This window comes from Sphaeramia orbicularis, chromosome 5 (assembly GCF_902148855.1).
Source record: "Sphaeramia orbicularis chromosome 5, fSphaOr1.1, whole genome shotgun sequence".
In the NCBI taxonomy this organism is placed as follows: Eukaryota; Metazoa; Chordata; class Actinopteri; order Kurtiformes; family Apogonidae; genus Sphaeramia; species Sphaeramia orbicularis.
The window spans coordinates 19,959,852-20,020,799 of NC_043961.1; the positions used below are offsets into that span (position 1 = coordinate 19,959,852).

General features: G+C 38.8%; 6 protein-coding genes across 7 annotated transcripts in view; 1 reads left to right on the forward strand and 5 right to left on the reverse strand.

Annotated features, from left to right (window-relative positions):
* r3hcc1 (R3H domain and coiled-coil containing 1) overlaps positions 1-5,771 on the reverse strand; it is a 9,331-nt gene extending 3,560 nt beyond the window's left edge. The window contains exons 1-7 of the mRNA XM_030134051.1: positions 5,236-5,771; positions 4,240-4,377; positions 3,583-4,150; positions 3,326-3,501; positions 977-1,047; positions 788-883; positions 510-650 (exon numbers count right to left, since the gene is read on the reverse strand). Coding sequence (XP_029989911.1) covers positions 541-650; positions 788-883; positions 977-1,047; positions 3,326-3,501; positions 3,583-4,150; positions 4,240-4,377; positions 5,236-5,279 — 1,203 coding nt within the window. The 5' untranslated portion in view covers positions 5,280-5,771 and the 3' untranslated portion in view covers positions 510-540. The remainder of the gene's footprint in view (positions 1-509; positions 651-787; positions 884-976; positions 1,048-3,325; positions 3,502-3,582; positions 4,151-4,239; positions 4,378-5,235) is intronic.
* Positions 5,772-5,968: 197 nt separating this feature from the next.
* Positions 5,969-9,651, reverse strand: golga7 (golgin A7). 2 transcript variants are annotated; one of them, XM_030133865.1, is made up of 6 exons: positions 9,552-9,651; positions 8,965-9,087; positions 8,103-8,255; positions 7,309-7,410; positions 7,006-7,064; positions 5,969-6,761 (listed from the first exon to the last, which is right to left on the reverse strand). In XM_030133865.1, the coding sequence occupies exons 1-5, from the start codon at positions 9,627-9,629 to the stop codon at positions 7,017-7,019; spliced, it is 504 nt and encodes a 167-aa protein (XP_029989725.1). In that variant the 5' UTR covers positions 9,630-9,651; the 3' UTR covers positions 5,969-6,761; positions 7,006-7,016. The 2 variants fall into 2 exon arrangements, with proteins under 2 accessions (XP_029989725.1, XP_029989726.1); XM_030133866.1 differs by lacking the exon at positions 9,552-9,651 and adding an exon at positions 9,401-9,528.
* Positions 9,652-11,704: 2,053 nt separating this feature from the next.
* On the reverse strand, positions 11,705-14,510 carry rplp0 (ribosomal protein, large, P0). Its single transcript, XM_030133863.1, has 8 exons — positions 14,444-14,510; positions 14,035-14,148; positions 13,742-13,917; positions 13,430-13,517; positions 12,619-12,765; positions 12,330-12,515; positions 12,098-12,238; positions 11,705-11,910 (listed from the first exon to the last, which is right to left on the reverse strand). The coding sequence occupies exons 2-8, from the start codon at positions 14,086-14,088 to the stop codon at positions 11,755-11,757; spliced, it is 948 nt and encodes a 315-aa protein (XP_029989723.1). The 5' UTR covers positions 14,089-14,148; positions 14,444-14,510; the 3' UTR covers positions 11,705-11,754.
* A 4,065-nt stretch (positions 14,511-18,575) lies between these two features.
* On the forward strand, positions 18,576-23,018 carry LOC115419218 (uncharacterized). The gene is made up of 2 exons (XM_030133864.1): positions 18,576-19,309; positions 19,645-23,018. Exons 1-2 carry the CDS (start codon positions 18,705-18,707, stop codon positions 19,793-19,795), a joined length of 756 nt encoding a protein of 251 aa, XP_029989724.1. The 5' UTR covers positions 18,576-18,704; the 3' UTR covers positions 19,796-23,018.
* On the reverse strand, positions 22,377-59,072 carry LOC115419215 (paxillin-like). Its single transcript, XM_030133861.1, has 11 exons — positions 58,855-59,072; positions 36,150-36,319; positions 35,977-36,062; positions 35,625-35,764; positions 34,852-35,041; positions 34,600-34,747; positions 28,696-28,854; positions 27,942-28,115; positions 26,249-26,330; positions 25,977-26,125; positions 22,377-25,511 (listed from the first exon to the last, which is right to left on the reverse strand). The coding sequence occupies exons 1-11, from the start codon at positions 58,865-58,867 to the stop codon at positions 25,245-25,247; spliced, it is 1,578 nt and encodes a 525-aa protein (XP_029989721.1). The 5' UTR covers positions 58,868-59,072; the 3' UTR covers positions 22,377-25,244.
* On the reverse strand, positions 30,914-33,776 carry LOC115419216 (flocculation protein FLO11-like). The gene is made up of 2 exons (XM_030133862.1): positions 31,266-33,776; positions 30,914-31,001 (listed from the first exon to the last, which is right to left on the reverse strand). The coding sequence occupies exon 1, from the start codon at positions 33,731-33,733 to the stop codon at positions 32,297-32,299; it is 1,437 nt and encodes a 478-aa protein (XP_029989722.1). The 5' UTR covers positions 33,734-33,776; the 3' UTR covers positions 30,914-31,001; positions 31,266-32,296.
* Positions 59,073-60,948: the final 1,876 nt, after the last annotated feature.

A 60,948-nucleotide genomic window follows, 5' to 3' on the forward strand; every position in this document is an offset into this window, starting at 1 on the left:
TTCTCCCATTTATTTATAATGGTCGAAATTTCAAATGTCTATAAAAAAAAACATCAATTTTCTTTCAATTTGCTTCAAACTTGGCAACTGATATGACGACATCACCACCATAGACATGACAGCAGCTGAATTGATGCCAAAATAAGCTACAATATGTGCGAGGGGTGGGGTTTTGTTGTGTCTGGCACCACTTGTTGACAGATATTAAAACTGTAATATAAATGCTGATGGTGATGGAAATCTATGCATCTGATTTTCAATGAAATATTAAACTTGTGATTTTTGCTGGGGTCTGAACCACGCACCCATGTTCTTTTACATCTAGAGAACATCATCTGTGTTCGACTCAGCTCTGTAGCGCATCAAACCTTCATTTATAGCTGTAAGTTGTGAAATATTTTAACATTATCAAATAAGAGCAACTCCTGCAATCTGGATATTGGTCTTGCTCTGTCTGTCCTCTTCACAGTGTTCCTAAATCTCTCTATTTCACTTGTTAGTCTGTTCACCTGTATTTCCCAACAGCCTTAGCAGGTCTCCTCAGTATCTCTGCACCCGTCCTCGTCCCTGTAGCCCCAGGGCTCTGGTCACCATCCGCCTGGCAACAGCACAGTCTGTCCTTGGACGTTCCTTCACTGGCTGGATGAACTCTGACAACAGCACAGAGCGTCAGAATCCCATGACTTCAGCTGATTCACAGATTACCCCCCAGCACTACTCTGATATTCACCGTATCGTCTACATCACAACTGAATATAGAGAGGGGTTTAATGCTGAATGTCTTTACCTGCTCGTCTAATGGCCTTGCCTTTGGCTTTTTTACTCCCATCAGCCAGTGCTCGTGTCTTGAGCAGTGGGTGGCAGATGGAAAGGGCATGGAGTGCTGTAGTAGAGAAAGGGAAATATGTGATGCATGTTATTATTAAACTGCAGTTTGTGATACTCAACTTTCATTCCTAAAACCATTAAGACTGACCTGCTGACTCGTTGGAGAAAACCCCCAGGGCGTGTGTGTTGTCCACCCACTTGATCTTCATTCCTCCATCACTGGATGAATACAAAAGTAGGTTTTAGTCCATGTTTGCTGCCTGGCCAGCCATCCAATTTTCACAGTGTATTCAATACTGAGAAAACAGTCTGGAATTGGGCCAATCGCTGTGAAATATGCACTATCTATTCTATACCGAGGGGCGGGTGTTTTCGCAATGCGTCATATGCACCGACTTCTTTTTGTTGCGAGTCAAAGTCAGTTCCAAGTCCACAAATCTCTTTACAATTCTTGTCAGCCATTAACTTGATTCAAAAATAAGGACTGAATTACAGATTACACCCTGTATTCTCAAGTTTCTCTGACAAAAGCGTCATATCCATCTTATCTGTGATTGGTTGACTCTGCGCTGTTAGTCCCGCCTTCATATTTGGATTCAAGCCCCATGATTCCAGACGGATTTCTCATTGAGAAAGACAGATGGCTGGACAGGCAACATGTTTACTGTGTTGGTTTGATTAATTCATAAACATTTCCCAGAATAACTGCTTTCATTTATCTAGGTTGAGCTACACTAGTAGGGCTATTTTTTTTTTTTCCAAGATCAAATTTTTGTAAATTGTGACTACAGAAAAAATCTGAGACACAATTAAGATGGACCCGGTTTTCAAAGAGTAAATGTAAAAGACAGAGGAGACTTCTAAGCTATTGTGCTTAAATTAGAATACTATCCTTAAAATACAGTACAATACAACCTGAAAGGACCAGTGTGTGATATTTAGTGGTGAAGCTGCAAACTGTAACCATCTAAAACCCCCGGCGTCACTCTTCCCTACAGTGTCTGCAAAACTGTAGGAGGTCCTCATCACAGCCATTGTTGGCTCATTTGTTCTGGGTGTTTTAGTATGTATCATAGTAATAACTATGATCCAGACTCTAACAGTAGATGTAGTAGGTGACAATAATGCACCTCAAACTCTGGACACCACCCACAATAAAACAGAAACAGTAAGAGGAGGAAGTCTGTTCTGAGCTACTGCAGACAGATGGTAGACTCTGTGGAAGGTGACCCACTACCTCAGTAAATACTCTACATCACTAAAAAAAAACACACTGGAAGTTATTTTCACAAGATTATATATGAAGGAAAACATAACGATTCAACTCTATTCCATTTCTGCAGTTTGATTCTCCACTCCACTACATCCTCCACACTAGACCTTAATTACAGGGTTTGTACACATTTTTCAAGGTCAAATTCAAGCACTTTTAAGGATCATTTTCAAATTTTTCCAGCACAGCACTTTACCACTGGGGTCAAATCCATATTTACGGGAATATATATACACTCATGATTATTTTTTTCACTTTTTAAACACAATGATGTACATGGTATTATGCTATAAACATCTAAAATTATGTTTCATAATAGCAAAAGTTTAGAAATTAAAGGAGAACACAAAGTTTTATCCAAAAAAAGGGAAGCCACTTAGTGTTCTTTGGGCACACTTGCACCAAGACAAATATTAAGATAAAAATTTATAGGTAAGGTCAAGCGGTGACCCAGTTCCATGTTTGGTGTTCAATAGGCTCTATCTTTGTCCATATATAACCTATATCAATGTGTGTTACATATTTCATTAGGTATTTGTAAGTACTTAAACATAGTATGGATGATGATTGCATAAAATCACATTTTTGACCAAAAATATTTTAAAATATGCTCAGTAACACAGTTTCTTCAAAAGTCACTTAAATTTGCCTATGATGTATTAAATAACATATTAAGCTACACTAATGTCAAAATTTAGGAAAATAATTTGGAAACTTTTGGATTTATTGACACAGATTTAAAGTAACATGTTTCAATGGGCATTGTGAAACTGTTTTAATTCTTGATCCTATTATGATGTAAGGACCAATGTGACTAGAAAACAAGACCAATATTTTTAATCCAAGCATTTATTATACATCACAGTAATAAGCTAACAAATGAGTGCATATAGAATAGCGTAAGAGAAACTTGGATTTTTCTCATAGATGTGCATGTTCCCTTGACCTGACACTTACCAAGAGTCTCTTTTTTTTTTTCTCACACAAGTTTTATTTTTCACAATGTATCACCTCTCTGTAAGTAGCTTTGGCATGAGTTACTATTAAAAATAAATGTCACTTCACAGAGTTACAGTTACAACCACTTTAACTAAAATTCAAGCACTTTTCAGACCTTGAAAACACAAAATTGAAATTCAAGCATTTTCAAGGATTTCAAGCATCCATACGAACCCTGCATTTAATAATTAAACCTGTATAAACATATTAGCTCTTTGCTCATACCTGTACTCCGTGAAAGCATCCAGGAGGTCATCTGTCTTGAAAACAGACGGGAAGTCATAAATCTCGATAACATGGGCGAACTCATCTGAATTCATGAACACGTTTTCATAACCGGAGTAGTCATTGTGTACATGTTCAATGGAAATAGTTAATCCCTCCTTCAGATGTGCCTTAATCTGAGAAGACAAACACAACAGAATTTAAGTCGATATAAAGTTGCATCAAGGTAATAAGAAAACCTTTAGATTTTGGTTTACCTCTTCAGTTACATCGTCTGTGTTTGCATTTTCTGTCTGTGACACACCAGTAACATCCTCCTTGTCCTTCTCATTCTCTTCCAGTGTCATGGACGTGATGTCGGGCAGACTCTCATCAAATATTTCTATCTCAGCTTCATGCAGACTCAGCACTAAGTTTTGTTTCTGCTCCTGGGGGCAACGTGGGGAACAGTCAGCACCATAATCAGAAACACTGTCTGTTACTCTGGGGAACGGCTCCTGTTTGGTTGTGGGTGAGGACTTTGTGTTTTCTGTGGTTTCAGAACTGGAAAAAGGGTCAGAGGAACTATTGTTGCAACTGCAGCTACCAGACGCTGCACTTGGCAACTCCGGGTCTCCTGAGGGTCCTTGTGAGTTCTGTAATGACAGTCTCTTCCGTGCAGCTCTTGGCATGTAAAGTGGTTTATCTGGCCTCTTGGGTCCCCTACTGCGAAGAGACGCTGAAGGTTTAGGTTTGGCATCTCCTTCTGCCTCCTCCCTGCTTCTTAGGGATTCTTCACTCATGCTATTGTTGCTCTCCAAGTCACTATCTTCCTCCAATTCAGCCCTAAAAAAGTACAAATAAAAAAGTGTGTTATAAATGTACTTCTTACTTGACTAACATATACATGTGATTTGCTCTTGTAAGGTCAGTACCTGAGCTCAGAATAACAGACCACTACTCTACGGCACCAGCTTTCCCCTACTGAAAAAGTGGTGAACTGTGGCAGGTCCTCTATGGTTCTGTGGATCAGGTACCGCAGTCTGCTGGGCAAAGGCGGGAACAGGAGCACACTGGACCGGGACACAAAGCATGACAACATGATGCATCATTTTACTTTGAAATAACAAGTGGTGCCAGGTCAAACAAACCCCGCCCCTCGCATGTATGATGTCATCATGTCTATGCATGTGGTGATGTCAGCATATCAATTGCCTCTATATATGTGTCAAGTTTTAAGGAAATTGAAACAAAATTGATTTTTTTAATAGACCTGTGAAATTGTGCCCATTATAAGTAAAAGCGAAAAGAAAAAAGATTTTAAAAATTCATTAAAAATTTTAACTTTGACCTACTTTTCCCCAGATGTAACCACATCTATTCTGGGTCACTGGCAATTTATAAACCCAATTTGGCATGAATTCAACCAATAGTTTTGCTGCTACAGACATGTAAAATTTCGCCCATTATGAGTAAATGGGGCAAAAAAGGAAAGATTTAAAAAATTCAGTAAAAATTTTAACTTTGACCTACCTTTCAAAAAATGTAATAGCATTTATTCTGGGTCACTAGCGATCTCTAAACCACATTTGGTATGAATTCAACAAATAGTTTTGCAGCTACAGACATTTGAAATTTCGCCCATTATAAGTACAGGGAGAGAAAAAAGATTTTAAAAATTCGTAAGAAATTGAAACTTTGACCTGCTGTTCCCAAATGTAATGAGATCTATTCTGGGTCACTGGCAATCTATAAACCCAGTTTGGTATGAATTCAACCAATAGTTTTGCTGCTAGAGCATTAACAAACAAACAAACCGAGCCAAAAACAGTACCCTTTCCTCCCTTTCGAGGGGCGAAGTAATAATGCCAAACCTGCCAGATGCTTGAGTTAATCTCTACCCTTTCCCATTGTTATGTTCTCAGACTTACCTTTTGCGATTGTTCCTCTGTTCGTATGTTTCCAACTCCTCCATGACAAGATGCAAGAATTCATTTTCTTGCTTTGGGAGATAAATTCCATCAAAACAGGGAAACGCCAGGGTGGACAAAGACGACGTAGTCCCGGTGACAGAGCAGTGAACTGAATTTAATACTAAGTTGACTTAACGGTAAAATAAACCAACCCTGAGACAAATGCAAGATGAAAACGGTGTTTGCTCAGCAGGATAAAGTTGGAAATGTTATCCACAGTAACAATACCTGAAAGTAGTTTAACATACGGAAAGTAGGTAGTAATGTTGTGATTTCGCTTCGTACACTATTTTACTCTAAGCTAGCAAACCTTTTTACCAATTAACAGCCGAACACTGGGGAACGCGTAGCCTTATTTCCATTATTATTCAACTTTGCTCTTCAGTTGGTACCGTTTTCAGTGAGATTTTGTTCCCAAGAGTGAAAAAAAATAAATAAAACAATCACATTTAACTGCATGCAGTGTTCAGTAATTTCGGAGCTAGTTACCATTATCACCCGGAAATGGATTGAATTTTCCAAGAAGAGGTTCCGGTCTTTTTCTTTCCAAAATAAAAGCACTCTGTATACACATCTGCGACGCAATCTAACGAAATAGTGATTTTTACACTTAAATGTATGTTATTTTCTCCCTTTTTGAAACTAAAATACTTCCACGTCTCCCTAACACAGTCACAAAAAGCACAATAAATTTTGAGACAAAAAAAACCCAAAACATTTATTTAGATAAAACAGAACATCTGTAAGAAAAGTAGACCAGCTGTATCAAACACAATCTAGTACTCATTTGTGGAATTAGGAGAGTTTAAGGTTACTGTGGTGTTTAGTGATAAGTACAAAGGGGATAACATTCGCAATGCAAGAAATTCATCATCTGAGAAACATATAACATGAGTTTTAGTGCAGTTGTAACATGACAAGACACATCAAAAGGTACAGGGTCACGTTATCATGATTTTGTGATGGACTTATCAGTAAACATGCTCCATGTTTGGAATCCTCAGTCCAGAACTTGTGTAATCCATGTTTGTTTCACAACACACACTTTCCCCCAAAGAATCCCATTCATGCACAGGTAGACAAAAAATAGCCTCAACATAAGGCTACAGCCAACTTAAAGACATTGTTTTACACACCCTTTAAAAAATTACTGCTTGGCCAATTTCTGGTACTTTGCATCATTGGCAAAAAATACACTTTAGTTAAATCACTCAGGATAACCGTGTTCAAAAAATGGCATTTAACACAAGGGCACTCTTGACAACTAGCATGATTTCTTTATGGCCTCGTGTATAAAAAAAGACATGAAACACATTTATGAACATAAACATTTAACAAGAGATACACAGTAAAGTACTTATAAATAACAGAGAAAATGATCAAATGAAAATTATATACAGCCATTCAGGTGAAGCAGACATCCAAACACATGCTGCCAGATTGATGAGGAGTATCTGTTTAGAGTCTTCAGCCTGTACAAGAAGCTAAGAAGAAAAAACAAATCTTGTTAGAGCATAAACAGACAAAAGCCAGTTAGGGTTTTAAATGTCATCACTGCTTCATGTTTGGATTACACGTCCTGCTATGAAATGTATTATGACATGATAGAGACAAACTGTGTTTTGTGAAAACTCCTGAAACGTTTTTTTTAGAAGGCTGTCAAACTGAAGCTCCAAAGAATTTTCCATTGAAGTCAATGAATAACAACAGTTTTGAGCATGTCCTTACCTCAGTGTTCTTTATCTTCCAGAGCCAATACTTCTGTCTTCGAAGATGGTAATTTCAACCTAGGACATTGTGAGTCAGGGAAAATACAGCCATGCATGCACAATAAATACATAAGTAACATTCTAGACAATCAACAAATTAGTTACATTAATGGAATTATGTTGCTCCATTTATGTAGACAAATAGTCATTAGTAAACTTATCTAAACTAAACTAAATAGTCCCAAAACAAATCATCTCATGTCACAAACAGATTCAGTCAGAGAGGTCAATAATCAAATAATTGATTTCATGTTGAGGATACAACTCGGAGACCTCTCTCTATAGGGTCAGTCAGCAGCAAGCCCCTGGGAGCATAGATCTTCTCATTCTGGTCCTTAATGTACCTGGCAATCTTCTTCAACACCTGTACACACACAGAGCCACACATGACATACACATGATTAGTGATATGATCAATTAATTTCCATTTTTGACACAGTTGTCATCAGAGGCAGATGCATTCACGAAGCCTGTCGACCGAAGATGAAGGCCAACAGATGTGGCAGGCACAAAGAACACATCTACTGCAGCAAACAAGCATTACAAAGACATCATGGGAAATAAATGTTCATTTCAGTTCAGCCAGTGTGTCTTAGTTAGTGTCATCTGTTATTTTTCTTTTAGTTTTTTTGAGATGCAAAAACAGAGAATAAAACACTGCAGCAGCTAGAGCTGCGGCAATGATGAGTTGCACTGCTAACAGATAATTGAAGATTACAGACCCTTGTCAGCAATCAAAAATGTCAGATATTGTAATGCAACATGTCTGTGACCCCCACCCCCATAGATTTAGTTTTTTTAAAATGCCCATCTCCCAACGATGAAGGATGCTTAAAATCAGATTCATATCAGTGCTATTTTTGACAAAGGAATGAGACCGAGCTTGTATACATTTTCCACGATGAAATGTGTTGCAGATTTTGAGTATGAGGTACAGACAGCCTCGATAATTCCTTCACAGCCGAAGTGTATTGAAAAACCCACTTGATTGTCAAGTATGATATACACCATTGAGTAGACATTTCCCCTCCAGCAGAATGTATGCATGAGCATTACCTTTTCATAGTGGGTCTCCATACAGAGGAAAATTGTATATGCAGTTAGGCAAGCGAGGCATCCCTCCAAGTAAGACTTCCCTCCAAGTTTTTCTGCCTCTGCATACAAGTTGTTTAGAGTCTGGATGGTCTCTTCAAATTGTTGCTTATCAACCTGAAATCACACAAAATTAAATATATGAGAAATTGCAAAAATTAGCATTTATCCTCCAAATAAGGGTTTTTTACTTAAAATGCTATGAATGTCAGAGAGAACAATGCCTTTTCTTCAGCATTGAGTCTCTTTTTACTTCCACAAAATGAACATGAATCATGACCTCATACAAACACTAAATTGTTTAAGACAATTTTAATAAAGTCTCAATCTCTAACATATGGTATTGATATTTCTAATTGGGTCAAAATGTGTTGTAGGCCTATTCCAGCTTCAATGTCCCCAAAATCCTTCCAAAACATAGATATTCGTGAAAAGTTTTAAATGTACAGAACTTGAACAGAAATTCTGCTGAAGCATGTGAACTGTCAAAGTCCACAAAGTTTTATGGAAGAATGTACTGACAGTAACTTCATTGAAATGAACAAGGATTACAGATATTTAAAGAGTTTCCTTCTTCCTTAAGCCCTAACTGTGGTTGGACTTTGAATAAATCATAATAAACTAAATCCACTACTGATCTACAGAAGAAATGTTTCAGCTTTTCATGTTCTTTTACATAAATTAAGACATTTCTTCCAGAGACTGGTGTGGAAACGCTAAAGCCTGATGTACAAACGATGAAGCACAAGAATGCAGCAAATCAAGTGTACAAACGAAAGCCAAGCTTCCTGGTTAAGAATATGAACTGTGTCAACTCTGTACATACTCTTGACTCAAGTTCCGAGGGGAACTTTGTCTGAAACTTGCAGATGGTTCCTGAACTGTAATCTCTCTGGACAAAAACCTTTGAGGAGACAGCAGGCTGCTGAAGGTCCTGTAAGCTGTGGGTCTGAAACAAAGATTTAAAAAATAAATAAGCTTTTGTTTTGCATGAGCTATTAGCATTTCAACAGTGGCATCTACTGTTCGAACAGCAGCACGTCAAGTAGACGGGAATCAGGGCGGGTAGACGACACAGATTCTACTTAACATAACAGCTATGATACGGTTAATAAACCTCACACTATCTAATTCATTTACTTATGTCCATATAAAGTGATGTCAACAACCACTTTCTTAACACAAAAGCAGGATAGTCTGGTATAATAAAATGACGCTCTGGTAATGCTAACAGCTAATTTGCTAATAACACGTTAGCTTACGTTTCCTTGAACCATGAACGCAGCGGGGACATGTAGCAACGTAAGTGTTTAACAACATCCAAAACACAAATCACCGAAAACAACGCAAGAACTTTAACCAAAGGACATCACACTTTTGTTTTGAGACGAATAAACACGTAAAATATCGTACCTCAGCCATAGTGGGGGTTTCGTAGCTGTCTGCTACGCATCTATCCACCACTTCCAACTTCCGCCAGTCCTGCACCATTTCCGGTCCCTTGTTTTCATAATAAAAGTGTTCTGATAGCTGCACTACAAACACTCGGTTTTTAGCACATCGTCCTAGCATGTTAGTGTTTCTATCTTGGTTATATTTACTCAACGTTTAAGTCAAATGCTAAAACGGAATTAGATGACGTCTGCCATGGCCTTGCTGGTAGATATTTACTAGTGTGTGTGTGTGTGTGTGGTGGTGGTGATGGTGGTGGGGGGGTTGCTTATTTCAGGAAAATTTTCAGAGTCAACTTTAGCCCTGATTTTCTGATGCAACAAGATGTTCTGAACACTCCTGTGTAATTTTTTTTTTGGGAAATTTTCATCCAAAACCCCCTCCCCACCCCGAAAATTACTTTTTTAACCATGAAAACATGGGGTTTTTGGCAACTTTCAAACCTTCTTCACTTTTGACAAAGTACAATGAAACAGTCTGCTCATGCTGGGCCTTAAATGTTTTTTTGTGAGACATGTAATGTCTTCAGAGTGCTTTGCACTATAAAAGGTGTAGTGTCAAGGTCAAATTATAGGTCAAAGGTCACCCAAATGGTCAAAAATGCATATTTGAAGGAATTAAGCTTTTAATGTGGGTTCTTCCAAATGTTGGGCTCAGGTTCTCTCCTCATAGCACATCTGTTGACCACAAACAACTTCCATTCAATAAGACACATTAAACACAACTATTTACACAATGTATTATCCATACAGACATGTCAAAAATAACAAACGGTAGTTTCACATGACTTTGCAATTTACATGAATGTGTCTCATTGCAGGTGACACTGTGATGCAGTGGATAGCACTGGTGCCTCACAGACAGAAGGTCCTGGGTTCGATTCCAACACCAGTCAATGGGGGTGGGATCTTTCTGTGTGCAGTTTGCATGTTCTCTCCGGGTACTCCGATTTCCTCCCATCCAAACATCTAATCTAAATTAGAGTTAATCTAAATTGCCCATAGGTGTGAGAGTGATTGTCTCCATATGTTCAGCCCTGGGATGAACTGGCAAAATATCGAAGGTGAACACTGCCTTCTCCCGTAAATAGCTGGGCTAGGCTCCAAGCGACCCCCGTGACCCTAGTGAGGATAAGCGGGTTCAGAAAATGAATGAATGAAGTGTTAGTGATTCCTGCCAAAATGTGTGCTAGTGTTTCCCACCACACTAATGGCAGCAAATTCAAATGGAATGTACATGTTGCAGTATTTTGTCTGCCATGTGGCTTTGAAAGGGCCAAAGGCCTTGGGGGATCCCACCAGGAAACCAGAGGGAAGAGAACTTAGGACATATTTGATAAAATGTCAGAATATGAATTTTTGAAAAAACTAGGCATTTTGGTGACCTTCAACCTACAACATGACCTTGACATTAGACTTTTCATAGTACAAAGTACTCTTACGATACAATATGGCACTTACAAGATCATTAAATGGCCCATCATGAACATACTTATACATTACACTGGATAAAAGAGAGGAGAAGCTGTGAAAGTTGCAATTTTCAGAATTAAAAAAGTAATTGTTGGGGTAGGGGGGAGTTTTTGGATGAAAATTTAAAAAAAAAAATTACACAGGAGTGCTCAGAACATCTTGTTGCATTAGAAAATCAGGGCTAATGTGGTATTTGATATTAAGCCCCCCCCCCATTACTAGAGCATGAGTTAAATTACCAAGTTTGTCAAAAACCTCAAGGGGTCTTTCAGTCAAACTTATTCATTAGGCAATTGTGTATGAGCCATTTAAGGTAGTGAATACTTCCCAACGTTAATATTGTTCCTTTAATATGTTGTTCCTATTTGCAAGTTTAAAAGTATTTCTGAACAATGAGAATTGTTACTTTGGCCATTATTTTGGCAAGGATATGGTCTTAATACTCAACATTAATAGCCTGACATTAAATTAATTTCAAAGCTTCAAATACATCTTTAAATTGATAGTTTTGAACAGCATTCAGATCAACTGACATCTAATCTCACCTTCACTCATTTTCTCATTAGTCTGACTTACATTTAGGCCACATTAGAAAACATCCAAGGCACAATTCAGTAAAAATACAACTTCACACAAAGCACGTAAGTGTCAAAGTTTTATTGAGACTCGATTTTACTTTGGTGCCCTTTGATTTAGTCAAACAGACCGAAGCCCATGTCATCATCAGATTCCTCAGACTCCTCCTTGACCTCTTCCTTGGCAGCAGCTGGAGCTGCAGCAGTCTCAGCTGCTGCTGCAGGGGCTGCGACAGCAGCAAAGGCAGATGGGTCAGCCAGGTAAGCTTTGACCTGTGAAGACAAGTCAAACGTTCACATTCAATTTAAATCAAGTGAGTTAAAAAGGCAACTGTGACTTCAGTTTGACTGCATTGGGTCAATTAAAATCCAATTTTAAGACTTTCAGTCCTTCAAGTATCATCTGAAATACAAGTCTGTCTGACCAGAAAATGAGGCTCAATGTGCATTTGATTCATACCTTGTCTGCAAGGGGGAAGGAGTAATCTGTCTCCACAGCAACAGCCAGGACTCTCTTGTAGCCATTGATGACAGAGTGAGGGACAGAGGCCAAAGTGGGGTAGCCAATCTCCAGACACACACTAGCAATGTTCCTTACACCCTACAAGTAAAATAAAGTCACACATTAAACTCATGATAGAACCTAAGTGACTAAAATAATTTAGACTTTTCAAACAAACACTGCATCTCACCTCCAGGAACTTCGTATGCAGAGATTCCTCTGTGATATCAAGCACCTCAGGGCTGTAAACACTGCCATTGTCATACACTTGCTGAATAAGCAGTCCATAAGAGAAGGGCGAGATGTTCAGCATGTTGAGGAGTGTGGCCTCGCTGGCACCAACCTTGTCACCAGTCTTGATCAGGTTGACATCACTCTGAGGAGAAAGACATCTAGTTAGTGTACTGATCCCACCTATAAGGGCAAACCGAATCAAAACCAGATAGTGAAATTCTAATTGTAAAGAGTTCTGCACTTACCAAGATTTCAATGGTTCCCCTAGAAATCTTGGTGGTGATACCCAGAGCCTGGAAGAAAGAGGTCTTTTCAGGACCCAGACCAGTGTTCTGGGCTGGCACAGTCACATCACAGGGGGCAATGGCTCCAGCACGGGCAGCTGCAGGTACCTGGGATTGAAAGTGTGTTTTAGTCATGTTTAGAACACAATCTAGTGCCAAGTCACATGACAGTTTATAGTTTTAGAAATGGGTTCAAACCATGTCTGAAACCTTGCGTCCCCGGCTACCAGTGGACCGACAGACAGGGATAGCTTGGAAACATGTTAATGTTTGCAGGGGGAACGACAATTCAGCACTGAACAAGCTGAGCTGTAACTTAACCTGCATCTTGTTACAACGCCTAAAACTGCCATTAGGCTGAGTTCATTGATTCTAATTTGTGAGCTTTTCACATCTTCCTTTGATGCTTTCGCTCTTATAATAACATTAGTTAGTGATCTTGTTCATGTAGTATGAATATTCACTCTATGCTTGAAAATAAGCTTTGTAGTTTTACAGTTTACTATATTCAGGGAAATTAAAACAGCCCATCAGAGACAGGGAGTAGTTTCCAGTTTACACTTAGATGTAATTAGAAGTATATGGACTTCAATTACCTTCAGTCATATTGCTTTGTAATGATATAAAATTGCATTTAGGGCAAATCATGAATGCCAAAGCAAAGTAAAGCATAGTAAAGAGTCCGCCTCAAGTTAGATGAACTTCAAACAAGCTTCATTTCTGGGGGTGGCACAACAATTTGGCCAGATTGCCATTGTAAAACTCAACTTACCTTGTTGGCCAGCAGCATGTCCCTGACCTCACACAGGTCCTCCTTGGTGAAGACAAAGCCAACATTTCCTTTGATGTGAGGCAGAAGCCTGTAAAACCATAACACCAACTATTAAGGCACATGAGTACACCATTACTACAGATCTTATGTCTGAGACCTTGCGTCCCTGGTTGCCGGAGGATGCAGGCAAACAGGGATAGCTGGAAACATGTTTCTGTTTGCAGGGGGAACGACAGCACACTACCGCACAAGGTGCACTGTAACAAGTCCTGCACTGTGAAGTCTTTAAGTTCGGAATAAAATCAAACTCACTTTTCAAGGGCAGGGTTGTTCTCCAGGTGACCACGGATAGCTTTGCGCATCATGGTGTTTTTACCCATCAGCACCACAGCTTTGCCACGCAGAGACATACGAATAGCCTGCATCTGCTTGGATCCCACATTGTCTGCACCCACAATAAAGCATTTTGGAAAGTCATCCAGGAGTTGCTGTAAGAGGAGGATACTATTAGTTAAAATGGACAACCTACTGTGTGCCCGACTAAATAAAAACCTATTTTAATGTTAATTAAATGTATCAAGTTTCAATGCAAACTTCATACTTACGATGATTTTCATAAAATAACTGGACTTCCACGTGGCCCTGTCTTCCCTGGGCATCTTTGCAGTGCTTCCAAGGATCGCTTAACAGCCGGTTTAAAGACAAGGGTTTTTTTTTATCTAATATAGAGAAACAACAGTTAGTGACTGCTTTCTTTACGAAGCCAGAAAGTACATTAAACATGACACCATTTCATCACATGTGGCCGTCGGCTAAAGCTAGCCGGCTAAACAGTTAGCCATTATTTCACAGGCCGCTTGCTAAGGAGTCGACAAACAGGACTTTTAGGTCCATACAATACACGACCTTTGGGACAAAAGACACACCTGTCGAGACTTATGTAAGATTATTTAGTGATTATTCAATAAAACGCCACATTTCAACCCTATAAAAACATCGATGGTGCGCACTTACCGCGCGTTAGGGTCGCGTGAAAGAAAGAGGAAGTATTAAGGCGCAAGAGCGTAATATATGAAATAAGTGACCAATCAGAGAGGAGTAAAGGGCGGAACCTCACGGCGATTGGAGTGTTGATGTGTCAGTTGTATCCCTTGCAGGTTCTGTCACCCCTCTAGTTGAGTTAGTAACCAGACTGTATAGCTTTTATTATAAGTGCATTTATAGTTAATGTTGTTATTACACTTACATACAATATAATACAATACAAAACAACAACTCGAACGTTTCAAAACTTAGAAAGTTGTGCGGAAAAATCGATTGAGTTGCTTCTAAATGGGCAGAGAGGAGAGGGCATAATTACACATTACAGTTAAGGTTTGACATGCAGCACAGGTTGTGTGATTCTTACTGCACATTTTTTGAGCAGTATTTCGATGACTGAAATGATGACTGAATGAAACGTAACAACCTTTCAGCAGTCAAAAACTGTCTATCTGTTAATATTATTACTAATATTATAAATAATACTAATATCATCTTCCTGTCTACAATACCATTTTTTCTGCTTTTGAAAGTGACCTTACCTCATATTTTCTATTAATGGTAATGTCCTCTCAATTTTTTCTTCTATATTCCAATACAGTAGGTAGCGCTGTGCTCCATTACAGTTTGATTATCATCCATCAATAAACATAGCAAACAGGAGAGTTCTCCTAAATATCTGTTGGTCCATTATGAGATATGTAATGGATTATGGATGTATAGGCTACATGTCTGCTGCTGAAACGAATTTAAAGAAACCTGATCATCACCTGTTGCTGCTATGCAGACTGAACTGAGAGAAATACCACTTGGACAACGGAGACTGAAACTCATGTTGGCTTATTGGGTAAATGTACAGGGTCATAATGGGTCGCATCCTGCAAAGAACATTCTTAAGGAATGCTGGGAACACCATAAAACTGACTATTTTAGTTTTGGTTGGACAGGAAATGTTAAGGCTTACCTTGCTGGCCTGAGTGAGCTCTACTGAAGCCCCACAGTGGCTCTGCCACCTGTAGCCCCATGGAAGTTTGTAATGACTCCTGTAGATACTGATCTGCACCAAAAACGGAAAAAGAAACCCAAGAAGTGTCCATAGTTTCTTGTCCAAGAGCTAATAAATGAGCATTGTGATAAACTGTTCATATTTACAGATAGGTCAAGGACCCAAATAGTGGGCATACTGGTGCTGCATTTTTCGTCCCTGACCATGATGAGGTGGCTGTCAAGAGGAGACTTACAGATCATCTCTAAGTGTTTACTACTGAACTTATTGCAATTCAGCTAGCACTGGAATGGGCTGTAACAAACTTACAAAATCAAAGTATAGTTATTACATCAGACAACCTTTCAGCACAACAGAGCACCAAGTCCAGAAAATCTGACTGTAGACAGGACATTGTGTACAATATCTTTTGCCTGATCTTTTCCCTGTACAGCAGATTCCTGTTCATGTTGGTTTGGAAGGAAATTAATAAGTAGACATGCTGACTAAAAACTCCCTAAAAGTGCCTGTAACAGACCTAGTAGTACCAACTAGCAAATCTGAGACAAAATCAATCATAAAGAACTATGTTCACAAAATTTGGCAGGAACACTGGGATATATCTGATACTGGAAGACATTCACACAATATTCAGAAAAATGTTGGCTGGTCCAGGACAGTGGGCAGAAACCCAAAGGAAGAAAAAACATTTACTAGTTTAAGAATAGGCCACTCAGAACTCAACAACTCACTGTATAAAATAAGCAAACACCCTAATGGTTTATGCAATCATTGTAATAATCCAGAAACGGTTGAGCATGTTCTGATTCATATTCATAAATATGAGCATGAAAGAGGTGATTTAACTACATGGCTTAGAGACCATAGACAAGACTTTACTTTAACAAACCCTCTAGGTCAGTGTTTTTCAACCTTGGGGTCGGGATCCCACGTGGGGTCACCTGGAAATCAAATGGGGTCGCCTGAAATTTCTAGTAATTGATAAAAATTAAAATAAAAACTTACTAATAAAAAATATATCGTGAGTTGAGAGAGACAATCCTTATACATAAAAGACATGACAAACTCTGAAGCTGAAACTGAAGCACTGTGGTACTGTTTATCTTTCAAATGTTCATTGTAGCCGGTTTAAGATGCTGCAGCTCTTTCATAATTCATAGTTTGAGTTATTGTTTGTTTGGTATTAATCATCAGCCTTGTAAATCCAAGATGGACTGACTGTACATATCCTGACCAAGGAAAATAAAATTCTCACTTTGTGCAGTAATCGACACCTGGCTTTTCTGCCTCTGTCCATAATAATATACATTATCTAAATCATCATCTAAAATCAACATTTATTTGCAACATAGTATGGCAAACTATTACATGATCAAAAACAAATTAACTTTAGTAAAAAAAAAAAAAGTCTCTGTTTTGAATGTCTGGGGTAGCCAGAAATTTGTGATGTTAAAATGGGGTCACAAGCCAAAAAAGGTTGAAAAACACTGCTCTAGGTGCTCCCTCAAAGCTGTGGAAAATCATTGTTTCCTTTCTAAATGAAACAAGATTGATGAATAGATTATAGTAGGTAGCCTCGGTATACTATAGTGTACATAGCACTTTATAGATGCTAGTTTTTGGGTAGTGATGTGACGTTCAGGAACGAATCGAATCTTTTGAACGGCTCTTTGAAATGAACAATGGGAACCGAGTCTTTGTAAAGAGCCGTTCATATTTTTTTTTTTTTTTTTTAAGGAGGAAGTGTCCAATTGCCTGTCAGTTTCGCATCACTGGGGAGGCATTGGCTTTATATACAGAGTAGAAGTGAGAGAACTCCTGATGTGGTATCATTTTGATATTTACATTAGAGATATCAGGTATTTTGCAATGTTACTTGAACTATTTTATTTGCACTACAGTTTTTTAGGTATTTAAGTACTGTAATTGCAGTGATTAATCACTGCTGTGTTTTGTGCAGTTTTTTTTCCATTTGTTTACACACATTTATTGTTCTTGTTCTGAGAATTACACTATGGTTCAGGTATTTAAGTAATTGCAGTGATTAATCACTGTTGTGTTTTGTGCAATTTTTTTGTATGTTTACACACATTTATTGTTCTTGTTTTGAGGAGAATAAAATGTTATTTCATAAGAAAATGTTTTATTTTCTTCTCCATTTTTAGGCTACAGACTACTCCACATAATGCACCGTGATGTTTTTGGTCAAATTCCAGCATTTGCCTAATATCACCTTTCATGTCATGTATTTAGCCCACACATTTGAACTAACTATTCTTTTTTACGGTAAGATAATATTTACAATTAAAGACCTTTAAAATGTAATGTCAGTCATCACATGTAGTCTATTTAGTCATTAAAACATTGGTGTTTCAAAATAATGCAAAAAACATAAAAGAGCCAGTTGTTTGAACGGTTCTTTTCAGTGAACAGCTCCCTTTAACCCTTTCATGCACAAATTATGAGAACCTTAATCAAAATTTTTGCCTGAGTGTTTTTATTCCTCTTTAGGCATGAAAAAAACAATGCGACTGAAAATTTTCTTCTGAAAAATAAATAAAAATATATAAATAAAATAAAAATAATTGAAAAAAATGTAAAAATACATTTTTTAAAAAAATTATGAAAAAACAAAATTCTTATGAACCTATTTTTCATGAAGTTGCAAAAATGTTCACTTGGCTGGACACCACACGTTTAATTTTTGATGCACAGAAACATGTATTTACTGATAAATTGTGTGAAAATTATGGGGAGGGCTTGTGATTCTGGGGGTTTATGATCAGGAGAGATCTATATAATGTTACCAATTCATGTCAGAAAAGATATGTAATGTCTTAAAACTTTAATAAAGATATGTGTAAAAAAAACAAACAAAAAAAAAACAATGAAAAGAACAACAAAATCCATGAATATACAAGACAACAGCTGTGGAATAGCTGTCCACTGTAGTGACCACTATGCATGAAAGGGTTAAAGAGCCAAAAGTCCCATGTCTATTTTGGGGGATTTTTTTGTTTCTCTCCGTCCACACTCCAGTCCAGTAGGTGGCGCTAAATGCACCTTTCAGTTGGCTGCCAACCGCCATTAAAAGCAAAAGAAGCAGAAGTACAACTTACCACTTGAGTTGTCCCACAGTTCCGCGTGTGGCTTTACGGCTGGTGTTTTCCTGTAAATTACCCAAATAACTGTGTAACTGTCGTGTATTGTATCCGTGTTGGGGCAGTGATGCTCCAGCCTCCCGTTCCTCTTCCGTCGGAGATCTGGAGCCTCGTGTTCCGGTATCTATCCGTGAGAGACAAGTCCAGCGTACGGGCATCATGCAAGTATTTCAAGAAACTTGTTGACCACGCGTCCCTGTGGAAAGGCTGGACTGTAGTTTTGACTTTTCCAAATGGACCTTACAGTGAACAGTTCTGGAACACTCTCCGCCGTAGGAAAGTCTCCTCTGCTGTGGTGCGCAGCCGCAGAGCGAAGCACTGGATCGTGGTGTCCGTGGGTCTGCCTGGTCTGTCCACTGTGGTCATAGAAGGACTGAACAGAGAAAGCACCCACTGGTTAAAACACTTCACCTGTTTAAAGCGGCTGGCTGTTAGGAGCTGCTCTTCATTTATACGGGAGAGTTTCGTTGTACCCCAGCGTGAGCAGCTTACACATCTCAGCTTGTGTGATGTTGATTTCTCCTTCAAGTCACTTCGCGGCTTCATTTTTTCTCTTTCCAGGTTTTCAAGATTGACATCTCTTGTTTATCATCAGCGGAGAATCCTTGATAACGGTACCAGGATGATCTACCACATACTTTCCTGTAGGCCCAACCTGAAGCACCTGTCACTGTCAGTACCATATTCATTGCCTTCCCTTGAACTCATACCAGATACTCCTTTAGAAACCACCCCACTTTTGTCCAGTTTGGAGCTTATTGATTACACAGATGGCTCATTACCAGACAATATAATGAAGCTGGTGCCTGGCCTGAAGAGCCTGGCTGTTTTCTACAAAAACACTCATCATGAGGCGGCAGGAATGGGTCCACCTGTGTGTCACCTGAGTACCTGGCTGAGTGACCTACCTCACCTGTCAGCCTTTGTCGTAGTCGGTGGTTGTCCTGTCGCTGAGTACGTCTCCTCTATTCCAGCTACAGTGACCAGTCTCACACTGTGTGTTGCAGGAATATCTTCAGAGGACTTGGCAGCTGTAGCAGCACGGGTACCAAACCTCCTCCACCTTCACGTCGACCCCTGGCCCTCACATCTGGGAACGGACACTGCTCAAATCCCACAGCTTTTTCCAAAACTCAAAAGTCTCAAGCTCCGCCATGAGCATGTGCCACCCAGAGATTTCTTACGCCTTCACCAGCTGCAGGATCTGAAATATTTGGAGATACTGGACAGTCGGCCGCAGGTCTCTGAGCTTATTGGGGAGTTTCAAGCTCTTACAGACTACAGAGTTCAGATCACAGCCTGTCCTCAACAGCGAGATGTGATGTCTTGTCCTTGTGTTTCTCAGGTGTATTAAATGATTGCTCTTGGCAGCCAAAACAAACAGCTCAATGATTTGCACAGTAAATGTAGAGAACAGTGAGATATTTTCTTGTAGAGCTGTTCAGTTAATCACAATCACAAGGCTGCACAGTTTAGCTGAAGGACCTAAACAGCTGCCCATGACCAAAAGTTTGTACTGATATGAAATGTTGAATAACTTTTCAACCACTAATTCAGGTAAAATACTGTTTTTCAGGTTTTTAGCATCATCAGATATGAGCTATTGAATGTTTAGAGGCAAGAATGCACCGGTAAAATCCATGTAGTTTGACAAATGACAATAATTGAAATATATTTTCATTGAATTGTGGAGCCCTTAATTTCTGTTACCCAGGAGGATTTTTTTCAAACCAAAATAATGATGTTAACAGAAGAAAAGGCTCCAGAAATGTAGTAGTATACTGACAGTTGTGGTCTTGATTGGTCTTCAAGTGAGTAAAACTGCACTGGAGTCCAGGATGAGACCAAAAACTTTCAAATGTCTGGGCTCTAACACTTGCAATCACTGTGACCAAGATTAAACATGACTTACAAGGTGGGGCTGAAAAGTTCATGGTCTAAGAAGGAGTTATTCCACAGCAATGAAACTTGGCATGCATTAAATTCAACCTTTCTTGATATTAACTGCGTGGTTTGCTTCCAGATAAACCCACATTGGATAAATAATCTATGACTTTGAAAAGTACTAGAGACATTTTGTGAACATGCTTGCTTTTCACCCTCATTCTCCCTACCCCTCTTGAATTCAGCTGCCCACTTTTGTGCAGTTGATAAAACTGGAGCATCATGCTCTATAGCAGCCATGTCAGCACAAACGTCCTTAGGGGCTAACACCTTTTTTTCTGCAGACATTTGATACCACGGTGCCTCGGATGGTTCATGAAATGTCTCTAGTACTATTTTTTCAAAGTCCTAAATTATTTATCCAGTGTGGGTTTATCTGGAGGGAAACCATGCAGTTAGTATCAGGAAAGGTTAAATTTAATGTATGCCAAGTTTTATTAACTCCTTCTTAGTCAGCCTATAACTTTTCAGCCCATCCTTGTATATTGACCCAAAGCAATGCAGCAGTTCAGATAGTTTCAGATCTCTGTAAATAATTTAAGGAAGTAGCAGCAGCATATTTTAAAGCGTTTTGTCTTTTCTAATTCTAGGGGCCAACATTTGTAGGATATTTTGAGGTTGCAGAACACTGATTTTAATGGTTTGAGTTGGGCTGTCAAAATTGATTAACACAGATTAATCCATCATCATGATTAGTCTGATTAAAAATTTTAATGCAATTAACCCATCTGCAGAGCAGAATGACTCTGAACGTCTCTGCCAACGGATTTCAGGCAGTTTGACAGCACGTTGGCCCTCTAGATGGAAATATGAGTACAAAAAAAACCCAAGATGGAACAATTGTTTCAAGTTGTTTTGTTTCCAGGTATTTTGTTGAAGGTGTTTACTAAACATGTTAAGTGCATATATATTCCTTTTTTTAGTCTGTTTGCTCATGCAAAATGAAACACAATTAATATAAAAATGAATATTTAATCGTGATTAATCGAAATTAATCCACAGCAACCCTGTTTCTAATCTGATTAGAAATTTTAATCATTTGACAACAGTAGTTTTGAGATTTAAAAATGAAATCAAATTTGTGCCAAAGTTTGTGGACATACAGAGGCACACAGTTATGCAATACTTGTTATGCAATGTGATTTTTTAAAATATATTTTAATTTTGTGAAGACTGTACAGTGCTTAAATGTATTAGACCCAATGTAAGGCTTATGTCAAAGCTTCCCTGAATTAACAGCAGTAACAAAGTAATTTTTTATTTCTCTCATGGTTAATGCACTAATATGTAGGGGCTCTTAAAATGACATGATATTTTTAATGCTAAATGATAATTATTACCCGTGAATATTCAAATTTGCTATATGAAGAAAATGGAAAAACAGAGCATGTTATGTTTTGTTGATTAAGATGTCAAATTATGATTATTTACTTACATTTCTGAACAGAAAAAATAGTTTTAGTGGTTGAATGTTTCCTGAATGTCTCAGAGAAGCTCAGATTCAGGATTAAAAAGGTGAATTCAGTGTGAAATTCCTCATTCTGGCTCAAAATGGTAAAATGTTGAGAGTTTACTGAAAATGTCCACATTAAGGTTAGTGACGCTGCATGGTCTCTTGAGACAAATAGGGAAAAGTGGTGGAATGAATTTGTTAAACACTATGCATTTCAGTTATATTGATTTGACTGTAGTGCCATGTTATACATTTAACTCTTCCTTGTACACTGTATTAAACCAAAGGGTCTGCACGATGACATTGTCACAAAGATAAGACAAATTCACTTCTCAGACAATACCAGAAATAAAGTACTTATTTTATTTGCAGCAGTTGTATTTGTCATTCGATAATCAGGACCCACATAATCTTACACCCCACCCACAGACAGAGCCACATAAATTCATGGCTCATCATAAAATTCAAATAGTAAAAGATCACATGAATGTCTGTTTTTAAAGAACAAAATGTACTTATCTTGTTAACAGTAAAATGCTTTGTTTTTATCATTTGACAGAAGCAGAAACTAAGGCAAACCATAAGTAGATACATAGACATCAGGTGAAACTCATTTTTCATGTGTACACATTTATTGGAAGGTGTGATTCAAAGTCCCACTATTTCCTTTTGCTACTTTATTTCCTCAGCTACATGAACACTGCACTGTCTGCTGAAGGAGGCAGCACAGAGGATCTCTCTTGGCTTGTCTATTACCAGTGTAAAGCTAAGAGTTCAGATGCACCACAGCAGACGAGGCCCTTCCCACAGCTCAGATCAGGAAAGACCGAAACCCCACAGTGTATAAGACCTTATTGCATTGACACGTTTGGCACATCTTTTCATACATAAAAACAATCTCAATGCAGATAACTTGTAACTCCGGCATGCCTGATGATCAAAAAAAAAAAAAGCATCTGAATTAATAGACAAGCAAAAATGCTCAAAAAAAGAAAAGTCATTACATACTGCATAAAATTGGCTGAAATCTCTGGCTTATTCTGATTCCTGACCAGCTAACACAAACACCAGCTGCCATCAGTGAGCCCAGCACAAGATAAAAACTCAGACAGCAGGATCATCGCTAATCACTCGTAATAAAAATATTGAGGGCCAGGTTTCCTGGAAGTCCGACACACTGGAATCCAATCCTTTATGAGTGAGCGAGTGCGAGTACACAGGGTAAAGTACTGGTAGCTTACATGCCAATAGAGCCAGCTCTTTGCATATCAGTGTGAGCCCAAACAGCTCAAAAATACACATTTTCATAAAACAGTGACAAAACACAGTTCTGTCATAAAGTCGAGCATATAACAAGGATATAAATTTAGATTCTGATTGTAACAGCATCTGGCAGCTAGTGCTGATAAAACTCTACATAAAAAGAAACCTGCATGCTTTGCCACATTAATACAAACCTAATTTTAAATATTGAACCGATAACACCAAGACAGGGACGAGTTACAATAGTATTTATGCTGAATCCAATATTCTCTGTTAAATCTGTAAATACAGCAGTGAAATCTCCACCGCTGAGCTGGAGTAAACTCTATTTTGGCTTGTTCTTTAAAAAATTGCACCAAAGCTTAACATTTTTAACCTGACCAACCCCATTTTTTATTATTTGCATCAGTTTATTTTGTTTAACTCTCAAAGACCTGACTCTGCTTATAATAATAGTTAGTGTTATAAGTAGAATTTAAATAAGTTAAATTACAAATTTTACTCTTGCTTTGACTATGAATGGATGAATAGAACGTTAAATAAAATAACAGTAGAAATGGGATGTTATATGTACTGTGAATTGTGACAGGCTCTTAATAAAGATTGTTTTTCTTAAATTTGCAAAGTTTTACTTAGATTTTCTGTCAACATCTAACCTTTCCTGAGCAAGTTACAGACATTACTGGCTCAGAGGAGCTAACTACAGGGTTTCTTTAATGAATGAAAGCTACAGAGCAGGATGGTGTAATTATGTTCACTACAGAGCCTCTAAATGTCCAAACAACTGAATCTCTACTTTATCTGACCTCTGAAAGCACACTGATGGGATTAGTGGTTCAAAAGTTATTAAACATTTTACATATGTTAAGCTGTGTGTGTGTTGGTCTAGGTCTTTGAGCATTAAACCTATTTAATAAAGTAGACACACACTTTGCAGTGGAAAAGTTAAAGTAAATTTCCAAATGGCATAAAACTATTATTATATCAAATACTAGCATAAGGGTTCTGAGAAAAAAGGTTGTATTCATAATGAACTACATTAGGACCGACCTAACAGTTTGACATTCACACATAAAATGCACGCTCTCATCAAGAGATCTGTGAAAAAGTTCTCATATATGCAAAAAAGGGATAGCGATAACAGCAAATAAAAGAAACAAGATGAGTTTATCATGTATATGTTAAGCGTGTGTCTGTGTCTACTTTAATGGCACCTCAATAGTTTCCAAAACTAGAAAAATACATCTTCATTAACAGATTATTGGAACACTCATTGGCCAAACACTGGGTATTGAACAGTTAACATGTCAAAACAGCTCAGGTCAACTCTCCCTGGTCCATGCAAACAAGCAGCTACTCACATCTGCATTAAACTAGTTCAACAGATTCACTATATGATGCAAGGTCTTGCCCTGCTCTGGGGATAAAGTCATTTACAAATGTAGGGCTCAGAGGCAGTCCAAACACTACCCTCATAGGCTTATACATATATATTCATATATATATATATATATATATATATATATATATATATATATATATATATATATATATATATATATATATATATATATATATATATATATACACACACACACACACACACACACGCACACACACACAAGGAGAAATACTCATCTTTTCTTTGCTGCACACAGGAATAAAACTCAAAATAAAAATCTCTTTGGGCTCTTTAAAATGTCTTTAGCAAAAGTGTGAAATGCCAAGCCTGAGTTTGGACAGATCATGAAGGCCGTCAGTGTCAAGTCAAGAGTCAACAGTCAGAGACTATTTTCCCTTTTTTATGATGTGAAACACCACTACATGAGCCTCTCCGTCTCAAAAACAATTTCACTGATTCTTACATGCTGACGTGAGAACACACGCATCTGAACGAGAATAAGCGTGAGGATGCGTGGATGCCCACGCTACACCTGCACACACCATCTAACTGAAAAGTTTAATAAAGCAGCCGTGGCAGTAGGGTTTGTCATTCTGCTCTTTGAAGGTTCCCTTGTTGAGCTGCTTCAGGCAAAAAGCGCACACAAAGTGCTCTGGATGGAACTTTTTGCCCATGGCTGTGATGCAGCGGCCGGTGATGGGCTTTTGGCAGCCGGAGCACAGCGAACCCCGCCGCTCGTGGTAGTGCGCCTCACAGTAAGGCTGGCCCTCGTGATCAAAGAAGCTGCCGTTAATGAAAGGCGTGAAGCACTCCTGCAACGGCAGAACGGGAAGTGAGTTTTTGGTTCAGATAAAGTGACCTAATGGTTTCTAAGACAGATTTTCTGCAAGCATGACTCATTTCTTTAAAACTCTAAACACAAATACAGGAAGTCATTAACAGAACATCGAAAATCTCTCTGAAAAAAAGGAGACACGTACTCAAAACAGGGGGGCAGCAGTTTAGTGTTTCAAGGTATGCCATGGTACAAAAACTGTTGATTATGTAAGGTATTGAAAAAAATCTCAAGTTTTTGCCCTGATTTATGTAATTAAAAAAGAAAAGCACAATTCAACTCATATGTTACAAGTCAAACCTATGTTCTTTCCCACATAGAGGACATGCAGAGTACTCACAATGGAACATTTTTACACACTTTCATTAAAAATAATTTCAAGTTTCAATCATGACAAAGCATTTACTAAAAAAAAAAAAACTACATATGTAGTGAGACTCACCCTGCAGACGAAGCATTCAGGATGCCAGAGTGCGTTGAGTGCGGAGATGTAGTTCTCCAGGATGGCACGGGCACAGCCACCACATTTCGGGGCAAACATGTCAAAGTAATCCTTTCTGCAGAACGCTTTTCCATCCTTCTCATGGAAGCCTAGTGAGCAAAAAAGACAGAAACCAACTCTTTATGCACTCTTCTTTTTAAGACAGAGAACAGAGCTCTGCTTGGGTTCTTCACAAGCCACATGTTATGATGGTAAATGAAATGAACTAATACCTTCAGGTCCAAAAAAGGCTCCACACTGGGCACAGAAGAAGTGTTCAGGATGCCAAGTCTTATCCAAAGCAGTAACAACTTTCTGTGAAACAAAGGAGATCGGACACTGAATATTTTAGAGGAGTGACCCATAATCACTTGGAGGAGTCGTGGCCCCTCATGTTGGACTATAGAAGAACAGAATTTATGCTGTTATGTGAGTCAGAGGCCAGTAGAGGGCAGGAAAACTCTGTAGAAACAGAATGGGAGGAGCTGGTATGCTGTGACTGTCAGCTCATGTTTTCCAGTATTTATCAGCAGCTTCAGCAACAGACACACTCATACTGTCCACGGAGCACAAAATTTTAAAACATTTACTAGAGCAGGGCAAGTATTACTCACTGTTAACCACACTCGCAAACTCCCAAACATAAGTACAAGTACTTAATGGCCACCAGGAGGTGCAATGTTAAAAATCAACACCTCACATACAACTGCACTTATAAACACCATCAAGAAAATTCATCACTTTCTATGTTTTGACAAAACTGTTCCCATAGATGTGAAGAGTAACAAGCCCCTAAACCCAAATTATCACCCCACATTTGTGATATGTTAATGACAGATGGAACTTTAAACCAAAAAGGGAAGAAAACAACACCAGCTTTACATGTGTGCATATTTGGAACAGTTCAAAAGAAGGCATGAGGAAGTCTTGACAGTAACTCTAGTTGGCTTTTCATGAGGCTGAAGTCCACCGTCTACTTCCCCTCAGGCTCCTTAAGTACTCTGAGTGTGTAAATGTGTCCACATGTGTGTAAGTACACTGGCTGACAAACCAAATGTGAGTGTGTCATGTCTATGTCAAGACTGAGTGCTGACAAGAGAGTAGTGTGCAGTGACACTTCACTTCTGTGTCTGTTATGGCGACTTTAACCTGTTTATACAGAAACACTGTGGGGAATACCCTGTACACCATCACATTTGAGGATTTAGAGTGGTTTTGAACTAAGAGGTTGGTTAGGTATGTTGTAGTTACTGTTAAGATTAAACCATCAGGAAATGAACATAATAATAGCAGCTGAATTTCCCCAGCTCAGTGTGGAGTATTTAGTGAAATGAAATGGCAACAACCACACCTACAGTTTCTGCAAAAAAAAAGGTGGTGTCAGTCATTAGAGCCAGTGCTTTTTTTTTTTTTTTGTCCATTCTGAATCTTTTACTTACAGCGATATTAACTGTAGCTAACACTAGTAGAAGACAGTAATGTACTTTAACACTGCCTGCATCCGCCATAAAATGGAAAATAGAGAAGAGGAAGTCAGTTCAAATCAACATTAAAGACATCCCACTTCCTCTATAGATGTAAACCACCACTTGTAAAACATTGAAAACTCACATTTTTGTATGATTATACTCACTTAAAAAATAATCAGGAATATTATACTCAATTTCTGCAAATACATCTCCTAAATCCCCCTAAAGCATACACACTGAACCTTTAAAATGGATTCAATCAGTGCATTCAAAGAATGTGTATGCATGCATTTGTGTTTGTGAGCATTAACATCGGCTTAAGAAGACATTTTCTGACATGTAATGATTTTTCCAGTCGGGGCTTAGATCCATTAAGTTATTAATAATAAATATCATTATCCACACAGCGTTATCCTATGAGTATGCGTGTGTGTGTTTTAATGTATGCATTACTAACATCCAATATGGGTCCATTACAGTAGTGGCATCTTGGTGAGAATAAGTTGTGGTAGTCTGTCTCACAGTATGGCTGCCCCTCACGCTCAAAGAAGTTCCTGGAGCCGATCTCCTCCTGGCAGTGGGTGCACACAAAGTGCTCGGGGTGCCACGTTTTACCCATGGCAGTCACCACCTGGTGTAAGGAGACACAGTGCATTGGAGTCAAGTCAGTTTTGTTTAATAACCCAAATTTTCAGATATGCCTCAAGGGGCTTTAAAATCTGCACAGTGAGCTAATGATATATTAAAAAGAGCTGCTAATCCTTTCTTAGTCAGCTAGCTGCTTTACATTACTCTATAGTTTGACTTAATACAAAGCCAACTGCAACAAAAACAGTAATTACATTTACGTGAGTGAGACGCCTGATAAAAAAAAAAAAGATTTTTATTTTCCTGCATTTATTAGTCATCGGTTGAATACAAGCCGAATTATTCATAAAGTCTATCTGACCTCAAATAAGACACAGTACATTCAGTGTGGGCAAATAAATCTTGACTGTTATCATCTTTTCACCACATTCTTCCGTAAGACCATACTTTGATAATGTTATATGAGCCCAGTGGGTATTTTAAATCAGATTTTATTAAATATTCCATGTGTTGATACCACAGATATAATATTCACTGTAAGCTTTCTATTAACAAGTCAGCGAGTTCAAATCTAATGTGAAATGAATGTGCATTAACATGTACTATATTAGTGGTATCATCACCTGTCCAACAATCGGTTTCTTGCAGGCACCACAAACACCTTTAGCCACGGTTTGGACTCCAAGTCGGTTGAGGTCGGACTGGAGGCTTCCCAGCATGTTGTCCAACTTGTTGGCTGGTTTGGGGGCTTCGGGGGGAGAAATCTTTCCCTGGGACTGGATCTAAGGGAGATGAAAAACCAAAGTGATGTCTTTGCTTTGTTCAGCTATACAGTTACCTCAGAATGCCTTGCTTACACTTTCTCACAACACATAATTGGTGAATGTAATGTGATTCATTTATGCATCTGCTTTTGTTGTCGGTCTTTGGATTATTCACTCACTGAAATGGTAGAGTATGCAATTTCACTGTTACATAACAGTAATATTCTGTACTTGAAACTCATTTATATGGAGGCTTGTAGAGATGCACTGAGTTTCATTAAACACAAACAAAATTGAATGGTGTTATGTTGCCTTTTTTGTGGTTGAGTATTGATTAACAGCTGAGATGGGAAGAGAATTCCACAACAGATATGTAACTGAGGCCAAAATATGTTCAAACACTAGTCCATGATCAATATTGCTCATGTAAATATGTGTAGAATTATCTGGCTACTGTAAGGTAACACTAAACTTTTTAAATGGTGTGGTTATTCAGGTATCACACTTTCATTCCACTGAGAGAGAAAATAGATTCTCAGTCACTCCCTCTTACCGATCAAATAGTCAGGCCTCTTACTGGACATTTCATTACACAAACTCATATCTATATCCTACTCCCTGAATCTGCTCTGAAACTGCTTCAACACAATAATGGATTCTAAAAGAGGTGTTGGTACAAGGCATTTAGCACGGACATACTGGTCCCTAACCTAGTGGGACCTGTTGACGGAAGCCCGATGGGAGCTGCTATAATCGTGGTGGTAAGTGTGCTGTCATGTGTCAGATTAGGTTTCAGTTGCGCTGCGAGTCTTCCATTCCTGTGCATGGCAGGACAGTTAGTGTAATGGGAACATAGGGGGTTTACACTCTGCTTGCCTCTAAGCTCTTAAACTCTCCTTTCCACTCTGACCACACACCTCTTGGCGCCATCAGATGTCAGAATTAGAAAAGTCGCTCCAACCTGAATGTCAGCTCCATCGTAATCTGGATTGACTGGATTTCAGACAAAGCTTTATAAAGAGGCTACCCGTTGTCACTTGGCATGGATGGACACTAGCAACACGAAGCCCGCACAAATAAAGAGCCCTACAGTAGGTACTTAGATTTTAACCGAATAACTCACAATAATCCATGATGACTACTGTATTTGATAAGAGCCGGATTGTGTACCGCTTACTATTCTACAAAACCAGCACAACTACAACCAGTTTGTACTCAATACCTTTCTTGATAATAGCTTCCTACTTCAACAAAAAGACTATTTTATTACACTACAAATCAAGGTATGAAGTCTGGATTGAGTTTGTGCTAAGCAGTGGTTGTTTTGCTAACATTAGCTAACTCCATCTCTAAGCTAACAACTGTTTCAGAATTTAACTTCTGTGTAATGAGCTATTTTTTCTATGAAAATCCTTCAATGTCTTCTGCAACATAGTCAACAAAAAACTAGCCCTCAGCACAACATAGACTACCACTCAAACTCCACGTACTTTCACATAACTTCACCTGCAAATCTTACATATTGAACCTTTAAATTGTCAATTTTAAACTGTTAAACTGTTCCTACTCGAACCGCTTTTGCATTACAATAAAACTTATTAATAAAAATTTATAAAAGTTGTATACTCGCTACACGAATTGATACTGATGAGATTTACTTCATGGGTATTGAAATCTGGAGCCAAACAACAAGACATTTTTCAGTACTCGGTGCTATAAACGTAGCAAAGTTTGGTACCAGAGAGCAAAATACTGATGAAAAAAGTGGATAATAGGAAATGGACAGAGTGGATATGGTCAGTGAAAGCAAGTGGGTGAAGAAAGGTGATCCATGCCTGCAGTGGTGGGAAGATGGGGTCATATTCCGTCTGACAACCCACTGATACAAAGACCTTGGGAGGTGGAGGGGGTGTGGCAGGCTTGGGAGGGGGGCTAGGTGATGGTGGGGGCTGGACGGGGGGAGGTGTGGGCTCTCTGGGGGGAGGAGGAGTAGGCTCCTTTGGGGGTGGAGGGGTAGGTTCTCGAGGTGGAGGAGGGGTTGGAGGGGGAGGAGGTAGTGGTGGAGGAGTCTGCTTGACTGGGGGCAACTTTTTGGGTGCTGGGGGAGACTGTGGAGGGGAGAGGACTTTTCTCTGTGGGGCGGGTGAATCTGGAGGAATGATGATCTGATGGAAAGAAGGGAAAAGGAAAGAACAAACAGGAAAGCAAAAGGATAAGACCAAAAGAGTGAGAATGAAAAAGAACAGTATGAGAAACAAAACAGACACCAAAAAGCCAAATTGATTAAGCAAAAAATCTGTTTTATATGCCACTTATTTCCTTGACTGCAAGCCAACCAAACATAAGCTGTGAGGGAGATATATTACTGCCAACTGAATGTGGTTCCAGAGGAATAATGACAACTCCTGTCATGCGTTTCTTATCTCTACCTTATCCACAGATGGCTTTTCTTCCCGTGTTCGCTGTGGGTTGGACATGACGATGACTCCCTCTGTCAGCCAGTCATCTGGCTGCTGTTTACGTCTGCGCTCAACTCGCCCAATTCCCAGTTTCCCCTGTAGCTCCTCAATGAGTCGGTCTTGCGAGTTGCTTTTATTTACAATGATGGGTCCCATTTTACGTCGCAAAAGTCCCTCTCTGTACATTGGGTGCACATTGGAGGTCTCTTTGGTGCGGCGTATAACTGACTTGAGCTGGAGAATACATGATAAGGAGGTGTTGTGCCATTCATCACATGGTTTGTGATGAGTTACAAACACAAGCAGGGCAGGCAATGTCTGTTTGAGCGGCAAAAACACTCAAGCAGCTTCAGAAAAATTTAAATTCTGTTAAAACGCTTGCCTTTTTTTGTCAGGCACTCATGTGTCAATCAAATGTGCTAGGAAAGTCTCCCGCTCCGTGAATTAAAGCTACTCTGGTATCTGCACAAGGCATGCAGGAGTTGCGACAAAATGCTTGCAAATGCGCCTGCAAGTGTAAAAGCAAGACAGTAAAAAAAAAAAAAAAATCAGTGTTTCTACAACATATGTACAATTCCTCGCGCATTCGTTTCTTCATGTACTTTCTATGTGGTGATCAGTGATCAAAAACGTATTGCTGGCATCATCCTTTGGTTGCGTAAACTTGGCAGTCCATGCCCTATGACTAACACAGCAATGTTGACTGATGCAAGTGAGGGCCTGTGTAGACATCCTTTCAGCAAAGCTTTCAACATCAGCCACAAATAGTCTTTAAAGGGAGACTTTACCTTCAAGCCATTGTGTAACTGCTATGCAATGACACTACATGCATCACACCACAAAAAAAAAGTCTGAGGAATTTCTCTTCATCAAAACCCTTTAGGTACTACTCCACTGAATCTCTCCCAAAATAAGGTCATGATTACAGTATATTTTGTTTAGTCATGTAACAGCCATTTTGCCATTACTGTCTATAATATTTCATATTTTAGACGACAAGGTCAAATAACCACATGGGGCCTTAAAGCTTCAACAGCTACATGCCAGAAGCTTATTTTGGGAGAGTTAAGTTTAGAGCCTCCTACTTGTCCACAAGCAGATAGCCTCTCCACAGCAGAGGGCTGCTGTAGGGGCAGGTCCAGCGTTGCATCTGGTGTCCCGGGGCAGGTTGAGGGCGTGAGACACTCATCGATCCAGCTGGACTCAGTCATGGGCGTCAGTGTTCCTTCGCGGCTGAATTCTGGGTAAATCACATCCTCCTCCTCCCATTGTCTGTCATCATATCCAGGCGAAATAGAACAAGGTGGCTGGTTCTCTGCGATTGGTTCTGGTTGGGTCGAGGTGGGGGCTAAAAGTTTGTCTAAAGTATCATCCAGTAGCGGTTCTCGGCAAGGCCAGGTTAAATCTAATACGTCACCTCCTTGCTTTTGTGGTGTGAGGGAAGATGGGGTGTTTGATGAGACAACAGCAGGTGAAACTGGAGATGCTCTGGGACTGCTGGTGCCTTGAACTGTGAATGTTTTCCTGATGACTGCTGGAGAATTTTTTGGAACTGCAGTTTCACTCTTTGGAACCGTCACTGGACTTGACAGCCTTGGAAACATTACTGGTGAAGCACATTTGGGATATGATTCTGGACTGGAACTCTTGGGCACAGTTGGTGAACTACAGATATTAGATAGTGTTAAGGGACTTGAAACCTTTGGAACTGGACTCGAAAGTCTTGGAATTGTCACTGGACTAGCGCACTTGGGAACAGTTTCTGGGTTAGAGATGGCAGGGACTGGGACCGGATGTGGCACCGGACTTGAAAGCCTTGGAACTGTTACAGGACTAGAAATCTTTGGCACTGTTTCTGTAATAGTTGGCACTGGATTGTCATTCTCTACAGCTGCCTCTGGAATTTGAATGATGGTGACTGGGCTGTAACTTTTAAGGACTGGGCTTGAAGTCTTGCCAGGTTGATTTTGATTTGGGGTTATATCGGTGGAAACAACAGGACTGGGGCTTTTAACAGCAGGAACTGGACCAGGACTTTTTCTAACAGTACTTGGACTTGGGCTCTTTGCAACTAGATTTATATTACTTGCAGAAGTTTTAGAGACTGACAGTGTAGAGCTTTTAACATCAGCCTCACTAGAGTGTTTTTGGGTGCTGAAGACACTGAGGCTCTCTACATGAGAGATCTGAGAGGTGACACTGCCCTCAGCATGTTTCTCTTGGACTGCAGAGTATTCAGCGCTCTTGGATGTTGACAGAACTACAGTGGAACCAGCTGAATGTGCCGAACCGTCTTCATCTATATGAAGTTCGAGTGGCAGAGGGGTAGAGGAAGGAGTGATGAAACTAGAGGGTAGAAGGGTATCTGTTGAACCGATATGAGGATTTAGAGGTGGGGTAGGTCCTGCATGGCTGGCTGGTAAACCAGCTGCCAACATAGGGTCTACTTCTTCCTGATTTACAGACAACTGAGAGCCAGACTATGAGAGAATGAAATAAGGACAAGACATACAGTGGTGGAAAGAGAGAAAGAATAGAAAAAAATCAGGTTGAGAAAGAGGGAAATGAACAGCGAAGTGTCTCACATGCAAAACCAAGAAGAAGGAAATTAATGCAGAGGGCTGTTTTACAACGAATACGAAATGCAGAAATACTTTTCATTTCTTTTCTGTTGTCTCATCAACAAAAATGCTATAATTGTGTGCTCAGGCCTGGTGAATGCTTAATGATGCATGTTATTAAATTGCTTGACATTTTGCAGAAGTTAGTTTTGCTGCATCAACCAGTTATCACAACCTCTGTACTTGCAATCTTGCTACAATAATGCACAGTCATACATATTAATACCGAAGTTCAAAGGTCATCCACAAAATAGCTGAGAGATAAATCTGAAACACACATCTGATACTGACCCAAATCTGGAATATTTTGCTGTAGTCAACAAAGACTAGTCCCAAATTATAAATTACATAGCCCCTACCACTATTGGTGTACTTTTAAATGTATTGTGTAATGTGTGTATGTAATGTTTATTGTATACAAAAATCACCTACGCTACAGTCCCCTAAATCTCCCTGTGGAACACAATCAGAAGCAGAAGCCCATTTATAATAATAAAAAAAAAAAAAAAACAAACAACATGGAAAATATGGACATTCTGATCCACAGTTAATTTAGGTCATCCAAACCTCTAAGCACATGCAGCATAGTCTTAAGTAGCTGCACGATACCAAAAATAAACATCCTTTAACAAGTGTACCATCCCTAGAGCCACATACTGTTGCGACTTGTGAAGGGTACTTACATTACTTTGGACTTTGAAGTCGGACAGGGAGGCCATTAGCTCATCCAGCTCTCGTGTGGCAGATGAGGCAGACATTCTGGCCTGTTGCTGTGCTGGTGTTTCCTCTTGTCCATCTGTTTGTTCATCTGACACTACCAATGGAGTGGGACTAAAAGTGGGGGGAAAAAAACAACAATAAATTGGCTTTTCATGCCAATAGAAGCACCTTCAATGCCGGAGGTGGCTGTGATATTCTGCAGTGTAAAGTCTTACATGGGTGAGGGCACAGAGCTCTCCAGTTCATCCAGGAGGCTCTCTACACTTGGTCGTACATCCTCTATTCCCCGAACACCGCGTTTGGGCTTCTCCAGAACAGGTGGAGCCATCTTGTTTGCAGCAGGGACTCCGTTCTCCTGTACATGGTGGATGATGCTGCTGGTAGGCAGTGGTGGAGCTGCCTCCTCTGACAAAAACATGAAAAGCCCCATAGGTCCTTAACATAACCATGATGTTTCAGCAAGATAATGAAACACATCTAACGCAAGACATGGTGAAACTGTCAAGAATTTAGTTATTTTTTTCTTGTTAACAATAACACAAAAAAACATTCATATTTATTGGTGTCTGTCTGATACAGCCAGACCTTTTGAAACACAAAAAAGATTTCATTGTAATATTTGAGATTGTGTAAAGTTTTAAGGGTGTCTGAAAACTTTTTTTCCACTGCTGTACAGAAACAATAGTGTGATGCCATTTTCCTGTTAATTGACTAAAAATCCTGAATTCGGCATCATTTTAGACAGATAATATAATACTATTTCTACAACATTTTTGTAACTATACATTCATCTGCATTTCATATTAAGTACCCAAACTGTGTCCGTTGAATTTTCTCCATCTGATTTTTTTTATGAACTCTATAGTCCATCATTGTGCTTTACATCATTGATTATATAAAGCATCTGTGTAAATCAGACTTAATGCATGTTTGTATTTTGAGGGTGATGAAGATGGTAGGATTCTTATGATATTCAGTGTGTAAGTACCTTCTGTGGGGAAGTTAGGGGTGCTCTGTTGGACGGCGTTGAGCTCCAGGAGCAGACGGTCCAGCTCAGACAGGTTACTACCCAAAGAGGAGTTCATGGCAACAGCTGGTGACTCACTAGTCTTCTGCTTATTTGGGAAACTGAAAAGCAGCAGAGAAATAAATGTCGTGACAAATGCTTATCATAAAACAACTATGGGTATATTACTTGTACATACTTTTAATGTTCTCCTTGTAATTAAAAACTGTAGTCGGATACAACAACATATGATCCTAAAAACTTTCCTGAAGATACTCTTGGGAGAGGCGAGCTTTAAGTTATTTTGAGACTGTTGAAATAGTGTCCATTCTACCTGTATACGTGGTCCTCTTCACCAGCAGGCTGCGTTGGACTGCTGCTATCTTTAGACCAGGGACTTCTCTGAGCTGAGTTCAAAGCCTGAGAGGAGGAAGTGAAGTTTTAATCACTAGAGAATACCCAGGATGACGGCATTTACAGTAACATGTACAGAATGTATGCATCTACCGCCGTTTCATCCAGTCCGTTCAGAGTTTGCTCAGTGGAAGCGGGTGGAGAGACAATGTCTTGCTGGGGTTGAGTCCCAACAGGGAAGGAGTAGGCGTTGTCGTCTGACAGGAAGAGGGGACGCTTGGAAATGTGGGATGTTGTGGACTCAAGGTCCGCCAACAAAGCATCTACACAAACACAAAACCAAAATGTTATCATCATAGGTTTGGCATCACTAGAACTGTTGGTGGTAATGTTTTATCTTAAAGAAGGTGCCTCAGGATTTAACCCTTCATCAGGCAAGTGACTATTTTTGGTCATTTCCACATTCATTCCAAGACAGTTACAGCACCAGTTACAGTGAGGACAGTGAGGCAACAATCTCAGGTCCAATGTGGTCTACAAGGGTCTGTAAGGTCCACCTCTGCATGAACAGTGAGTGTACCTGCTTTGTTAGGTACCATGAAGTAATGGTACTAATGTAAGGAATGATGTTCAAAGGGATAATGTGGATGTGGACAGGGGTCTGGATCAGCACTCATGTTGGTTGTTCTATAATACATGTTCCTTTCACCTTACATGTGTTTTTCTTGTATTTTTTTTATTTTTACTTCTTGTATTTTTTTTTTTTTTTTGCCACTTTAGGGTACGGAACCAAATATGGTAACTTCATTGACCTTCATTTTCTACATGAAAATAATTTCTTTTTTTTTTAATTCACAAAAATAATAGTCTTGTTGTCTCCTACAATAACACACTAAGGTTGAAATTTTGAATTTCAGAGTATTTCTATGAGTGAACTATAAAAGATTAAACCGCCTTCATATAATGCCTTGAATTGTGCATTATTTAATTGACTGCAAAGTGTTCGACAGTTAATTCCATCTCATCTCTGTGCAGGTGAAGCTACAACCAGGGCTGTCACTAAATGGAAATTTACTTTATTTGCTTGTTTATTTAAAAGGATCCCCATTAGCCCAATGTCCTGCTGGGATTCACATCAGACATAAAAGATATAACAAATAACGTATTCGTAGTAACCTTAGTACATTAAAAACTGTGCATCAACAATGATACACCCTACATTGACAGTTAAGTGTCACATAAATAATTGTGATTAATGGTGGGTCTTTTTATGCAACTATACGCCCAACAATACTTAATTTATAGACGTGCCACACACATAAAATAAAAGAACAGCTATTCGTTGGCATCAAACGCTGGAACACATAAATAAAAAGTACATTTCTGTTTCCCCTTTGGGTTTTGTACACAAGAACTGTACATTTATTGCAGATTTAACACAAATAACTCTCTATTTAAAACTAATATTAAAAAATACAGAGGAATTACTAATAGTAACAGCAGGTACCAAATAGAAGTAAAGTGCCCCTAGAGGAGAATAAAACAAGATGCAAAAAAGTGGAAAACAATGTGGAAATAGTGATGATATGTGCGTATTTGTGTCCGACTTATACAGATGTAATAACTCTGACCAACCTATTATTATTTCACCACAAACCAGTTCAAGATTATATCAACTACTAAATTTAGCACATACTAGCGACTCTTTCACTGAAATTCAGCAATATTAGTCGAAGATAACTCATCCCCAGTTACACATGCACAAAGTAAATTACATCTTCTTTCGCAATCAGTGAAAACCCATGTGGAGTTATAAAACTTGAATCATGCAGCCTGTCCTGCCGCTCCTCTGGTTACTCATTGACCCTTGTCTGCCTGGAGTCTTGACATGTATCAAATCCAAGAGTCACAGTTACGTTTGCAGCCATACACGCTCGACATCCACCCACTACTATCGCTGCATGAAGGGGTTATTTGGCATTTTGTGAGCCATGAAAACAACTACTAATTTAGCCATCCTAACCAGTAGGTAGAGAGACACATAACATTATAGGGGATTTAATGAAGTGCACAGACTGTATTACTGACTGCTTAGGCTTATTTTAGCGTGCTCACTCGCCACAGCAGTGTTTAGTTTCCCTAGCAGAATTTCACAAGTCCTAAAAAAAAACAAACACTGAATTTAATAAAAAAATAGCTTTAGATGAATAATCTGTTTTTCAATTTTGCACAAATTCACCTCAGACATGTGTTCAGGAGAGAATTAAATACCAAAATAAAACAACCACAGCCAATTAAAAGCTGCTAAACAACACAGGGATCATTTTTAAACTCATACAAGATGCAAAGTTTACTGATTATTCTAACTACACCTGACTGCTTCTAGAGTATGACTTTGATTATCATAGGATACTAAACTAAAGCTTCCTCTGCATTAAATCACACATTGAGGCAGTTTAAGTAACATAAAGCCAAGACATACCTCAGAAAAACACCAAGGGAAATGAAGATGACAGAATACAGACAGAAAATAAGAAATGGAGGAGGAAGGAGGCAACCCAAACAGACTGTCTGCCAGGCAGGAACTGCCTTTCTTAACTCTACCATCAGCATAAGAGAACAAGAGACCAAGTGGGGGGAGGAGTAGGAGGATAGGTGGTGGGGTCAGGGTAGAGAGGCGAAGGAGGGGTTAAAATTAATGACAGCGGGTTAAGTTCACCCTTCTGCTATGCCAGCTCCCGGTTAGCTGCCTGAAAGCCCAAGTTAGAGATACTACTCACGCAAATGATGACCCACTGAAAACAGTCTCTGAAGCAGAAGCGGTCTAACTTTGGCAGGCTACGCACGTTATACGGCGGATGAAGTAGCAGCAGCACCGTTGAGAAATGAGGAGAGTTGAAAGCAAGCAGAGCTCTTATCAACAGTGACATGCCCAACTAAGGGAGTGGTATGAAAGGTATATAAAGGTGTAATCAGCCCCTCCTTCCCCCTGTCAGCACAAACGCTGCTTAGGTCACTCCTGACTCACTGTGGTTTATTTTATTTTTATTTTTTTTCTTTATGGAAAACAGTGACTGGATTATTAAGTTATGATCTCCATCACAAAAGCACAATTATACTCAGCAACAAGATTTATCAGGAACTAATCAAGTGTTGAAGAGGAACTAATTACATGAAATAGCATTTGAATATGTAACTATTAATGGTTACAGTTAGTGAAGTAAACTACAGTTACTAATCATGTCTTATTTTACCAGGTTTAAAATAATGTTGAAGACTTAAAGGTTTATTGCCCATTTTAAAACATGTGTTAAATAAATAATCAAATCACTCATTTGTATTGTACTGATGTGCCTCTTGGTCAGGTCTCTCTCAAAAAAGAGATTTTATCTCAAGGGACTTCCTCGTTAAATAAAGGTTAAATAAAAAAACATGTGGTGCAGGGCACAAAAAATCCAGCTCCTTGCACGTATTTCACCCATTACAAGTAAAAGGAAAATATTTAAAATTATAAAAAAAATTTGAACTTAAACCTACTTTTCCCAAAATGTAATCACATCTGTTCTGGGTCACTGGTAATCTATAAACACAATTTGGTATGAATTCAACCAATAGTTTTGCTGCTAAAGTGTTAACAAACAAACAAACAAACAAACAAACAAACCAAACTAAAAACAATACCCCTCGTTTCTCCTTCGGGGGGTGGGGTAATAAGTGTAATCCAATGTAAGTTACATATAGTCAATGTATTTTGATGAAGTAACTAAAATAATTACATGCTACATTTTTAGCAGAGTAGCTAATAATCTATAAAATATTAAATGTCAAAATTAGCTTCAATACTAGAGCCAAACAATACTTCTCTCCTATTTTAGTAAAGATACAATTACAAAATGTAATATAGATGAAATATTCAATTTTATTTTTCAGCTTCTTTGTATTTTCACACACTCAATGCTTCAAACATAACCTGCCCAACTAATAGCTGGAACTAATATTTATTTACACTATCACTCCATCTGCTGAGTATTTTTCCACATTAAATTTACTGGATGTTTGGGCCATAAAATGTCACAGAATGGTGAACAATGTTGTTCATTGTTTCCTAAAGCTCCTCAAACATCCTTAAATATCAGGTTGACAACCCAAAAGTGATCAGTTAACTGTCATAGAAGAGTAATGAAACCAGAATATAAACTAAAAGCTGCAGCAGACAAAGTCAGGGTAAAACACACACTTTCCTTCTATAGAAGTGACGCCTGATCCCACTATGGAAAACTGAAGCTAAAATATCAGTTATAGGAGCTGCCGTGTTGCTTCTGAGGAGAATTAAAGACATGAATCACATATTTAACCCCTGCAACTCTCTGAAAACACGGTAACCAAAATCTTGCGTCACATGCGTGCAGAAGCATCATGTAACCTCAGACTTTACAATAAGCTGAAAGGTAACAGAACAGAGATTTTGCATAATGAGATATAATAAGAAACTGTCGTGTTGTGAACCTTTAAGAGAGATTTTGGACTTTTTTCCTTAAAAATGGTAAAAACAAAACAAAACAATGAATCATATCAAAAAAGTTGGAGATTAATTTTATAGTTTCAGATGAATTAATCTGATACTCATTGCAACCCTATTCCCAGCTGCTAATAAATTAACACTTTTTAAGCTGTAAATAAGTGCTATATTATCGTTGGTACAGGGGTAACGTGGACTGCAATGTCCTGCCTCCACCAGACAGAGAGGAGACACGGCAGAAGCAGAGCCGCATCAATACCAGATCCACTTGGACCAACTTAGCATTAGCATGGTTAGCATGATCAGCATGACTAACATGCCAGGTGACTGGGTTTCACAGCAGAGACTCTTTTCTGGACTCAGTAGCCCAGACACATTCCACAGAGTTTCATTATGGACACAGCACAGTGCACTGTTTACACTACTGTCGCCAGCTCTTTGTGTGTGTGTGTGTGTGTGTGTGTGTGTGTGTGTGTGTGTGTATGTGTATGTGTGTGTATGTGTGTGTGTGTGTATCTGTATCCTCATCGCCTGATCATTGGTAGCAAAGAGCACAGTTACATAGGACAAATACTAATCTGGATGTCTAAACCAGGTAAGGGATAAGATAAATGTGAGGTGCCATTTAAAGCCTTTACACAGACGGATGTAGCCTGACAAACAGAGAGTGAATGTATTCAGAGAGGGTTTCCTGTTGTTAAACCTGAGGTTAATACTTCTCTTTTACGATATTTTCTCACAGTCCAGTTGATTCGCCACAGTGATTCACAGCAGGCAGTCGGGTTACTGACTGAACGTATAAATTTTCAGTTTGACAGCATATTTCCAGCAAAAAAAAAACAAACAAAAAAAGGTTTAAAAGCATAGAAATGCACCATATATGTTCCTATATGTATACCCACTTTACATTTTCTAAAAACCATTATTTTTTTTGTTATTATAGGTGTCAAAATGACACGTGGTTTAACTATCTGGACATAATCACTGTTCAGAAAATGTCTTTCAAATCACCCCAAATGAGCTTATTTATGTATTTAATTTTAAACATTTTTTTTTTTTTCTTTTTTGTCATTTACAGAAAAAATTCATCTGTTAAATGACATTAACTTAGAGCAGAAACTTGATATTTCTTTTACAAAAACTCAAAAGATGTGAATACTTTCTAAGTACATTCACATATTAAAATAAAGAAATAAAGTATGAGTATAAAGTGTCAATTTAATGTCAGATAATAAGAAGAATTTATGTAATCTGAACAATTCCTATGCGTATTTTGTTTTTTTGTGTTTCAGAATAGGTCTGTTGAAAATCTTTGTGCGTCACTGTATGATGCATGCTTTAGTAACTAACACCTCACTGATTGTATTCATTTTATTCTACATGTTTTACACACACACACACACACACACACACACACACACACACACACACACACAGAGGTGAAGTGAATGACTGGATCAGGCAAGAATAGAGCAAGTCCAGACGTATATAGAGGATGAAGTAAAACAAAGGCTTTTATACTGCTCCAAAACATAATTTTAGACATAATCTGCATGAATATCTGCAGACCTTGGACTGTACATATATCCATTGCAGCTGATGTCAAAAGAAAGTTTTACTGCAGCTGGTGGAAAACACGGTCAACAGATGTAAGTCCAGATGGTTTACACAAGAGATGTTAATCAACTTAGCTCTCGAGTTGAACTGGCCTCAACGACAGCCATAAAGAATCAGCAGCTACAGCTCAAACACTGCCCTCCAGGCTACATGAAATGCATCATATGTTAGACACTGACTAGCACTGAGAAATGTGTTTGGATAACTTTAACTTTCACAGAAGGAACAAATTATAGAAAATTAATACATTTGCACTCGAGAATGTGGTTAGAAAACATCATTTTAAAAGAAAACAGACAATCAAAGCACTAAAAAGAAAACCCGACAGCTTTGTTTTCTGAACACAGTGTGCTGCTCGGCGTGCTCTGACCCATCCACAAATACAGAGGTGTGTCAGCCTCCTCTGCCAAGCGAACATACCACGACACTCTGCTGCAAAGCTCAGACGAGTTCCCCAGTGACCAAAAATGGAACTACAGCGAACGAGGAACTCCTAAAGAGAGAACAGCCCTGAAATGAGCCTGAAATGAGGAGAGGAGATATGGGATTAAACTTTGATGTGTTCTTAGAGAAAAAAAATTAAATGTTCCTGAGAAGCAGAAGGCTGAGGCAGGGAGAAGGACCCACTGCTTTTCATCTAAAACAGATAATGTGGAGAAAAAGTCGGTGTCATTTACAAACTGACAAACAGCCTTGTGTGGAAGTAGTATAATTAAAAAAGCATCCTGTTAGTTTCCATGTCCTCACAGCACTAAATATGGCCTGGTAAGGCACAGCTGGGCTGAAACAATGAGAGATGGCAGTGGAGTATCATGAGAGATAGTGAGTAAAAATGGGAAGTGTGTGCACCAAGAAAAAAAAATCCTCAGGGGCTAAAATGTGGGTTGACGCAGATTAAGGAGACTCCCTTCCTCCCAGATGAATGGTGTGCATTTTAATTACACCAACGCTGCTCGGTATGGGGCTCATTAGAGGAAAGAGAGAAAGGGTGGGTGGGAGGGGGGGGGGCAGGGAGTGATAAAAAGGGGACTCTGGGTGACGGAAGAGATGAAAAAGCAAGAAAATCCAAAACATAGGATGCAGAAAAACAAATATGGAAAGGAAGCTGTTTGAAGAGTTAATGATGGGAACCACAACGAGCAGGAGATGATGATCAGCTGCTAAATTACACCCTTTTACCATCAACATCTACATAAAACATAAATGGGATGTAATTAAAGCAAGTGACATTAGAGTGCTACTTGTATTCTGAGAGTTTGGATCAATTCAAGTCAGAAACCAGCCTCCATTAACTGTGACAGGACATCCTGTCTGCTGGACCCAGACCCCTGTCAGCACTGACCACTGCACAGAAATGAATCAATCCTGTCGACTACTCAACACATCTCCTCCTGTTTATTTAGCCCTGCTGTTTGCAGTTCATTTCAGGAAATAAGTAGTAGCAAATGTAATGTTAAAAAAAAAAAAAAAAACATCTATACCGATTAATGCCTGCAGGGGGTGATATTGAGTTGTGTGTGACAGCCCAGCATGCTTCTGCTTTTCCTTTTCAGTGCTGGTTTACAGAGCTAGCTTTATCTGGAAGGTTGATAAATGCCAAGGCATTTAGTGACATTTGAGATGACACTAAAGTGAAACTAACAAAAATAGATGTATATCATCTGTAATCCTGCAATTTGTCGACACGCAGCAAGTTTGCTTATGTCCACTGGCTTCTTTTAAAACCCCCTCCCTCATTCCTGTAATTTTTTTCCCTCTGTATCTGATAGGAAGCAAGGTGCACGCCGGCTGATATGAATTCCTGACATGCCACAGCTCGTCTTCAATTTATGAGAGATGGTTAGAAATGAGAACTCAACATGATAGTGTGATAAGACAGAAAAGGAGGAATTAAAGGCAAGATGAAACAGACAAACCAGAGAAAGAAAAATGTCAGTTATGCCTATAATGTTTCTTCAGGATGTGTAAGAAATATGTTAAAACAATTGTTCATATAAAAAAGAGCACATGGTTAATCTGTATTGTGTTGGAAATGTGGGTCTGTGTTGACATGAAGCGACAACCTTTCATGTTCTATTTAGAAAAAAGATTATCTGTCAACGTGATGCAAGCTGACAGAATATCACAGACATGATGAAACCCTTTCTTTGCCTGTACCAGAAGGAAAATAAAAACAGGACGAGATGGAGTCGCACGCACTTATGCTTTACTCCCCTCTGGGCTTGTGTTAGACAGCAGAAGGCCTGTGTTCATGTGGTGCACTCCAGCAGGCACACAAGCAGAAAATTAAATCACACTAAAACCACACATTCGCAAAGAAAGACGCGCACAAACGCAGGTGCAACAACCGAACAACGCAACTGCACACAGGTGCCTCTTAGCTGGGCTGCATACACATACCAGAGAGGCATCCAGGCCCACTATAAATACCTTCCCGACCGACCCTGACCTGTGGGAGAACAGACACACGGTAGATGATGGATGGCCTTAATGGTCAAAGCAACAGTGGGACATTACAGACCACCCAACCAGCTCAAACTACATATTACATTACATTTGCTGTGCTGCGTCTTTCCTGAGTCTGTTTGGAGTTTCATTATGGTTAAATCAATAAAGTGCAACTACAAATACTGTTAAACAGAACTGGCACACGAGCAATTAAGTCACAGAATACGACTGCTTAGACAGCAGCCTATTCTCAAAACGATTCAATACAATTACATCATGTTCAGATAGAACTTGATTCGACAGTCTCAGATCCAGAAAAACTTTGCTAACCAAGGCTTTATCTTGCAGGCTGAATCCTGTTAAAACACGTCTCTAGGAGCACCGTGAAAACAATAACATTATTAACAGTCTTTACATGAAGGTTTCTAAATTAAAACACCGTCACTGTCTTGACTTGCATCTTTGTGCAGTCACTCTTAATCATTTCAGAGCTTAAAGCAGCTATATGTAGTATTTCTGTTTTCAAATATTACAAAATTACCTAAACTTATCAATAGTGTTTAGAAGACAGAGTTCTGAGGTTCTACCAAAGACACCAGTGTATTGGACTGTAGAGATATGTACTGTATCCATTTATGATGGTCTGAGGAGTTTAGGTGTCCACTAGAGGGAGTAGTGAGTCACTCCGTTGGTCTCCCATGGTGAGCAAAACTAACGCCATGAGGTCTTCAAGCAAAGTACCATAAATAGAGGTCGACCTATATGGGTTTTTCGAAGACTGATGCCGATTTTTAAAAATTTGGTTAGCCGATGGCCAATATTTACAGCCGATTTTTGAGGCCAATATTTAAGGCAGACTTTTTTTGAAAGCACATTGACCGTAAATACAATTGAAACACTCAGATAATTAAGATTTTTATGCAGCAATAAAAATGAAATTATTAATACACGTACACATAGTCCTCTTTTAACATTACTGAACTACAAGTGCTGCCCACACAGGTGCCTGATCAAATATCTTATAACATTTTTACTACTGATCAAATATCTGCTTTCAAAAAAAAAATTAAGGTCGATGGCAGATATATCAGTCTACCTCTAATCAGAAATAGATGAAACAGAATGAGAACCACCAAGAAACAATGTTTAGAGCCAAAGAAAGGGACAAATGCCCTGTATACATGACAATGAAATTCTATCAATCCGCACAAGTTTAATATCGTTTCAGTGTTTTCATCCACATGACATTGTCGGTGCCCTGAAACTGTATTTTTGGAGAACGTGTCCCAGAGCAGAAAAATCTCACAACACCGCCCTCAGGTTGCCATATGGATAGGCAAAACACCACTTTTTGGAAACAATGATGCCATAGTACCACGTAACCAGAAGAAGAAAACCCCACATGTAACAACAACAGCAACAACAATGGTGGATTACAGAGTTGTGTTTGTGCTGCAGGCGCTTCTATATTTATTAGCACTACTACAACAAAACCTGGTGATGCTGTACCAACTCGACAACCAGCGGAGACGCATAAACACATATACGGGTCAGATACTTTAAAGAAGAAGGACCTCATGGAAATGCTCACTGCATTCTTCTGTGATTTTAGTGTATCCTGCGGCTCTGTCTGTGTTTGTGTACAGCACCACTTACAGGCGTGGCATACGTATTGCACCATTTTAACCCAGATTTCCCGTTTTCCCCTGAAAGCAGATATTTCTTAACAATACATGTATGGATGTGAAACTTTTAGAATCCACAAAAGAAAAATACCACAAGTGTCGTCATCTGGATGTCGCCAAAGTGATAAAAGCTAGAAGCACTGCTGTTGTTGTTATTGTTTTCTCCACTGGAGACAGATATTAATGAACGTCTGATGCTGAAATTAGCGTTTCTTCTACAGGGGTGAGTTTAATTCTGAGTCTTATGATAGTATAAAGTTGTTATTATCTTTGCTAAGTTGCTGTTTGTTGATCCACGGTTTACCTATGACAGTTCTAGCCTTCTTTGGACAATTCCAAACAGTTTAGTGCAGCTATTGACAACAGTCAGTGCAGAAAAATTTGGTAATTTGTAGTTTTACTGTAGCTGTTTTGTCTACAGAGCTTAGATAACAGAGGTATAATATAAACTATCATCTGATGCCCCACACAAAGATTACAACAAGCCAATAACTATTACAATAAAGTTAATACTAATGAAGATTATGATATTAGATTACTATTTCCATTCTTTTATCCTTCTATTTGTGTACAGTGCATCATCATTGTATAGAGAATCTTTGGATTAGCATTAAGACATTAAATCTAGCAAAACTCTCTCTAAAAATAAAAAAAATATTTCTCTCCTCAATTGGCCTTTTCTACATTTTCTGTTTCAGTATAGATAAAAATAATCAAGATAAATGTTAATTTTAGAGTTTTGGTAGGTGAATTTTTAAAACTGCCCATGGCCACATGAATTTACAGTAAGCCACCACTAAAATAGTTTTATAAATAAAGTGAAGAGGCATATTTTTTTAAGATTCACTTCTTAGATACAACTTGCACATAATATTTTCACAATTCCGGTGTTCACATAGGTTACAGGATGTCAGAAGTAAAAAAATGATCTGTACCAAAGTGATGTAATGGTGCTAAAATATTAAATGTTAAACCTGCAGACCAGGGTGTAGGCGTGAAAGCAGATGCAAAGGAGTTTCACAGTTCTTTTGCACTCAGATAGCCACCGCCTTAACAAACTGCTTGCGAGTGCTTTCCCGGAAACTGCTGTATGTGTTTGACCTCAACAAGCAACTTATTATAAAGGCTATTAAAGTAATCTAAAGATATTCTCTTATTAGACTAAAGTTCCCATTGATGAACCCGATTTAGGTTTGTTATCAAGTAAAGAGGTATAGAAACCTAACATATAAGCCAAGACTACCACTGCATTTTGCACTATATAATTTTATGTTGATTCTTTGAATGTAATTTTAATTTTTTTTTGCTTTTGTTAAAACAACTTCGACATTGCAAACTGGACAATGTGAGGTTGTGTGTTCATTCCCTAATTTGTGCATTTTGTGACAACACTTGCAACTATATTTATCTGTCATTTTTACTTCCTCTCATGCTTGTTTTAAAGCTATTCTTATACGCTACATGTGATGATTTAATTTCTTGCTTTGTTGCTCTGAAGTCTGTGTATGAATAATAAGAAACAATCTGTATATGAGAACAGAAAAGAAAGAAACGGTTGTAACATCAGAATAACATTAGTCAAAAGATAAAACATGTTTTGTGTCCAGACTATCTCCACTTTCTCATTCCCCATAGTCAAAGGCCTCTTGTTCAGCGCAAAAGCTGTGGTTTACACATATCCTGTGGTTATTTTGTTGCACGCAAGAGAAGAAAAACACTTTAAAGGCCTGAGCTTCACTGCATTTGAGCCAGGTGTTTTAATGCTTTTAGAACTCTTTGAAATTCCACTTTAAAAAAGCGGCATAGACTGAAATGGAGAACTCAAAGTACTGTATTTCCAGACTGCTTTGATTCTCTTGCTGCTACCGTGACTCAGACACAGATAAGAAGCAGAGAAAAGACGAAATGATGGAGATTTTTCCCAGCAGCTAATCAGTTGGGTCTGGTTCTCCTTCTTTTCTAGGGTAGGCAGTAGTAGGTCACAGCTCCAGGAACAAGCTGCTCTTTGTCCCCCTGTGGCAGGACAAGGACAGAGGGAAGAGGATGGAGAGGAGGGTCTGCAAAGCGGGCCAAATCGCTCCACTGGAAAACAATCAGCTCTGTCCGAGTGCCAGAACCAGCATATGTGTAAAGGCCCGTTAAGCCCGCACCCTTATAAACCTGCAGGATTGTGAGTCTGACCCGACATCACTGATGCTGTCATTAACCCGAGCACAGCCATCATCAGCCTTCCTGAATGATCCTATTTAACAAGCCAGATGCTGATTGTAAATCCATCTAAAGCAAAACCAATCTTATACACACACATGCAGACACACACATATTCACTGTCTCTCACATGTACACACATCCTCCATCACTGTGACTTCCAAAATTCATCAAAGACAGTTCATTGTCATGGCTTTATTTCCCAAATAGGCCAGTACCAGCAGCCTGTGAGTGACTTTTTCAACATGTGCCAAGGCTAGAGGAAACCTGCAGGGAATAAACCCATTTCCTTATAGAACAGAGATGTGTTATCAAAGGCATCAGCCGTGTCAAACATACAGCCTCTCTCAGGAATCATTCAAAAGGACAGAACCAGACAGGTGCATTTGAAAGACTATATTTCTCTTTCATACTACAAAGAACCATTCACTAGACTGAACCAAATGGCCACTATTTTAACAACAGTGTCCTTTTACTACAGCTGACTGTGTCACAATCCAATTGCACATCACCGTGGCATCTTCATATATTATGCATAACTGATACACCGGATATTTTGCTGTCACAGCTTGCACCAGAGGATCAGAAGCATCATATCAGGTGTGTTGTCATTTGCTGTCAAACTGAGTATGAAAATGCCACAAACTCAGCACAACTCCTAGATCTGGAGGAGAGTATGGATATTATTTTCCACATACAACATGCAGCTAGGACTGTCACAGTTATTTCGTAATTCCCATATCAAAATGGTTTTACAGAATTGTGAAAATTGGCTTCACTCACCTGAATGAAAAGAGTTGGCTGAAACTCACAGAAATAACGTACATTATAACTCATTAAACATTGTTTATTGTAGTTTGACTGTGCTTTTTTTTAATGGCATCACCTCTTTTTGTTCCATTCTATTCATTCAGTATTTCAATATAGTTGGTCTTTTCTACCAATTTACTTTTTTCACATTGCTTTTTATCAGTTGTGGTACATTATACATATGAGTAATACATATATGTATTAGTTGGCCTTCAGCCATTGGTAGCTGGGATTGGCTCCAGCACCTCCACATATCTCTGGAGGATTAAGCAGTTCAGGAAACGAATGAATAAATATATGAAATGCATATGAATAATGTAGTATGTAATACATATACGAATGTTTGATTTTTTATGTTCAGTACTGGACTTTGGATATTTTAGTCATGTCTTATTTGCCATTCAATTTTTTCATTCTTTTTTTAAAATTGAATTTCATATTTTTCCAGCTTTCATCAATAAATGGCTTTTCCTTTTTGTTACAATCAAAATTTTCTTCATAAGGTGACTAAACATGAATTATGATTAGACAACAAAGTTGGTATAAAGGTAAAACGATAGACAATAATATTGTTAACTGCAATTATTTGTAAATTTCAATGTCATGGAGGGTCTACATGCAAGTAATGTGCCTGGAAATTCATGCTTATTGATAAACTGAGAAGAACAAGAATATTTTTTAATGTCCACTATGAAATTTTTCTGTAATTTCATATCGTTGTCAAGCTAAATTATCAGTCACACTTCAACAGCTAACCCTTACAGAGAGGGGACTCCTGTTAACTGTGTAACCCTTCTTACTGACACTTACAATATTGCAACAGTAACATTTTCAACAATTTGTTCTCTTTATGTAACATTACAGACCAGCAATTCATCTATGCATGGATACACAGTTGTGATTTGGATTCAAAAAGAAGCAATGTCAAAGGAGTGATATTTTGCTGTTTTTTAATGGAATTATGCATTTTAAAACATTTCCCTGTGGTCTACATAAACTGTAAATGCTATGCTTGGGTCTGAATTCTTCATTAATTCAACTCCACAGGTCCATCATCATTCCTATTTCTGAGTAATGACACCAGAAAGGTCATTTTGAGTGCTGGCCCCTTTAAATGAAAATGAGCCACTTCCCATACCACGCCCGCCAGGTTGTTGGCTGTGCTGCTCTGCCCCGTTCAACCAACAACTGAACATTTGAGGTAATCAGCTCGAAGTTTGGACATATTTTCAGTATGGACTACGGCCACTGCTGCTGACAAACAATTATAGTGTAGTCGGAGAAATGTTCATTAGAAGTCTTGACCTTATATGTGCAAATATTGTAACGTAACTAGTTATAGACTTAAATTGAGAAGGGATTAAAACAGGTTGTAGAAATCCACTCGATTTTTGCCAAAATGAATATAAAGATAGCTTTGCAGCACCTGGAGGGTTAAAATTCAAACTTTTTGAAGAATTAGTGTCCCCAAATACACAAATAAATGAACCAAAGATTAACAAAAGTGGGTTTAGCAAAATATGACCCCTTTAAAGCTGATGTAAAGTTGTGGTTTTACTACATTTCAGTTTGCACAATAAAAGGTCTACATTTTGTAACTGTTGTATCCATCCATCCATTCTGTTCCGCTTTCTCCGGCTGTTGTATCCAGTTTCAACTTAATTTTGTGATGCTCTATATTAGTCAAACCCTTCATTATCTTGATGAAATGAAAAAAACTCATGCCATAAGCAAAAAAAAAAGTCATCTACATTTAGTATCTCCCTAAAATAAAAAGGCCAGAACACACAAACTAAACTCAGGCTCTAGAGGGGCCACTGCAGGGGAGGGTGAGACTAAGGGTTTTTTTATGTTGGGTTTGGTCTGAAATTTCACTCCTTGATGCCATTAAATATGACAAAAATCCCCCCTTTACAAAGGCAAACTGCAAACCAACACCCACTGTCCAGACATCACATGAAGTCAACAAAAATAGGACAAAATGAGACATTTTCACAAGTTACCATGACTAATGTGGAGTCTTTGAGCGGTCGTCTATTCTTACGGGCAGTGGCACAGAATCTTCCTGACTGCTACTGCAAACAATAACCTGATTAAGGGCACTTCCTGTCATCTAGCATACATCTAGCTGTGAAGGAGTCCGCCAACAAAAAGGACAAAGGAATGTGACTTGTCCATGCAGGGGAATATTCGCCATGAAGTGTTATTAAATCCAAATCAACATAAACAGCGTCAATGCCCAGATTTTTACTATGGTTGCTGGCAGGAGGCCTATTTGTTTGACTGTTCCACATAAACCCTGTTTCCAAAAAACCTACAGTAGCTGCTCAGATCTCCGCCTGCAGGCAGTTGTTGGACTGTGCCGGCCCCATGAGAGATGACATGACGGTTGGCTGAGTGTGGCGCTGTCGCTGCTTAGTCAGCTTCCCCTTCAGAGCTGTCTGTCCACACCAGCAGTCTGAGATCAGGAGTGTGCATGAGTGTTTCCTCTTGTTTGTGTGTGCACCATATGTTTCAAAGCCTAGCAGCATTTTAATTTTAAAGTCAAGCAGATGGACAAACCCTGAAGGAGATACAAGGGATTTTCTCAAGCCTGCAGAAGATACATCGCTTCTGTTGGTGATTTATGTGCTTTTCTTGAGCACCAGAGGCTTATCATCCGGCGTAAATAGGCCTCATGTTGCCTTAAGTCAATGGTCAATGTCAATATAATCTGCAACAACAGATTACCAGGTTTTTGAGTGAAGGCAAAGTTTCCTAGAGGAGGATTTTCAATGAAAACTGCTGATGGAAAAGTTGCAGAACAGTAATACTGTACAGCTCTTGACCGGCTATGGAGTTAATTCCTGGACTGTTGACTCTGACTGGGGTGGAATATGACAAAATACACTTTAGTTGTATTTTACTCTTATTAACAGTATACTTTTTTAATTTACCTGAAAATGAGCATTTATAAATGAAAATTAAATGTACAGTATATGATTTCTGCCGCTGTGGATGTAAACACAGTAGTTAATGTTGTGAAACAGCGGTGGATAATGGGAGTTTTCACCACAGATTGTATATAAGAAATGGGTGGAGTTACTGTAGTGTCACCCACTGTTTTATATATAACCATTTGACACCCAGGAATTAGTGTTTTTGTTGGCTTTTCAGTGCCAGAGGTGACCATATTTGGACAAAAGGGGTGAAAGCCATGTGTGAGCTGAAGCTAAACACTAGTTTACGCGTACAGTAAAATGGTCAATTTCATCATCCATTTGCATTGCAGTAACATCAGTGTACCCTATTATGCATGACTACAGTCAAGCTGTCGATCAGGAAAACAAGTGATTTTATTCAATAAACAGATGCTCAAAAAGTCTGATTCAGCAAGTAGGCAACCTGTCAATCAAAGCCCTAAATGGCAAACATCAAACTCTTATCAATGGGTAATAGTTTAAAGACTGGCCATCAGATCACTTATTAGACTAATTATTAGTATTTTAAAGAAAAGTTCAGTGTGATGCAGCTCTCCCACTGATGTATCAGCTCGACTTGCCTCGACCTGGCAGAGGGTTTTTTTGGTGTTTCCACTGTGTGAACGTATAAACCACCAGATGCCATTTCAGGTATCAACTTCAGGTTTCCAAAGTGCCACTAAACGTAACATAAAACCCTGCAGATCACAGATTGGTCAATCCAGAATCCTTACTGCATCAGTACACATGCATGTCATGATTTTGTGACTTGGGACACCAACGACGAGCTGGCAGGAAAACTACACTCTCGCCTGAAAACAATCTTAACATAATTTTTCCTTAGAAAATTGTAATGTACAGTTTGATCAATAGATTATGTTGCATTGCTATGACAACCAGACCTAGACCTACAATGGACAAAACCGACATCAAAACCGAGCCGTGTCAAGTAAAGCTGAGGCAAGTTGAACTGATACCATTAATGGAAAAGCAACATTAGTCTGTTCAAACCAGCACCTAGTGGCCATCGGCGGTACTACGCAAAGATACTTCTGTGTCAGCAGTCCTTAGACTTTTTTTCACACCACCACCCGCTGCCTGTGAAAATCTTTCTGACAAGGTAAAAATTATGTCTACAAATGAGAGAATTTTTTAAAGACACAAAAATACAATAATTCACAACTCATTTCTAATGACATGGCCATGAGCACCGTTAATGTGCTAAAGGGGATTGGACTGTTCTAGGAATTGTTAAGTGAGACTGAATAAAAATACAAATTTCCTTAAATATGAACATTGTTGAAATGTGCACAAATCATTAAAAGATATAAAATAGTCGGAAGTCAATTTTAGATATATTAGCGGAGCAATGATATATAACTTTAAAGTTTAATATGTTTATAAATTCATTCTTGTTTATTGGTAAGAGTGAAATTGCAAATATATTATGATCAATGACCAATCTCCTATTTATAAATGTTTTTGCTAAGAACATATTTCCTTAAAAATCAAATCACCATAAATCTTTAATTAAAATGTCACCAACGAGTAAAAACACGAGAACAGAAAAAAATATACACATCTGCATATTCGAGGACTGTATTGACAATGAGTGAGCCTAAATTTAGTAACTAGGCTACATCAGATCTCATTTGGACTTTGTAAAGAACTACGATGTCCACGCCCACTCCATGAGTGACATTTCTATGGCTGCAGCTGCTTTGCTGACAGAGCTCTGGGGAAATCACTTCACTTCAGATGATGCCACTAAAGTGACAGAAAAGACAAACAAAAACAAAGAGAGAGAAATAGAGCGGGCACTGTACATACAGAAATTATCAGGAAATAGTGAAAGATACAGCAGATGAAAGTCAGTAAAAGGAAGTTAACTTCAGAGGCTGTTTGACATTCATGTCTTGTTGCTACAGGCCCGGAGCAGTGAAGCAAGCAGCAACGCTCGGCAGCGCTGATGGCTGAGGAGGGAGGTCAGTGAAAGTTTGCCTCTGAACACGCTACAGCATCTAAACTGCAAAGCATGCACAAATAAAAGGAAGGACAAATTAAATAAGTCCACGTCTCGCATGAATAAGAGTATGCGTTTTGTATAATAATGCGATCTTCTACTCCTCAAACTAACTTTCTTTAGTAACTTGAATAAAAAAACCCTGTTAATTGGCTTCGATCAAGCATTAAACTCTGCCGTGATCCAAATCTTCCTAAAGGCTAATCTGCTTTCCTGAAAAACTCAGCCAGCTTCAAACTGTCAATAGATTGCAGCCTGCAGCTTCCTACGTGGTTCACCACAGGAATGGAGAGGGGTGGGAAGACAGAGGGGTGGGGCAGTGCAGTGTTTAAGGAGGATAAATTTTGGCCGAGGCCCAATCCCTGCATGTGGGTCTGATCTACTCTGACGCCCTGCCTCGTCCACTCACAGGCTGGAGGAAGCAGGAGGATAAAACAAATGAACGTGGGCACTTGTGCAGATCACATTTACAACTGGAAGGAACCATGCTCTCTGAGAGAACCTGCCTGACACTGATACTGCTTTAACTGGATACGGGTTGGCAAGCCAAACAGAAGTACTGAAATGAGCAATAAAGGCTCATTTATGCTGGCTTTGTGTATGTAAATAGGTTTGTCCGTTTCTAACGTTGTCATGCGTCACTGCCTTCATACTTCTGTGCATCCAATGTATTGGCATGAGTGTTTCTAAATCAATCCATCAGAGGGCACTGCTCTTAATTAACATACTGGCCGAATACCACGAAGAAGAATAAAGTTTTTTGAGAAGAAGAACAACAAAGTCAGTAATAACAAACACGGCGACAACAGAGGAAGTTTTACTACTGCTGATATTCAGAAGGGTAGTTGTCATACAGTCATGGAAAAATTATTAGACCATCAAAAGTCATCAAAAACAATGGTTGTGCAATCAACGATTAACTCCTGTGTGTATCATGTGACTAAAACTGACAGAAAAGAAAACATGGAATGCCTAAAAGCACTGTTTTTGGCAGTGCAATGCCATAGATATTGATGTAAGAACTGAAGTGATTTTGGTTATTATCAAGAAAACCATGGAAAATGTCTAGATATCAGCTCTGAAATTAAACTCTTATGAGCTGTTTTTGTTGATATCATTATATTTGTCCAAACAAATGTACCTGTAGTTGTACCAGGCATTAAAATGAACAAAAAATTGAAGAAAACAAGGGTGGTCTAATAATTTTTTCCACGACTGTAAATATATTGGTAGTTTTTCACTAACTCACACAGTCGCATTTTGAAAAGTTCCGTTACTTATGGAAATTATTCTCTTCATATCTCAACACTGTCTCCATGGTTCCTGGTGGTGCTGCTCTGTATTCTCTGTCTGGGTTCACATCCACAAGCTCCCAGAAAACAGACAGAAATACATACGTAATGTACGCAGACGGATACAGACATCCATATCTGTGTGCGTCTTTAATGTAGAGCATAAATGAGCCCTTAAAGTAAAGAAAACAATCAAATTAAAAGGAGGGATAGGAGGATGTGTGGTGGGTGGTAGGAGGTTTGGAAGTGTTGATGGCTCAGCACACAAGCAAAGAGGCTCTCCTCTAAAAATACATGTAGGCTTCGTTGTCCTGGAGGTGGATGTGTCCCTGCAGTGGCCCACTTCTGCTCTTCTGGTGGTGCTCATTTAAATCATCTTCAAACTTCAAACGCGCAGCCAAACTTCAGCACTTTCAATTTTCATAAACAGATGGCGGAGAAATGCTCAGGGCAGAGCTCATTTCCCTCTGTGACTCAGTCCCACCCCAGCGCTGTGCATAGGGACACACCACACAACATTAGAAGGGGGGTATCTTTAAGTTTGTGTGACACATTTTTACAGGTCTCTGCTAAAATGATGACAGAATTTACAACCCTGTGACATGGTAATTACACTGGGTTGTGTAACGCTCTTTTTAAAGCAGGAAAGCCCTTCACCCATGTAAGCTAAGAAGGTATCCATAAATATCGACTGGATATAGAATGACCGATATTCTGGTACAGTCTCACTCTCACCACCAAGATGTTGAGCACAGAACTGGGATCTGACACAGACGAGATACACCCAGGTGTTCTGGTCTGTGGGTAGAAATTAAAAAAAGACTCACACAGCTCTGCGTGGCTCAAAATCAGTCTCCACAGACCGACCTGAGCCGAGCTGAGGGGAGTTTTCCAGCCTCCGGTTGCAGTTCTCCCCTGATAGCATGTCCACCTGCAGCTCACAGCGGGGGGTAATACTTCTTGGATGGTTCTGCACGACATTTATCATCTTATGCATTGGAGTGTTTTTTTAGCATCCAATGAACCTGACTCTCCGTCAACGCATTTCGCGGATGTCCTGCTAAACATAACCTTACAGTTGCCAGGGTAAAAACTCAAGCCATGTAAACACAAATGAGCCACTCAGTGCTTGTACATTACCACAGAAATTCTGAAAATGAGTCCACTGACCACAGCATATCACAGTTTCCTTTTGTTCTTTCCTGCACAGTTGATTCTACAGTTCAATTGCATCGTCAAATGAGGTCTGTGTAATTAGAGTCTCACTGTTTTTTTAATCAAGAATTAAAGTGTTAACACAACGCTGCAGAGGCTGCGGCAGAGGGAACATGGAGAACAGGGCTGTATGAATCAAGTCCGCTTTGCTGAGCTCCTACCTGTCACAACAACCTACCCTCGGGGTTTACATTTTCTGCTGTCACTAAGTGTGTCATAATTCACTGAGGTAATGCTGTGCTCACAGGTAGGAGGACACCTGCACATGTGAGCAAAAATACAGCACTGCTGGAAAAGACAATGAGCTGAGGTCGGACTTAAAGAACAGGGGGATTGTCCTGAAGCCATTCCATCCTTTTGTCTGATTCCACTGGTCTACAAGTCAAATGCCTCGAGAATAAAAGTAGTGAAATTTGACCATGTGTGAGTCACTGATAAAGAAAAATCCGGTCCTAAATCCTGGTTGACTGAAGTTTCTAAGATACAGTCTTGGGCCAAAATTCGAAATTTGAGAATTAACGCTAGAAAGGCTTTAACTCTAAATAGAGCAACCAGAACTACTTCAAAACACTGTCTGCACATTACAATACATTCACTTTACAGGTTCTATCTAGTGGAACATTTATAATTCTATTGTATAAATGTAAATAAACCAACATATATGTGTAATAACACTGTATCATGTACATTGAAAACATCTGCAAACCAGCCCTTTGGTCATTTGTTTTCCAATCAATCTGATTAAAGTACATAACATTAAGCACATTTAATCTCTGAAAAGATCATTTCTAAAAAATTGTAGACCAGTCTTGTCTGCATTTTGTCTTTGGGGTAAAACATGAGGCTACGCAGACTGAATTCAGGTTTACATCACATATTTTAACAGAATTTTCAAGAAATCAGCAAAAGAAAATGCACATTTCCATCCATTACTGTTGGTAGAGCTGTAGAATTAATTGTTTTGTGGAATTATAGAATCATAAAACACTGCAATTCACAGGTCCAGCGAAAATATTAAGTAAAATACCAAAATAAAAATCACTGCTTTAGTATTTTGGAGGTTTTCTATGCTTTAAATACAATTTCAAGTCTGCATGTATGAACTGAAAATACACATTTCCAAATGACCCATGCATGTTCCATGATAACCAAACCTTAAACGCCTTAAATCACAATATTATTCAAAACAGTCGCAATGTGACTTTTTCAGCAAATTGTGCAGCTCCAGTTATTTTAATCGCTTCATCAGAGTATGTAACATTAAAATTCACGAGTTAGTAACGTACCCATTTAGTTCATTTTTCATGTTTTGATGATTTAAGGCTGTCCATTTAGACTTACTCATTATCACTGACTTTATTTTATTTTTTTAAGGTTTTTAATGAATAGTTACAAAATGAGCAACAAATTCTCTTTATAATTCTGATGCTTTTCTGAGTTGGACCCTGAACGTCACACCTCCCTGCAGTGCATCACGCAAACTGTCAATGATTTTAATGTTTCTGAAGCCAGTGAAGCTTTGTGTAACAAATGCATTAATGTAATAATTTAACTATCTAATCCATAGTGGATGAAGCAAATGGATCAACATGTCGAAATGAAAGTGAAGTGATGTATTAGTTTAGAAGAACAAAAGTTAAGAGTTGTCCTGCAGTGGCCGAATAAGACTGAAAGGAGCGATGTAGAAAAACCACCGAAAAACACCAGAGCAGGACACGGGAAGTGGGAGTGGGAGGTCTCTACACACGAGGCATGATCTTAGAAATATTAAACCCATGTGCAAATTAGGTGAATTCTAATTTAAGCCTTTGATGCTTTTGCTTTTTTTTGTTTTTACAGCATCAAACGGGGCCTTTCTTTACGCTTTACCACGCGTTACAATGAGCAGAACCGGTGTAAATAAGTCCAGGTGGATTTATTTCCACTGTGGGTCCAAAAAAAGCCTCCTTTCCAGCTGCCGACATGGTGGAAATGCTCCTTTCTTGTGCCACAGCTTTAGCGCAAACACAACGCGTGTTTACGCCAAAACACACGCTCTCTCACGCGCTGTTTAATGTTGCGTTCACGGCGATCGAACTTACCTAAATCATCCATGTTTGCCGGAAATCGTTCCAATGTTGAGAACCGGACCGGTCCTCCTGTATCGGGGCTCAGACTGACTACCGGGGTTCGGGTAAAAACCTCCGATCACACGGCTCCTCCTCGCTTCAATGCGGTGAAGTTTTCAAGTTCCGCTGCTGCTCGACGAGCCTCGAACGCACTCCCAGACTCACACATACCCAGCTGGCCCTCCGGAGGCTCCGGCGGTCCCCAGCCCCGGATCCGGCCCCCTCCCGCCTCCTGCCCACCGCCCACAACCCGCAGGGACCGGCGACACCCAGCGGCCGAGCCCGGTACCGGACACCGCAGCCTGGTTTGTCTGGGAACCGGACCCGGATTAGATCACATGGATGTAAATAAAAACAGTCCATGATAAACAACATGTGTCCAAACAGATAGAACAGAACACACCAGTGAAGTCAGAGTTATTCTGTTACATATTTACAGTTATTTCATTTCCACATTCACTTCTGTTGATTGTTTTAAATTATTTTGTTCATTTTGTTGATTATTTTTTCCATTTTGTTCATTGTTTGCTTCATTTTTCCTGATTTTATTGATTACTGCGCTCATTTTGTTCACAATTTTTGTTCATTTATATTGATTTGGATAATTATTTTGTTTATTTATTTCATTTTATTGAATATTTGGTTCAGTTATGTCAATTTTGTTGACCCTTTCATGCATGAATTATGAGAACCTTAATCAAGATTTTTTTTTTTCCTGAGTGTTTTTATTTCTCTTTAGGCATGAAAAAAAACAAACAATGTGATTGAAATTTTTTTTTTTAACCCTTTCATGCACGAATTATGAGAACCTTAATCAATTTTTTTTTTTTCCTGAGCGTTTTTATTCCTCTTTAGGTATGAAAACAACAATGCAATTGAAAATTTTCTTCTGAAAAACAAACAAACAAATAAATAAATAAATAAACATTAAAAGAAATGGGGGGAAAAAAATTATTATAAACCTATTTTTCATGAAGTTGCAAAAATATCCACTCAGCTCAAAACTCAAAATATCCACACGTTTAATTTTTGATGCACAGAAACATGTATTTACTGATAAATTGTGTGAAAACTATGGGGAGGGCTTGTGATTCTTGGGGTTTATGCTCAGGAGAGATCTACATAATGTTACCAATTCATGTCAGAAAAGATATGTAATGTCTTAAAACTTTAATAAAGATATGTGTAAAAAAATAAATAAATAAATAAATAAATCCATGAATATACAAGAGAACAGCTGTAGAATAGCTGTCCACTGTAGTGACCACTATGCATGAAAGGGTTAATGAACCTATTTTTCATGGAGTTACAAAAATGTTCACTCAGCTGGACACCATGCATTTGATTTTTGAAGCAAAGAAAAATGCATTTACTGTCATACTGTGTGAAAACTATGAAATAAATGTTTTTTTTAATGTTGCTAATCTGATGTTTTCTCACATTTTAACATACTATAATAGTAGTTATTATGCACTCAAATAATATGCAAAAAAAAAAACAACAAAACACAACAACTTCTTGTTTAAAAAAAAAAAAAAAGTTAATTACAGTCTAATAACAATTAGCAATTGATTTACACTCAAATATGTTGCTACAGATCAGGTTTCTCAAGAACTGCAAAGTTACAATAACAGTATGAATTGCAGTGTATTATGGGATGGTGCATAAGCGTCCACTGTGTTGGTTGATATGCAACTAAAACAAGAAAATCCATGAATATACAAGAGGACAGCTGTAGAATAACTGTCCTCTGCAGTGACCAGTATGCATGAAAGGGTTAATTATTAGTTGTTTTTTCGTTTGTTGATCATTTTGTTTATGTAGCTTTTTATTTTGTTCTTTTTTTTTTATCATTTTATCAGAGTTTTGGTTCATCTGTCACCTGTGCTGCTGAATCAGTTCATTTCTTGATTATTTTGTTCATTTTTATTCATTTTGTTGGTTCAGTGCTGACTTCACTCTAAAGCCAAATGAATAAAATAAGTGCTATCCTGCTATGTGAGAATGGTCCACCCGAGGGCTCAGTGTCGCCTTATCTTGTCTCTTATTTTATTACATCTCTGTGAT

What these genes read in the sequence shown, in the direction of transcription:
- golga7 (XM_030133865.1), bottom strand. Translation starts at nt 9,629, where the DNA reads ATGGTGCAGGACTGGCGGAAGTTGGAAGTGGTGGATAGATGCGTAGCA. An exon ending in CCTCGGAACTTGAGTCAAGA is followed by an intron (nt 8,256 to 8,964) that starts GTATGTACAGAG and finishes GTGTGATTTCAG; the next exon opens with GTTGATAAGCAACAATTTGA. An exon ending in TGGAGACCCACTATGAAAAG is followed by an intron (nt 7,411 to 8,102) that starts GTAATGCTCATG and finishes GTGTGTGTACAG; the next exon opens with GTGTTGAAGAAGATTGCCAG.
- rplp0 (XM_030133863.1), bottom strand. Translation starts at nt 14,088, where the DNA reads ATGCCCAGGGAAGACAGGGCCACGTGGAAGTCCAGTTATTTTATGAAA. An exon ending in GGGGAACCATTGAAATCTTG is followed by an intron (nt 12,516 to 12,618) that starts GTAAGTGCAGAA and finishes CTTTCTCCTCAG; the next exon opens with AGTGATGTCAACCTGATCAA. An exon ending in CCTTCCCCCTTGCAGACAAG is followed by an intron (nt 11,911 to 12,097) that starts GTATGAATCAAA and finishes TTGTCTTCACAG; the next exon opens with GTCAAAGCTTACCTGGCTGA.
- LOC115419218 (XM_030133864.1), top strand. Translation starts at nt 18,705, where the DNA reads ATGCTCCAGCCTCCCGTTCCTCTTCCGTCGGAGATCTGGAGCCTCGTG. An exon ending in AACCTGAAGCACCTGTCACT is followed by an intron (nt 19,310 to 19,644) that starts GTCAGTACCATA and finishes TGTGTGTTGCAG; the next exon opens with GAATATCTTCAGAGGACTTG.
- LOC115419216 (XM_030133862.1), bottom strand. Translation starts at nt 33,733, where the DNA reads ATGTTGGCAGCTGGTTTACCAGCCAGCCATGCAGGACCTACCCCACCT.
- LOC115419215 (XM_030133861.1), bottom strand. An exon ending in ACGGACTGGATGAAACGGCG is followed by an intron (nt 36,063 to 36,149) that starts GTAGATGCATAC and finishes TCCTCCTCTCAG; the next exon opens with GCTTTGAACTCAGCTCAGAG. An exon ending in GAAGAGGACCACGTATACAG is followed by an intron (nt 35,765 to 35,976) that starts GTAGAATGGACA and finishes GCTGCTTTTCAG; the next exon opens with TTTCCCAAATAAGCAGAAGA.